General features: G+C 31.6%; 2 protein-coding genes and 2 long non-coding RNA genes across 6 annotated transcripts; 1 reads left to right on the plus strand and 3 right to left on the minus strand.

Annotated features, from left to right (window-relative positions):
• The first annotated feature begins 2,479 nt into the window (after nucleotides 1-2,479).
• Nucleotides 2,480-6,770, plus strand: LOC131603837 (protein phosphatase 1 regulatory inhibitor subunit PPP1R7 homolog). Its single transcript, XM_058876272.1, has 7 exons — nucleotides 2,480-2,891; nucleotides 3,001-3,231; nucleotides 3,626-3,772; nucleotides 5,566-5,708; nucleotides 5,801-5,915; nucleotides 6,303-6,452; nucleotides 6,547-6,770. Exons 1-6 carry the CDS (start codon nucleotides 2,607-2,609, stop codon nucleotides 6,381-6,383), a joined length of 1,002 nt encoding a protein of 333 aa, XP_058732255.1. The 5' UTR covers nucleotides 2,480-2,606; the 3' UTR covers nucleotides 6,384-6,452; nucleotides 6,547-6,770.
• A 5,219-nt stretch (nucleotides 6,771-11,989) lies between these two features.
• On the minus strand, nucleotides 11,990-13,840 carry LOC131608181 (uncharacterized). 3 transcript variants are annotated; one of them, XR_009285523.1, is made up of 4 exons: nucleotides 13,713-13,840; nucleotides 13,229-13,614; nucleotides 12,535-12,756; nucleotides 11,990-12,423 (listed from the first exon to the last, which is right to left on the minus strand). It is a non-coding gene; the product is annotated as an uncharacterized LOC131608181 (long non-coding RNA). The 3 variants fall into 3 exon arrangements; XR_009285522.1 differs by having other exon boundaries at nucleotides 12,535-12,762; XR_009285524.1 differs by having other exon boundaries at nucleotides 12,518-12,762.
• Nucleotides 13,841-13,944: 104 nt separating this feature from the next.
• On the minus strand, nucleotides 13,945-19,396 carry LOC131605998 (uncharacterized). The gene is made up of 6 exons (XM_058878286.1): nucleotides 19,156-19,396; nucleotides 18,978-19,039; nucleotides 16,072-16,292; nucleotides 15,641-15,764; nucleotides 15,436-15,549; nucleotides 13,945-14,438 (listed from the first exon to the last, which is right to left on the minus strand). The coding sequence occupies exons 1-6, from the start codon at nucleotides 19,394-19,396 to the stop codon at nucleotides 14,436-14,438; spliced, it is 765 nt and encodes a 254-aa protein (XP_058734269.1). The 3' UTR covers nucleotides 13,945-14,435.
• A 3,568-nt stretch (nucleotides 19,397-22,964) lies between these two features.
• Nucleotides 22,965-27,492, minus strand: LOC131608182 (uncharacterized). The gene is made up of 4 exons (XR_009285525.1): nucleotides 27,361-27,492; nucleotides 27,158-27,228; nucleotides 25,684-25,901; nucleotides 22,965-23,853 (listed from the first exon to the last, which is right to left on the minus strand). It is a non-coding gene; the product is annotated as an uncharacterized LOC131608182 (long non-coding RNA).
• Between the last annotated feature and the right edge of the window lie 44,597 nt (nucleotides 27,493-72,089).

Genomic DNA, 72,089 nt, shown 5'->3' on the forward strand with positions numbered 1-72,089 from the left:
TTTCAAATAGTTTTGGTTGAGATTGACTTGCCTCAAAGGCTGCTGCAAGATCTGCAGCAAGCATTTCAAACTCAGGGTCAACATCAGTTTGTGTTACATTATGCTGAGGTTCAACTCCTGCACTTTCAGCATTGGTGGCCTGAGTTTGGTCTTGTGTTGAACCCTCAGCAATGGTAGCCTGACTCTGGTCATCTCCTGCAGTTTCAGCATTTGTAGCTTGAGTTTGGTCATTTGTAGCAGTTTGAGAATTATTTGTAGCAGTCTTCTTTGGTGGCTTTCTCTGTACAAAAAAATTCAGTTAAAAAACATTACACATCAATAATAGCATATGCCAATAATAGACAACTTCAGTACCTTTCTTTTTTGAGCCTCGGGATCAACTTCTTTACTTGTACAACTTCTAGCATTATGGCCATGTACACCACACCTTGTGCAGCAGTAGGTTGTTTGTGTCCTCCCCTTATTAGGGTCCTCATCAGGTTCCCTCCTCCTTAGCTTCTTTGGCCTTCCAGGTCCCCTCTTATAAGATGGAGGCAACATCTCTTCCATTTCAACCTCTGGCCACATGTCTTGGCCATTAATTGGACTTATACTATAGCTATAACATTTAGCATAAGCAGCTTTGGAATAATAATCATCCACAAAATCCTCAGGCCTTTGGTTCTTAAACCCTAGTGCAGCTACTGCATGTCTACAAGGGATGCCCACTAATTCCCAAAAGTTACAAGTACAAGTTTTTTTAGATGTATCCACAATAAAACTATTCCTAGTATGGATATGTTCTACTTGCCACAAAGTGTCACCAGACCAATTTGGTATCCAATTCCCTGCATGTTCCACCTCTTTGTCCAACCTTATTCTAGGCCTAGGCATTATCCTATGTTTCCATCTATCAACCCTTTCTCTTAAGCTTGCATTCCTATTCATGAGGTAATTTCTTATCCATTCACACATGGTTAATATTGGTTTATCTCTAGCCACTAATATAGTTCTGTTAAAAGCCTCAGACACATTATTCATAAGCACATCACATCTAGGATAAAAAGAAAATGCATGCTTACACCATGATTTAGTAGGTATGGCTGACAACCACTCCCAAGCCTTAACATTCAGCTCCTTCAATTCTTTCATCTTCACCTCCCAAGCTTGGATATATGTGGCTTTTGCAGTTGCCATCATTAGGTCTCTGATCTGTGTCCCTCCCCCAAACTTCTTTTTGAAATTGGCATATAAATGCCTAAGACAAAGTCTGTGTTCAACCCTTTCAAACAGTTCTTCAAAGACAAGTATCAGACCCTGCAAAAAGAAAGGGATGTCATACAAAACAAAATCTACATTCAAGGATGATATCCAAAAAGAAAAACATATTTAGGGATGAGATCTAAAAAAGTCACTATCCTGACTGTCCTCACTATCCTTAGTATCCTCAGTTTCATCAAATACTTGTACATCATCACCTCCACCATTATCATTTCCTACTTGTACATCATCACCTCCACCAACAACATTTCCTACTTGAACATCTTCAACTCCACCAGCATTATTGGCTACCTGCACATCATCACCTCCACCAACATCGTTTCCTACTTGAACATCTTCAACTCCAACATCATTGCATACTTGTACATCATCACCTTCACCTATATCATTTCCTACTACTGCTGCATTGCCTTTAAGCTCGACATATAAGTTGACAACAAATTTCATTTCTAAAGCATATTGATATACATTGTAAGCATCCACATCACTGACCATTCTACTATACCTATCAGCATCATTGTTATACCACCATAACCAATATTCTGACTGCTCAAGACCAGTTATCTCTTTCACAATCCCTGTTGCTTCAAATAAGCTACATCTATCTGGATCGATTTCTAATGCATGCTCATTCCCCCCACTATAATATACAATACAGTCCCTAAAAAACCTACCCCCGTAATGAACAATCACAGTGAACTCCATGACTTACAGGGTTAACAGATAATGAGCAGAAGTAGAAGTAACTCACCTTTAAAACAAAGAACAAATAAAGAAGAACAAAGAACTGAGGCGAGGACGTTACTTGATCATGATGTTGAGCATTTCTCCATCTTCATCCCTTCGTCTCCTCCAACCCAGAAACAAAGATTCTAATTTCATCCAATATACTTAACCCTAATTTACAGGGACTAAAAGCAAATGAACATTTCTGAATATTTGACATTTTTGGTGGGAAACTAATAGGTTTCCACGTGTGCAACATATTAAGCAAAAAATAAATGTAAATCATTTCCACATCAGCAACGTTAGCCCAGTCAGCTTTTTTTTAACAGAATTCTAACCCCAGGGACTAACGCCAACGTGAAAATGAGATACAAGGATTCAGACCAAAAAAAAAAAATACACGGACTAAATTCAAAAACACGCCAACTTACAGGAACCAAGGGACTATTTAAGCCATTTAAAAAACTATGAACTATAAAAAATAAGTTCAAAATATGGTATTGCATGTCCAAAGTAAAGAAATACTCCTTCCTCTCGCTCAGAAAAAATATTTTCCGAAACAGAATAATTTTCGTTTTGTACGATAATTTGGCTTAGTCGAAACTCGGAACAACGAGTTTATGGCGGAGGCAGTGGTAATGGAATCCTCAACGCCCCCAGATCTGGACGAACTCGATCCTTCTTCAACATTGTTAGATCTCACGAGTTACCAGCTTCACGATCTCGACTCAGTCGAGTTACCTCCCAACCTCACCGAGTTAGACCTAACCGCAAATCGTTTATCTAACCTAGACCCTCGCATTGGCCAATTATCCGATCTCAAAAAGCTCTCTCTCCGTCAAAACCTAATCACCGACGCCGCCGTTGAGCCTCTCTCTTCCTGGAACGCCCTCTCCTCTCTCGAGGTACTTTTTCTTTTCTCTCTGTTATTTTGGTTTATCTCTCTACAAAGTTCTGTTTGGATGCGTTTGAATTTGCTTAATTGAAACGTGTTTTTTTGTTGATTTGTTGTAGGAGTTGGTGTTTCGTGATAATCAATTGAAGAATATTCCTGATGTAAGCATATTTAAGAGGCTTTTGGTTTTTGATGTCTCTTTCAATGAGATTGCATCGCTACATGGTGTGTCTAGGGTTTGTAATACACTGAAGGAGCTCTATGTATCAAAAAATGAAGTTACTAAAATCGAGGAGATAGATCATTTTGATCAGTTGCAGATTTTGGAACTCGGCTCCAATAAACTACGGGTTAGTTTGCTAGTTAGTGTATATTTGGTTCTGCAGTGAAAAAATTGATTTTGAGTTAATTTATTCTGATTAAAAGTGAGTTGAATGTAAGTGTATGTTTAATAACTTTATGTAGAATTGAGTTGAACAAGTAAAACTCAAGTTTAGACTAAAAAATTACAAATTATAGCTTCAAAATACAATCAATTCTGTTGGCAGAATCAATTCTATTTTAGAAGAATCAAACACCTTAAAATCAATTTTACGCATCGATAATTGTTGTTGACTCTTCCAAAAGCTAAACCAAGCATACACTTTGTTTATTATATTGTAGTGGCAATGGGATGTCGTTAATTAGCTCTGATTTTCCTTTTCTGGCTATATTTATTTATGAAGCTGAGTTTTTGGTTTTCAGGTGATGGAGAATTTGGAGAACCTTGTGAAGTTGCAGGAGCTATGGCTTGGGCGTAATCGAATTAAAGTTGTGAATCTATGTGGTTTGAAATGCATTAAGAAGATTAGTTTGCAAAGCAATCGTCTTACTTCAATGATTGGATTTGAGGTATGATGAGTTTTTACTTGCTCTATCACACTCCAGAACTGGATAGGGAAAAGAACAATTTTATATTATGGAGGGAGAAAAACAGATTAAGATGTTAAAATAGTTATAGGAAAGAACTTAGTTTAGGGGCTTAAGGCACTGTTCTTATGATTATGTACTGAACTACTCGTGAGATGGTATTAAGCATTGCACTCCTTAACACATGCTTGTAGAAGTTATGGCCCGTTTTATGTTAAAGAAATTTAGTTCAAAACAGCTTGCACAATACATAGGCCGCAGTGTGTAAGTTTAGTCCTTAATTATACAGCTTCAACATAGCGCCATTGAAAAGCTGTGGCATTGCGGGTTTGCATTGCAGCGTCATGGCGGCTGCCACAAGCTTAACATTTATAGCATCATGGCGGAAAAAGCGAATTTTTAAAAAATCCGACCCGAAAGCCGTCCCAAAAGGGTTAAAGCCCTAATTAAACACTAATAACTCTATTTTAACACTTAGAAAAGACTAAGCATGTTTTGACCTTTCCATTCTCCACCATTTATTTTCTTCTTCTATGTGTTCTCTTCCTCTTGCAATTGATGCAATTTCTCTGAATGATATTGGTGATTGTAATGAGTGGTCGGCTTGAATGATGGTAATGAGGCTGGAAATGGCTAAGTGCCTGAAGGTGACACTACTCTCGGTTGGCGAATTGTTTATAATTATGAGGCTTCTGGGAAAGGTTACAATGTCTAGAACCGTGAAGAAGAAACTTCAAGCATAAACATCAACCTCTAAAGGAACATGAAAGGAGGTTGTTAACGTGGTTGAAGAAGAATTGGAATATATACAGTGATGATGTAGCAGCTGTAGAACAAGAGAGGGACGAGTTTGCTAAAATGATGGCATTTTAAAGTCTTTATAACTCTGTATTACTTTGAAGAGAAGTTCTTTTATTTTGAATGTTTTGAAAAGCTATTTTATATTGAATGAATGTTTTGAAGTCTGGAACTTGAATTTTTTTTTATTTTGAAGCTATTTACTACAGATCTCTAAAAATTTCAATAAAAATTTGCAAAGTGTAATGCTCAAACTTGACAACAGAGTTGGCTCCCACTGTTCTCGGAGTCTGGATTCCCCCCGATCAATTATAACATGGGCCTTAATCCAACCAGTTAATCCCTTTGTATTACAGCGTGAACTGATATGAAAATTTTGTAAGCCAAACACTGATGCTAACTACTTTGAACTCAAATTTGTCCTGGTCCTCAGTACATATCAATCTTAACTCTAAGGACCAGTAAAAGTCGAGGCATGAAATGGTAGGTCAATCTACATCACCTACATCACTTTCCTGCTATGATATAACTATTAACCAATATTTTTAATAAGAATGCAATGCTGGGACTTAAGAGAGACATCATTCATTATGATGAGCCAGGAATCGAGAGATGCAATTATATGAGCAAGAGGAAAATTTGTGATTCATAGGAAGAGTCTGGTGGAATGTTTCACCAGTTCTACCTGCAAGATCATTTAAAATTCTTAGAATTGAGGATATTCTTTGGAATTTATGAAATTTTTGTACCATATTATATAGCCAATCAAGATGGCGTATGCCAAAGTATTTCAAGTCCTCTAAAATTTTACATTCGCTTTTAAAAATTCATCATTCTAGCTCAATTTTTCAGGAATATAGTCATCAATTGAAGCCAGGGATTGTTTCAATTTGAACTTGTTGGTGAATAGGACAGGGGGTTTTGCAAATTTTTCTTTTTGTATTTTCATTTGTAGTTGCTAACTTTTTGGCTTACAGGGTTGCACAGCTCTAGAAGAACTATACTTGAGCCACAATGGTATCACCAAAATGGAAGGCTTGTCGTCTTTAGTCAATCTCCGGCTTTTAGATGTATCATCAAATAAGCTAACCTCTGTGGATGACATTCTGAACCTGACACAGTATGTCTATTCCTCTATTTCCCTCCCTACAAAAAAAGCATTCCGGGCCTTGTGTTGATAATAGTTTCATATCCTCATTTAATCTATTGCAGATTAGAAGATTTATGGCTTAATGACAACAAAATAGAATCACTTGAAGGATTTGCTGAGGCTGTTGCTGGGTCAAGGGAGAAGCTTACCACGATTTACCTAGAAAATAACCCTTGTGTACGGATTTTATTTAGCCTTTTGCTTGATTTTATAGTCATTTTATGCGCATAATCTTCCACTGAGTTGAATTTAAAGCACATATCAGCCCCCATTATATGGTCAATGACAAACAGTTTTTTTCTCCATCTTTCTCTGCTTATCATGCATGAATGTGGGTTTTCCCAATGCAATGAAGCATTTCTTAACTACTCTGTTTGGAGGACTCTTTGGAGAAATAAATAATGACTTCGTAGTAGAGTCATTTGTTTGTTCAAATGTTGTATAATATATGGTTGATTCTGTCTATAACATCCCTAAATTTTCAGGATGATGGTCATTCTTAATTATTTTTCAGTTACAAGATGTATTTCTGTAAGAACTAATCGTGATATTTCTCCCCCGCAGGCCAAGTCACCTAACTACACCGGCATCCTAAGGGAAATCTTCCCCAATGTACAACAAATTGATTCTGATGTATTTTCTTAAGAGTATCTTTGGCTTCATCTTTTTCTGAAAAAACAATAGCTTTGAAGCATTGTCTTTTCATATATGTTTGTAAGTTTTAATTTATATAGATCTTTGCATGATTTTGTCTCTTTCTTTTAGACTGCACTTTGATTAATTTCTTCAAAATCTTCTATTCATGCAGATTCCATTTTTGGGAGATTGATAAAGAGATGTTGTGATTTTAAAACCACCGGTGAATATTATTATGTTGCCTGATATTAGTTACCAGTCGAATGAATATATATATATACTTGTTACATGTTTCATGTTTTTCAGACACCCTTTTGTATTATTTATGTCACATGGGCAACCAATTTTTGAAGCAAAGATTAATGGTATGTATGATTAACCCTTTTGTATTATTTATGTCACATGGGCAACCAATTTTTGAAGCAAGATTAATGGCATGTATGATTAACTAGAGACTGAATCAACATTTTTGTTTTAAAAAAATCTTGCTGTATTTTTCATTTGATAGTGAATGATAAGAGTTTTTTCTTTCAACCACTTGATGTTTCTTATACAAACTATAAGATTGAGTTATCGATTTTAGTGTCATTTATCCCATAACATTTGGTTTTCATTGATGAGTCATGAACTCGTTGTCATAATTGGCAATGAGTATTTGGAGGTCTCTAAACAGATAGCTTATGTTGAGGTTACCAAAAATAGTGTTTTTTTTTTTTTTTGGCTTTGATAAAAAAAAAGTTTGTTTAATTGATAAATCTTACTTAAATGCATTTTACAATTACAGGTTTAATTGGGACTTAATTGCTAAATATTATTAATTTTTAAATTTACTCATCTTGACCTTTTTTTCCTTCAACCTGGCATATCTAGAGCTATAAATATCTGATTTTGATGATCTTTGCTCCCTTGGAAAGCTAAAACAAATTACTACTACGTTTCATAAGGTTCATGAAATTTGACTTAAATGGGGCGCACCTCTAAAAATTTGAAAATGTTTTTGGGTAAATTCGGAGATGCATCTCCGAACAAGTAAGTAAAATAGTAAATTTGGAGATGCATCTTTGAAGTCACCTATTTCATTTAGAAGAATTTTTTTACCACTAAAAAACATTTGAGTATATGATCACCTTGCATGATCATCTTCTTCACATTTCAAAAATCACATGACACCTCCTTTTGGAAAACAAATTTCATTATCAACAAATTTTTCAATTCAAAATGAGATTTTGTGCATTCTAACTCATCAAAAAGAGCATCATAAGCTGAAATTTCAGGTAAAGTTTTTTCATTTCATCCCTCATTACTTGCATTGATATTTAGTTTAGGCTGAAAGAAAGAACGTGTTGCTTCGGAAATGCATTTTCAGCTCACATACATTTATTTGGAAATGTATTTTCGAACTCGTCTATTATTGGTTTTTAAAAATTTTGTTGTTTTGCTTCTTATTAGATATGGTTCACCCGAATATGTTTCCCAAAGGTGATGTACGTGACGATGTAAAACAGGATGTAGCGAAGGATAAAGTTAAACCAGTTGAAGTTAAGGAGGATATTAAACTGGAAAAAGTGAAAGATGATGTTAAAGTGATGCAAATGTAGCGAAGGATAAAGTTAAACCAATTGAAGTTAAGGAGGATATTAAACTGGAAAAAGTTAAAACAGGATGTAGCGAAGGATAAAGTTAAACCAGTTGAAGTTAAGGAGGATATTAAACTGGAAAAAGTGAAAGATGATGTTAAAGTGATGCAAATGTAGCGAAGGATAAAGTTAAACCAATTGAAGTTAAGGAGGATATTAAACTAGAAAAAGTGAAAGATGATGTTAAAGTGATGCAAATGTAGCGAAGGATAAAGTTAAACCAATTGAAGTTAAGGAGGATATTAAACTAGAAAAAATGAAAGATGATGTTAAAGTGATGCAAATAGGCATTGGTCAACATTTCATAAACGAACAATTGTATACCAGAAAAAGTGAAAGATGATGTTAAAGTGATGCAAATAGATGTTGGTCAACATTTCATAAATGAACAATTGTATACTGCTCGCAAACTTATGCTTCAATGGGTTTGCATGGTAGCCATGAATTTGGGGTTTGACATTGTAATTGGAATGTCTGACAATGATTCTAATATAAAACAAACATTTGTAACCATGACATGCGAGAGAAGTGGTATGTATGTTCTCCCAATTCGGCAGTTGAAACATAATGATTTTCGAAAGTGATTATCAATAATGTGATTTTCGAAAGTGATTCTCAACTGGTGGCCCAAACTATTCAAACCAATCATTTCGGTAGCTCTGAATTTAGTTTCATTATTGTGTTTATTAAGAATTTGTTAGTTAACTTTTCCAACTTTGAGGTTAAGTTTATAAATCGCCAAGCGAATTCGGTTGCTCATACTCTTGTTAATGCGGCCCATTCTTAGAGTAGGCATAGTGTGTTTAATATTATTCCTCCTTGTGTTGAACAACAATTGCTTTTGGAAATGAATTAAGTTTATTTCGGTAAAAAAAAAATTCATATATATATATATATATATATATATATATATATATATATATATATATTTTAAATATTCATACAACTTACCAAAAATTCAAAAATTAATCTCATTAAAAACATATTAATATCTTAGGTTAATATAAAAAGAGAAAAGGGATGATGCACTGACTGTGTAAAATAGTTTTATACTGTCAACCAATCACAATCATGTATCCAATTCCATCACACTTTTATCTTTACAAAGTTTTAATGACATGGCAAATTGGTTGTTTTCTATTGGATGACAGTGTAAAACTGTTTTACACTGTCAGTGCATATCCATTAAACCCATATAAATTTTTTTAATTAAAATGAAATAATTTAAAAAGAAAATAATATATTTTTGTACTAGTCAAAATATACAAAATACCTGACATTCCTATACTGATAGGTGCAGAGACCTTAATAATTGATAGTTTGCTCGCGTGAAGTGAGAAATTCTACAATTTTAGGAAGTATATCATATGTATTACGAAATATCCTTCCCAACAATAAAATTAAGGTATTTATAAAAGTCTGAATCCTAGTTCAAAAAACTCCTAAAAAATACTAGCAATTACACCCTCTTAACTGAGAGAGCTGTTGATTACCTATTTCCCAAAAAAAAAAAAAATCATGAATATAATATAAATAAAATTAAGCTGAAATTATAGTTTTGAGAATACTTCAATAATGGTTACTTATATTAGTTTTCTTCCCTTACTTATATCCTCTTAAAAATAATACTCCCTCTGGTCCCATTTATAAGAAAAGATTTCTTTTTTAGATACATTGAGTAGATAATGTATTTAGACAACTTATTGTCTAGATACATTATTTATTCAATGTATCTAAAAAGAGAATCTTTTCTTATAAATAGTACCGGAGGTAGTAATATTAAGAGGTTAGACTAAAAAAGTCTAAAAATAAAAACCTAACAATGAAAAAGTTAATCAAGAAGCTAAATTAATAAGACTTTGTTAATGTAAGATTTTTTTTTACCTATTGCTTGATTAATTGATTGAGTCAACTTACCTTATTTACTCATTGCTCGGTTAAGCTTAAATATTCGAGAAAAGGTGAACTGAAAATTCATTCTTATTAATTGATGAAAAAAAAGTCAAAGATTCTTAATTATAAATAGTTAAAAAGGGTAAAAAAACAAGGTGCTACTAGGTGCAGCTATCATCGTCCACAAATATTAAAAGCAAGTGGGTCCTTCCTTTGTGTTTTTTCAGTCTACTTCTGCAAAAAGCTAAAATACTTCAATCCAATATAAAATGATTGAAACCATAAAGCAAAAGTTATTTATTTAGTTGTTCTCAATTACTTTTTGGTTTATCCGATAAACCTCTCAATTGAATTATTACTACCATGTTTCATGGCATCCAACAAAATATAAATGTTTAATTTTTTCATATACTTTGAACAAAGGATTTTATCTTTTAAACCATCATTAGAAAGGGACAAGTTACAAATATAATGGTGCATTTGTTTTTATTTTAGGCTTTCAATTTATTTGCAAAGGATGATCATATGATAAGTGCTTGTCATTTTTTGTCTCCTCAAAAATTGTTTTTTTCTTTCACTATCATTAATTATTATAAAGTTAAGCATATGGACTGTGACGTATGTATCTCTTCTAGGACTTCGACACGTACTATGAAAATGAATTCGATTTCTAAATTCCAAAAAAATATGAGATCAAATTATTTTTCCATTTTCAAAAAAAAAATATATTGGTTGTATGATGCGGTAACAAAAATAATTAAAAATTAATTAGTTTTATGAAATTGAATTTAAATAAAAAATGAATTGATAATAAATAAATTTGTTTTAAAATTATTATAACAATTTGTATTTAAATAGATTTACATGAAAAAAAGTTGAAAATGAGTGAAATAATAAATTCAATCCTAAAAGCAATTCAAAAAGTAAATGCTACAAATTTAAATTTTAAATATTTAATCTCTAAAATAATATTTTGATTTGTCTAGAGGAGAATTAATTTTAATTTTAGAATTACTTTTAATATAACATTTAAATTTTATAAATTTAAACAATATTTTAACACATGTTTCACAATAATTTTGGAAAATGAAGTGTGGTCCTAAATTTGAACCTAATTGTTTCACTTTCAACTTTCCCTATATGCCAAGGATTTTATGCTTTATGAAAGATATACTGGTTTTACGTGCAAAAGACAATGATATCATATCCTAAGATATTGTTGCTTATATATGTTGTGTGTAATTCTTGATAGATTCATCGAATTAGGCATATTTGATCAATGAGTGCAAAACATTTCAATCACAAATCTTAATCACAATTATATCGTGTTGATGTATAAAGCTTTCCCTTCCACAAAGGTCACATTTTGTAATTAAAGGAGAGAAACTGTCTTAACCCAACCTAACTATATTAATAATTTGTCTCACTTGGGTTATTTGAAATCACTATTAGAAATACTCGAATTTCCTGCGGATTTACCTGCGGATTATAGCTAAATTTCCGCAGGAAACACGTTTCCTGCGGATTTTCCTGCGGTTTTTTGTCTCCAGCTAAAACCTTCGTGGGTAATATTTTCGGCAGCAAATTCCGCAGGTAATTCCGCAGGTAAATCCGCAGGAAATTTTCAGCAGGTAAATCCGCAGGAAACTTAAATCTGCAGGTAAATCCGCAGGTAATTTCTATCTCAAATTAAAAAAAAATTATAAACTTTTGAAACATTATAAAAATCTAAAATATTTTTATAATGTGACTATGTAACCATAATATAAAAATAAAATTATAATTTAAAATATTTTGAAAAAAAAATTATAAACTTTTGAAACATACTAAAATATTTTTATAATGTGACTATGTAACCATAATATAAAAATAAAATTATAATTTAAAATATTTTGAATTATAATGCAAATTTATAGAACAAGTTATTATAAAATCTGCTACAAAGTTAGTCCCAAATACTTACATAGTCACATTACTATTTATTTGTCAACCAAGTTAAAAAAATAATAATATTAGCTGCTCAAGATTGGCTACATTTGTTTCAAGCCCATCAAGGCCGCAGTAATTCTATAATGAATCAACTAGTTAGTTAATCAATTCTATTATTATGAGTCAAATATCTTTTTTCAACTCTGTATGGGCATTAATCTCACTACAAGCTAGGACGCTAAAACTATTGGAAAGACTCTCAAGACTTACAGATTCAATAGAAGGAACTTGGCTAAAAATATTCTCCAGGTTTTCAACTGCGACATATTCTCCTTGTGAAAGCTTGAATATATTCTTCTTCCTATCAATAATCTTCTTGCTTCCATTAGGCTGCCACTCTCCAATGTCCCCTGTTGAATAAATCACTCAATTTACAAGAATCTAAACATCAAAATGTGACCCGAATCCCGACAGCCAATCTAAATATTAGTCGGCTTTGGATTTGCATTCTGGAATGAATTCGTCGGATATTTTCTCGAAGCCGAGTTGACGAGCAACTTCATCGTTCACGACTTGGCCACCACCGATATCTAGAATAAATAAATAAATAAATAAACAGTTAAAAATTATGATGAATTGTTACTGATTAAGATGGAAATGAATAGAGAGAAGAAGATAATGAACCTGGAGAAGAAACTCACTCATAAGCTATAAAGCAGCTAGGATAACGGTTGTCATTGACATTAGTACCTCTCAAATATACTCCAAACTCACTCATAAGCAATGGATATCCTTTATCCAACAAGTAACCAGACGTGCTCCTTACAATTTGAGTTACTCGTCCACAAACTTGATTTGGGTTCCCTCTTACCCAAGCTTCACCATCATTGACAAAAGTTCCTCTATCTACTCATCCAAAACATCTAATGCTTATATGTAAAAGAGTAATTCAGTGTTAATAAAGGATAGTTATGACGAGACAACTAAAATTGAGTCCTATCATACTGAGTGAGGAGTAGAGAAAACAGTAAATAAATATTCATTCAAGGGAAGTGGAAAAATTCAATGGAAATTTTTTGTAGAATTTTGTAATAACTGATCAGTATCTTATTCTTAGGAAATAGTTCAATGTTTAACAAAGAATAAAAACAATGATAAGAATATAATCTATGTGTAAAAAACATTTCATTGCTATAACAACCTTTATGCCTCACTTTTTAGAAATGGTTACTTGGAATTTAATAAATGATGGCCAACCCGTTCTTTTGAAAAAATAAATACTAAAATATAAGATTCTCATCATTATAAATCCTAAAAACCTATTCCCAATAACAAAATTTAAATAACTGGAAACAAACACCTGGTTAGGAAAGAACTGGATTAATATAGCTTTACCTGAAGAAGAAGTTTCTTAGTTTCTTCGAATTTGGTTCTCAACAGCTCCCAAATGACCATAGGTCGTCTGAAACAAGGAGCCTGTCATACAGAGCAGCAATACCAGGGTCTCCCTTAGCAAACACCATTTCCACTAAATCAATAGTGACCCTAAAGAAAGGCCATTAGTTATACATCTCTTGAAGCATTTGAAGATTTCTAATATCCTTGTCAATAACATGCTTAAATGCTGCCCCAAAGCCTAGCCACACTGGAAGATGAAACCTTGTTTGTGTCCAGGCAAAAATCCAAGGTATTGCACGGAGTGTCTCAATACCTCCACTTGGCTTTCGCTTTGCCGGTCGACTTCCGATATTCATACGGCCATACTCCAACTCTGGAGTAGCCTGCAATTTGGAAAGTTTTTAGTGATGATTAATATAAATGTCAGTTTATTTAATAGAAAAAAAGAAAAAGTAATTGATCTTTATTTTAGGAATCTTACCAGCCTGAAATACTCAACAAAACGGGGTTCTTGGAATCTTACCAGCCTGAAATACCTCCAACAGAAGCAAGTACTCCAAGAACCTTAGCTATACCATTAAGCCTATTTAAGCGCAAGCTCTCATATCTGCACTTTGACATACATAATTGAACAAGTTCATGAATTCATAATCAAAAAGTTCTGAACTTTAAGCTCTAGGGCACAAGGGCTATAACTTATAACTTGCCTTAGTATCACAGCCATCAGAAATGTTAGGGCAGGAACAGAATTTTGCATAGCAGAAGCAAATGTTGGCGATGTATTGTCCAAACCCACAAGGTAAAATCCTTCTTTCATAGTTATTCTGTTATAGGAAGGTAACATTTTAAGTTACATAAACATGTTTTGTTCAATAAAAAAAATGAAAGAAATGGCTTCATGGAAAGAGACTGTACCCAACAAGTCCAAGTAAGAAAAACTGTAACAAACAAGAAACACTTACTACACACCACCCTTATTAATTGTACATTGTTTTGTGGTTTTAGTTTCTTTTCCTTTCTTTAGTCTTCATGTAACAAAATTGAGGTCACTGATGCAGATAATGTACCAAAATGTGACAAGACTGTGCCACAGCAAGAGCATGGTGACAGTGAATGGTCAATTTCCAGGAGCTCGCATTGTAGCTAGAGAAGGTGACAATCTTTTAATCAAAGTGGTTAATCATGTGCAGAATAACATCTCCATTCACTGGTAAACAGAATTCTATTAACAAAACAAAATTGCTACAAAGAAGTAGTGTGTTAAAGTTTGAGAACAAAATCACAAACAAGAGGATTGGAATATACTATGTAAGTGGAAGCAATACAAGTGCATGGTATAAAGAAACAAAATTATGTGAAGGGTCTTTGCCGAATTTCTATCAGGGTCATCGGAATATAACCGTGCTTAATCTGCCTTTAACGGGTCAAACACAGGATCCTTCAGGCCATGCATATGCTGGATAATAATGATTAAGCTAACACGTGAGATAGACATTAGAATCCCCCTAACTGACTCCAAATTAGCACTCTATGTATGCTTCATTGAAGAATCTGATTTCAAAAATTCCTTACTAATAGTTACCACTAAAATATCAGAATGTGTAGGCTGATTTAACAGTTTAAATTCGTTAATGAATAGATAGGTCATTCATTAAACATTAAATATAAAAGCAACACATGCATACTTATCACTCAGTGTGAAGATGATGAACCAACTGCAAGTAAGATTTCAAATAATTTCATGATGAGTTCAACAGGAAGAAAGTTTAAAGTATCCTAGGCATTTAATCATGACATTTACAACGTAACCTCAAATAGAATTAACATTAAAAAGTTTAAAGTATTACACGTGGAAGAAAGCCAAAGTTTCAAAGAGAAGTTAATAGCTGACTAATGAAATCTAGGAATATATATTATTGAAAGCATAATACAGAAAGCACTCCAGTAGAAGGTAGGCAGCAGATTAAAAATGCACACGAAAGCCCCCGGTCAAAGATAGGCAGCATATTAAAATAAATACATGTTCTGTCTTTATCTGAAAGAGCTACATCAATCTAATAAATAGAAAGAATATTTCCTCTGTTGTTTTATGGATCAAATTTAGAAAAGAAGAATAAATAATTATTTTTATTTAAGATCCCAGTCAATTAGCATAGAATCATTGATTGCAACAAACAGTAACGGTCTAACCAGTTCATACATACCATGAGAGCCTGATTTTCAGGGTTTATATTGTCCAAAAACACTCTCCTGTGCAACTTCTGCTGCTCAACTTGAGGATTTTTGGCTAATACTTTCCGCATGTCAGCAACAATGTTCTGCAGAAACCATTTGTCATTGGGAAAAATATCATAGAACGTTCAATATTGGTGAGGTGAATTCAATATAAACAACAAAATGATTTCTTACATTGATCTTATTTACATCCAAATGACTAATGGCTAGGTGAGTTTTGATTCTCCAATGTGTTTTTTGACTGAGGTTTCGCACAACATTCACTGTAAATTTGTGGTTTGGAATGTGCACAGCTTGACTGAGTGAAATATAAGAGAATTGAGATGATTATAAGCAATAATAAATCTCAAACCTCACGACCAGCAAGGGAAATATAAGAGAATTGAGATGTGAAATGGGACTCTATAAACCTCGAACACCCTTCAACATTTGAAACCCTAGCTATGGAAACTGAAACTCTTGTAACATTCATGATTTCAATTGATTTTTAGCTTAAACCATAACTTGATTCATGATTTCAATTGATTCTTATTAACTGTATTAAAGAAGACCAATCTGAAGATTTCGATGATGAGGACGAAATGTATCTAATGTCAAGAAAATACCTGAGTTGAAGTGTGAAGATGAAGAAGACGATGGCGCTAGGGTTCACGAAATCGTGCTCCGGCGAGGTTGCGGCAACGGAACACCGGCGAAGATGCGGTGATGGGACTCCGAGGAACGGGCTACGGCTATGGCGAGGTTGCGGCGAAGACCAATTGATTTTTAGGTTTTTGAGTTTGGTTTGAAGTTGAGCAAAGTAACAATTTGTTTGAAGTTGCGGCGACTAATATCGGTAAGGTTGAGCAAAGTAACAATTTTGTTTGTATTAGAATATATCAGTTTAGTGTAACAATGTAATGCAGTGTCTTAGTGGTAGTTACTTGGTTCAATAAGATTCAAAACCAAAGTTCGATCCTTTGCACTAGCATAGTTCCCATTAAATTTTTTTAAGTTTTTTAATTTTATTTTTTAAAAACTTTTACCTATTTTATTTTATGGTTTTTTAATTTTATTTTTTAAAAACTATAATACCTATTGTTAAAATATAAATTGAAGAATTAAATAAATAAATATATATATCAAAATTTGTATATCATTTATTTATTTTATTAAAAATACATTATAAAAATAATTAATAACATAGAAAAAATAGGATTAAAAATTAAAATTAAACTAAATAAAAAATACCATAAAAATAATCATTATTTTTTTAAAAAAATTTAAATATTGAAATATGTAAAATCCGCAGGAAATTCCGCAGGAAACCTTCCTGCGGAATTACCTGCGGATTCTGTATTACAGTTTGGTTTTGTTTACAATAGATATTCGCAGGAAAATCCGCAGGAAAGTTTCCTGCGAAGTTACCTGCGGATTTTATATATTAGTTAGATATTTTGTTTAAAATATATAATCCGCAGCAAAATCCGCAGGTATTCCTGCGGAATTTGCTGCCAATGCTAGATCCGCAGGAAATTTAATTTATTTATTATAGTCCCAGGAAAATCCGCAGGTATACCTGCGGAATAAATTTCGCAGGAAATTCCGCAGGTAATTCGAGTATTTCTAGTAGTGAATACTAATTTATGTTCTTTATAATTTCGAAATCTCATCACAAAAAGGAAACATATCCCATGATAAACCCCTAAAATCAAATAGATTCATATTTATATTACCTCAAAATGTTTTGCTCTTATGTCACAATAAAAAATTTCAAGGCTATGAAGCATGGAAAAGGAGAAAAATATGTATACGTGGACTTGAAGTTTCTCCACAATTGTGAGACGGGGAATTTAAATTTTATTTTAGAAAAGACAGTCATCAAAGCCGTCTCAAATGAAGTGGTAAAAAAAATGTGTTTGGACAATCAAATTTTTTTATTGGTATTTGACCTTACGACCGACTAATTCAAGAGAACCAATCCTACTGTCTTACTTGCGGGGTCCTCTTTAAAGCCAGATCAAAGCTCTGACAATCAATATATTTCTTATTGGTATCCGACCTTACGACCGACTAATTCAAGAGGACCAATTCTACCGTATATGTGCGGAGTCCCGTTTAAAGCCAGATCAAAGCTCTATATGGACTGTCTCCAGCGGGATTCGAACATGAGAGGAGTACACTCTCAAGATCCAAACCTTTGGATACGTACGTAAAAAAATTCCTCGTCCAAACATATGGCTACATTAATATACATGGCCTCCATTCCATTATGTTTGGAAGTCCCTGTGGCTTACGTTGTCAACGAAATAGACATGCAGAGACTTCTTTCTTCTCAAATAGCTGGAAGTGGAACCAACACAAACTACTCAAAAATTAATGAATTGTTGAAATTTAAGATATTATCATTTGCTTTGCATTAATTTGATAGTACTTGCCAGCAACATCTTTAATCAGTTACCTATAAGTTTATTCAGCTAACAGTATAATATACCCTACGAAATAAAATGAATTCCCTACAAAATTTTAATTCTTAACTCAATTCTCTGGTTACAGTTCTTCTCAAAAATATATGACAAAAAATTAATACATCTCCATTATAAGTTCCAAGAGTAATGACTGTAGGCCATTGTCTCATCTTCTGCATGAGGGCCCAAAAATCTTAATTCACCCATATTAGTACAATACTTGTCCTAAGGGAATAACTCCATAGGCCTTCTTAAGGGACAAAAACTTTTGAAGCACTTATTGCCATAAATCACCTAACTACTACCTACAACTGCACTGGTTAGCTATACACCATATACTATATATATGAATGAATTATTGCCACAAATAATTTCTCAGTCAAATATCTTATTTCCAGAAAAAAAATTTAAATAACCAACGTTAAAAAAAAGCTACTTAAAAAATTATATTTTCAAAAAAATTACCAAAATGTCTAGGTTTAGCAGACTCTCCAGGGGTATGCGCCAAATCATTTGGCGCAAGCATTGTGACCTAGCCATTTCAAATGGCGCAAACACTATGGCCATTAGGGTAAGCCAATTGAATTGGCGCATAGGTTATGGGAGATACACATAGGCGCCATTTAAAATGGCTCCTACGTGTTTGGGTTATTTTTTTAAAAAAATACCCCATTTTATACCATTTTGCCCCAAGTTTTCGATTCCGGTCTTTGATTTTCGCAAAAATGTCCGATACACTAATTTCGTAAAATTGTTATTAACCCTAATTAATGTTTTTGTGTAGTCGATTTCTCCAATTAATAAAGTGGAGTTCATTGATAAAAAATATGTTATATAGTCGATACACAAAGTTGATACATTCTCGTAAAAAAATGTTACAAAGCTGATTAAACATGTGATGAGGTTGTTCCACGACTAGGACATTTCTTTTTATTGTGCCCTAGTTGATGATAAATACTGCATTTTCTTTCCATTTTGTCATGGACGTCCATCTCGGTTCGAATGCGAGTACTGTTGGGGTGACCCTTTTTATTTCGTCGCATCGTGTCATTATGCCATACTACCTCCCCATCATACTCAGGCCAGTAATCCTCCTTTTCCACCACTAGAAATGCCACACTGTATACTTGGAGCAATGTCTCAGCCTTGTAAATTGGATAAAGTAATGACAATGCATCTCGGTGTGATATGCACATGCTGCTATGACATGCGAGCAAGGCATACGAAATGCTTGAAACTTACCACAGTCACACCAATGATCATCTAGTAGAACCCGATATTGCTGTCTCGACAATCCTTCATTGTGGTCAATTGTTTCTCGGACACTGAAGGTACGGTTGAATCGATCGAAAGCAGTTACATGATGACTGTTGGCCTTGGTAGATTGTTCTTTCATAAATTTCATGCAACTCTCACTGAACAGTTGACCCGATTCTCTAACAGCACTCCACCTTTGACCTTTTGTTGAGAATATCGAAGCCATCCTAAAGTAGGTTTCCTCCACCAGTGCAGTGATCGGAAGGTTTCAGATGCCCTTAAAAACACCGTTCATGGATTCTACTAGATTTGTTGTCATGTGGCCCCATCGCACGCCGTTGTCGTAAGCTCAGGTCCATTTCTCTCTAGATAGGTTATCAATCCAACTTCCCGCGTCCGGATTTGACAAACAATTTCACTCCGATAATGTTAGAATGTAGGCTGAGTTAATGCATATCTCGCATTGACCAGTGTTTTCCGGAGGTGCCTATCCTTGATCTCCCGCATGAAATTCTGGGCAATATGGTGAATACAGTAGACATGTGTTGATGGTGGGTGTTGCCATCCGTTCGCTGGATTGTTGTAAGCACTTTCAATGGAAGCATGCCTATCAACGATTAAACAAAGATCGAGTTGAGGAGCAACGTGTTCTCGGAGATTCCTTAAAAAGAAGTATTCTAAGCATATTTTAATTCAATTAAAATCTTTAGGATTTACTTCAACTAACAAAGATATACTGCGTTTTAGATTTTGCATAAAAGGAATGAACTACAAAAACAATCCGCGGTCAAACATCATGATGTACCACCAGCTTCTGGATCACTTACGACCGGAGGACGTATAATCGCTAAAAACTCTCCCTATTTTATCATTTTTTTTAATATATGACCGAAATAATTCATAACTTTTATACATCCAGTTTATATGGATACCATATTTGGACTGCGATCATGAACCCAGAGTTGAAGATGCCGCTATTTGGACTGCAAAGACAACCATCTTTCGGTACAACATCGTGGAGATGCATCAATCTGACCGGGTGAAACTCCAGTTCGGGATGCATCAAGGTATCCCTGATCCTCCAACTGATTTGGGATAATGGCACCTTAAACAAGTAAACCAACAATGAGATCACCAAGATTGGAAGGATTTCGCTCCCAAATGGCGCCAAATGTGGAAAAATTGTGCCCAACATGTCCTCGACTTCCCCGTAAGTGACCATGAAATAAAACCCTCACCACAATACATGAGTTGGTACTGAACTGTTACTACCCCAGATTTATTTTTGGCTGACCTGTTCTACCTTATAGACCCCCGTCGGCAAAATTATATCATCCCGCAAGAACAACAACACCACCACCAATACACACAACAACAACAATAAACACAGCAAACACAACAATAATTTTTTCAGTTCTTGCCGTTCCAAACTCAGTCCCAACCACCATATCAACATGACTACAATCATGACAACCCCTACCATACCCCTTCCCAACCACTTTTTCAAACCCATACTCAAACACCTCGCCAAAGCCGCAGGTCATTTAGCCAACACAACGAGGTAGGTTCATCAAGACTCCAACTAAGTCCCGGCGAGGATCCATCTGAGAATATGACCCCCACGACCCTCTAGTGTCACAATCATCACACCATTGTACCTCCTTTGGGTTTGCAACGCCATCCAATCAATTTGGCTTCTATCAAGGTAGTTCAAGTGCCGCTGAGTGCTACCGCCCGGAAACCGTGCCTCACCCTACTCCCCCACCACAATTTAGCACATTTGAAGGTTTGGGTAGCCGACTTTATAACAGTCGATTTCTGGGACATTATGGTGACGAATTCCTTGATAGCGACAGGCGGGACAACACAATGTCAGGGCCGTCTACACAGACACAACCTGAACCACAAAGAGGAATGGGAAGGGGAAGGGGTGGCCCTAGGGTTTGCGGAGGAAATACGCGTCCTCAACGTGTTATACGACCACCTAGATGCAGAACGAATGGGCGTTTGGGTAATGACGGACACTAGGATTTTTTTATTTATTTTCGGTTTATCAGTTGTTGTTGTCGGTGTATCGTGTTGTTCAAATTAATAAAAAAATTATTTCGGGATTTATTTATTTCAATCCTTGTTGTAATAGTTGGTTCCGGTAGTCCAAATGGGTCCCCATTTATTACTTAAAATAAATGAAAAAAATTAAAAAAAGGCAACCCCACGTAGGCACCATTTCAAATGACATACCTAATGTGGGGACAATGCATGCGCCATTTTAAATGGCATGCTTGTGTGCATGCGCCATTTTGAATGGCTACTACACCTAAATTTTGTTCCTTTGTGCCAAATGGTTGGCGCATACCCCTTGGAGTTTGCCAAACCTAGACATTTTGATAAAATTTTTTTAAAAATATGGTTTTTTAAGTTTTTTTTAAAGTTAGTTATTTAAATTTTTCTTTCTTATTTCCATGTACTATAGTTGTCTTCAATCTTGGAATCTCACCCATGTGTAAAGAGTTTCCACATGAAGTCTTATATAATAAATATTTGGGTTAATGAACTTTTTGGTCCCTCTAAATATTGCAGATTTCGTTTTTAGTCCCTCCAAAATTTTCCTTTAAGAAATCGTCCCTTCAAAATTTTTCGTCTAAACTATTGGTCCCTAATGTCAAATTTGCTAGAGATTAGCTACGACTTTAGCCACTGATTAGCTACGAAATTTGACGTTAGGGACCAATAGTTTGGAAGAAAAATTTTGAAGGGACGTTTTCCTGAAAAAAAATTTTGGAGGGACTAAAAACGAAATTTGAAATATTTAAAGGGACGAAAAAGTTCATTAACCCTAAATATTTATTTAATACTCCAAGAGTTTAAAGGCCACAAAATCTTATTTCACAGTCAAATATCTTATTTCCATGTACTATGGTTGTCCTTGCATATATTATATATTTACTTTTTTTTTTTAGTTTAGTAGTTTAATAGATATAACTTTATCTTTTAGAAATAAATAAGTGAGTATGTTATATGTTGGAAGTAAGATTCTTACTATCTTATCATCAAATAAATGAACTGAATTGACAAGAGACATTGTTAATATTTTAACATTGAAATAACATTAATAATTTAGTAATGAAACCTTTCTATTTTATATTCATTCAGTTGCATCGCCATCCATGATCCATCACTTTAGAGGCCAGTTCTTGCAAATCACAATCCATGAAAAATGGACCTCACTACTCCCGTCTCTCTCCCTATAGCAATAACTCATCGTGTCAAACGTGTTACATTCTTACACACCAATGATACCATATTGAGTCCACAACAACTGCTTATTTTAATATCAAAGGACCCACCAGGTCCAGTTCCTCTCCCTCTCATCGACAAACAAAAGAACCGCAACATTTGAACAAAAGCTGAGATAAATTCAGAATCTGTCACATTTTATTAGGTCTTCAAAAAGTTATACAATACGAAAAATCACAATTCAGAGGTGGTGTGGACTACAACCAAAAAAGAAGGGTGGACCAAATGATAAATACGCACTACTAGAAATACTGGAATTTCCTGCGGATTTACCTGCGACTTTAGCTAAGTTTCCGCAAGAAACACGTTACCTGCGGATTTTACTGCGGTTTTTTGTCCCCAGCTAAAACCTTTGTGGGTAATATTTTCGGCAGGAAGTTCCGCAGATAATTCCGCAGCTAAATCCGCAGGAAAAATACGCAGGTAATTCCGCAGGTAATTTCTATCTCAAATTAAATAAATTTTATATTTTACCGCAGCCGTAGATATACCACAGCCACTCAGATTAGCTTCCCTTGATCTTCTACTCCTTCAGGTGTGCCTTCTATCCCAAGAATCCGAGTACAAGCACTTACAAAAGGCCTAGCATAATAGTAAGTATGAAACATGTGAAGTGGATAAATCTATTTATTAAAACCATAACATTGGACAAAATGTTTGCAGTTCCTAAATATAACTTCATCAGAATTAACCACTTGATATCAATTTCATATCATGCAACTGTTACTTTTAAAAAATAATGAACCATATGGATAAAGACAACGTTTGCCATTTTCACAATCTTTCATTTTCATGTATTGACAGAGAAACAGCTATTAGACATTTGGTTATTTTTTCAATGTCATTTAGTTTCTAAATGGCCTAGAACAGATTGTTGGTGACAATTATAGTCTATAAAACTAAAAAAATGTCACATTGATTAAGTTAATTCATAGCAGAACCATAAGTACACAAAACCATGGCATAGGCATAGGCATCAATAGAACTAATTGTTATAAACATCATGCAATGCCAGAAAAGTGTAAAATTAAAATTAGAAAATAACAATAACTAACCTCATTCATCTTAAAAATTGGAATTGAGTCATACCATTTGGAACATGTAGCTATCAAACTTGTCGACGGGAAGTGAAGCAATCAATCGACCACCAACGTGGTATGCTCCTTAAGAGCTTCAACACAGTCGGCAATAGTCTTTGAACATATCCAGCGGTGATGTCACACAACTTCCCAACCACAACTTGTGGATTTTCCATGATGAACTTTGCATCAAAAGGAACCTCCAGAATTTTCCAACCCACAATCACAAGGAGCAGTATGTATAGAGTCTTGTCCAGGAGCAATCCAGCGACGCGGTTCAAATGCAGAGTCTCGAATATATCCCTGTCTGAAGACATGAAAATAATAAGCGTTGAGGTGAATCATTTGTTAGAAACAAAAACGTTCCGGCTGTGTGAACTCTATTGAATGGTTTTATAGAGAATCTGGTTCTCTATCAGCATGGGTGTTATCTTTCAGTTCAATTTTCTATTTTCATCTCGCAAGGAGCTAGTCTGCAGCCATCTGCATAGTTCTTTCCCTATTGTTATGAGATTGCAACACTGTTGTTGTGAAAAACGATACCAATACCAAAGTATAATAGGGAATTATAGGGGAGAAGAAGAACACAATAATTGGTTATAACCGTTATTCTTTTACTTTCTCTTAAAACAAGATTACAAGTTTACAAGAATAACAAATAACCTCTCTCACCCTAAATTAGGATTTGCAGCTTAGCAATGATGAGAGACTAGTATGCTATTTATAATAAAACCTAACATACTAACTAATGGGCTTTTTCAGCAAGGCCCATTACACAAGCCAACTTAATAAACAAGCTAACTTAACAAATTAGGGTTTAAACACTAAAACCTAATTTAACATGCTAACAACCCTAGCATCTTCGACACAAGCATGTGAACAACCTTCGACTTCATGCTTAATCATGCCGAACCAAGAAGCTACCATTCGGCCATACTAGAGTTCGATCCAATATCTCACAAATCTCCACCTTGGATCTAACTCTACAACATCAAGGGAACAAACTAGCTTTTTTCATGCAGCTTTATCAACCGCATACAGTGGAAAAACTTGCAACTCGACAATGTCTTCTCTCTTTTCGTTAACGCAACGTCCATAGCTGCCGCTCCCTTTAACGCTTCCAAACAACCCTGCTGAACCAGTAGGGCTTTCATCTTCAAGCGCCACAGACCGAAATTATTCACTCCAGTGAACTTTTCAATCTCATACTCTGTTGAAGGCATTTGCTCCACGCTCACCGCACCAATTTGTTGTGAAAAACGATACCAATACCAAAGTATAATAGGGAATTATAGGGGAGAAGAAGAACACAATAATTGGTTATAACCGTTATTCTTTTACTTTCTCTTAAAACAAGATTACAAGTTTACAAGAATAACAAATAACCTCTCTCACCCTAAATTAGGATTTGCAGCTTAGCAATGATGAGAGACTAGTATGCTATTTATAATAAAACCTAACATACTAACTAATGGGCTTTTTCAGCAAGGCCCATTACACAAGCCAACTTAATAAACAAGCTAACTTAACAAATTAGGGTTTAAACACTAAAACCTAATTTAACATGCTAACAACCCTAGCATCTTCGACACAAGCATGTGAACAACCTTCGACTTCATGCTTAATCATGCCGAACCAAGAAGCTACCATTCGGCCATACTAGAGTTCGATCCAATATCTCACAACTGTAATACAATATATCTGAGATAGCCAAAATTCAATATTAATATCATTCAGTTTCACCCTTACAATTTCTGGTACCTAGTAAATTTGAATTGCTGACATTTTCCACCATGTAAGGTCCAATTTGTATATCAATTTAGAAACATGTAGCTAATTATGTGCTCATAAAGATGCACCCGAGAGTACCATTTGTTGTTGACATATTTGGTGTGTGTAAGATGTTTCCATCATTTGATGAATTTGCATATTGTGAATTCAGTAAAATTTCACATAGCTAATTATGTGCTTATATGATATCTCAAAGTAATACTTTCTTTATTCATACACAAATTATCAATCTCCAGAAAATATCACAGTTTCAATACTTGAAACACACTCCAAATTTAATTTTAGATTTATCAAGTACTTTCCACTGATTATCCTTTTCATACAATAAGGGGCACAGAATACTTACTTGTTTTCTTCTAGCTTCAACAAGCATTTCTTGCTTTTCTTTTTCAAGTTGAACTTCAACATCTTCACACTTCTTCTTCAACCCCTCTGCAATGCGCCTTTCTATTTCCAACTTGACTTCCTCTGTCTGAAGCTTCTCTCGACATTTCTTCGAACAGCTTCTTCTATCCAGTTTTGATACAAAGAAGCACCATTTTTATAGATGAAAGGGACTAATAACTGAAAAACAGAAAGTAACTAATATAACTAACTAACTAACCTAACTAACCAATTAATCTAACAAATGCGAAGAACAAGAGGAAGTCAAAGTTTAATAGTAATACATTGAAGGCTATTTAGAATTCTACTTTATGTTTGATAGAAAATCACGCTCACAAGCAATAACTGTTTGGTCTAAAATTCTATATATATTTTTTATCTTCGTTTTTCATAATAAGGCAATGGCTGCTATGAATAAGGTATGGGGTGTCATAGCAATGTTTTGTTCGGTTATCCAGTTTGAAATAGAGGTTTTATAATGAGGTAGAGATGGAAGCAAGTCATGTAAAAAGAAAGCTTCCTTCTTATTAAAGTTCTCTAACCTACACACATATGACATACAACTGCACACTATATAACCATGGTTGTCAAGATCTCGATCTAGATCTTAAAATCTTAAGATTTTACGATCTCAGTCACCCTCAACGATCCCGATCTTAAGTAGAATCGTGTGTTGTAGTCAAATTGTAAAAAAATGTCCCTAATGTCTAGTAATTGGCCAAATATGTCTCTAATGTCTAACAAATTGTCCATGTCGTAGTAATAACATATAAAAACTCAACATACATGTCTAAAGAATTTGAAAAAGAGTCATTTTATCACTAAAACACTTGTCTAGTAACCTATATCATGCAATTTTATGTTTTACGATCTCGTTACTCTCTCCCGATCTTACAAATATAATTATGTAGGATCTTCCGATCTTAGCTACGATTTTATATTCTCCGATTTTGCTATTCTCTCTCGATCTTATGTAAGATCTCGATCTTGACAACCTTGTATATAACAGACCTGCAGAAATCGAATTCGGCTTTGTTTCAGAACTTGCTTCTCTTCCACAAATAACTGCTTTAAAATAACATAAACTGTCCTAGACAGTTACAAGGCATCTAACACAATGACAATTGATATTCATAGTTTTATCAGTAGGATAATGCTTAACATCACAAAGTTAATATGCAGTTGTTGTAGTTAGTCTTCAATTTACGCTAGTTCGTAAAAAATTGCAATAGTATAGGATACTTCAGAGCTAAGATTAATAGTAATACTAAGGATAAACTAGTATTTTTTTACTTTCAGTATGTTGGTTCAAAAATTGACAAATGTAAACCATTTATTTTCATTCCAATTTTTAACTTCAAATATTTTGTAATAGCTTTTAAGTAAAAACAAGTACAGAAACAGAATATTATAGTATATTATAAAGTAAACCATACTATAAAATAACTTCACTATCTTTTCCAGGAGCTTGTCCTGTGCTGGAATCATCTGTGCTGGAACCATCATACTATAAAAAGAAAGTGTTAAAAGCATTGTTTTATAATTTAATAGTAACTACAAATTTTTTTGCATGCCTTTAAATGAGTACTGATATCAAAAATGACTTCCAATTCCCACACACATTAATTTTCAAACTCACCCATGCATATCAATTTGAAATTGACAGAAACATTACACGCACTTGTCACATAGATCGGCAAATTCACATATCAAAGTAGCCAAACTTGACGTCACCGGATCGACGTAGAGGTAGCACACAACACAATCATACAGTGTAATATTATTATGATACAAGTGATGTTCTATCCACCCTCACTCTTTCTATTCAAGTCATTTGCATATTTTTGCTAGTTTATTTCTAGATTGATCTCTTAATAAAAATTCAACGAGAAATTTTCTTACAAATTAAAGATCAGATATTCTTTCTACAGTAGTGAACATATTACATATATATAAAGATAGAGAAGGAGAAAAACCTTTGGTTTAGAGTTTCAATAGAATTAACAAAACTATTAAAATCATAGTTATATTAGACTATATGTTATATGCTAAAAAAAACATAAAAAGACCAAATTACCTAAGAGAAGATAGAGTATAATAATAATAATAATAATAATAATAATAATAATAATAATAATAATAATAATAATAATAATAATAATAATAATAATAATAATAATAATAATAATAATAATAAATAACATCTTCCCTCAAATTCAAAAAATAAAAATATTTAATGAAATGCGTCTTCGTAAACAAATCAACAGTTTGAGTGGCACTCTTATTATCACAATACATGGGAGTTGGTTCAGAAAAAATGACACTCATATAAGAAAGTAACCAACGCAACCAAACTATTTCAGTAGTGGTGGATGCCATAGCATGATACTCAGCTTCTGTAGAAGAACGAGAGACAATATCTTGTTTCTTACTCTTCCAAGAAATAAGAGAATCTCTAAGAAAGATACAAAATCCTATGGTAAACTTACGATATGTGGAGTCTATAGTTCAATCAGTGTCACAATAAACACGTAGCTATATTGAGAGGATGAGGGAAAGAGAAGGCTCTAAAATTGGGTTCCCCAAAGATAATGACATATGCGAAGAATAGCTGCCAAATGCACTGTAGTAGTAGAGAAAACAAACTGACTAACAACATGAACAACATAAATAATATTTGGTATAATAATTGTAAGGTACCTTAGGTTGCCAACCAAAGTACGTTATAGAGTGTGATCTAGTAAAGGAACACCATCAGATACACCATATTTCATATTCAACTCAAGAGGACTATCTGTTACTCTAATATCAGAAAGACGAGTTTGTTCAAGAATGTTGGTAATATATTTGGATTGAGATAGAAGATAGCCTCTAGGAGCTTCAATGCCCAAGAAGTAGCAAAGAGTGCCTAAGTCCTTCATCTCAAATTGTTTGGCTAACTGTAATTTTAAATCATCACCTGTAATAATCATATTGTCAACATATAATGAGAGTAAAATACGACCATAATAAGTGGTCTTAACAAACAAAGCAGAATCATGATCACTAGAGAAAAATCCAATAGAAGTAATCACAGTGGTAAACTTCTCAAACCAAGCTCTTGGAGCTTATTTCAGACCATATAGTGTCTTATTCAACTTACACACTTCCCCTTCTTGGACTTGTAGAACTCAATGCCAAGGCAGTAGGTCATGATGTCAAGGTCGATCATCTCAAACTCCTTCATAAGCTCACTCTTGAACTTAGAAATGCATTTTTCATGGCTCCCCTCAATCAACAAATCATCTACGTATAGACAAAGGATTATCACCCCTTCATCCATCTATCCTTTTGTTCAAAGCTCTTGGAGCTTGTTACATACCGTACAATGCTTTCTTTAATTTGTAAAACTTTGACTTTTGGTTTTTCACAACAAAACCTGGAAGCTATTTTACATAAACCTCCTCTTCAAAAGGTCCATTCAAAAATTCATATTTAACATCCATTTGGTAGATGGATCAATTGTTGTTATATTCAATACCAACAACTAGTCTAATGGTTTAAATTCTAGACACCGGTGTAAATAGCTCTTTAAAGTCTATGCCTTCTCTTGATTTTATCGAAAATGACGTCTCAGATGATCACAATTCTTCTATTTGCTGCATCATACAACTTATAACCTCGATAGGGCATATGTCATCCATCTTCTTTCTATGCTGCCCCGACACATGTCATATGCTATAGAACCAAAAACTATCAAGTGATTCAGATTCAGTTTAAATGCATACCATGTTTCTTCCCGTTTTATCTTCTCAAGCTTCTTTGTAGGGCATATATTCAACAAATATGCATCTGTGGACACCGTTTCTCCCCATAACTCTTTCGACAAGTTCTTCCCCTTCAACACGCTTCTCACTATGTTCATAATTGATTGATTCTTTCTTTCGAAAACACCATTTTTCCGTGGTGTATAAGGTGGTAGTACCTCGTGTATTATCCCTTCTTGATCACACAAAACCTCCCATAGTCATTTGAGACATATTCGCCTCCACCATTCATTTTTTTGGGCTTTGAGCTTGTGACCGCTTTCCCTCTTAACCATGGACTTGAACTTCTTAAACACTTTGAATACCTTATCATTTCTCTTGATTAGGTATTTCCATTACTTTCTACTATGATCATCGATGAATGTGATAAAATATTTATTGCCACCAATCAAATCAACTTTCATCGGTCCACACACATTCAAATATACCTCCTCAAGGTGACAATTGGTTCTACAACCTGCATCCTTGCTGAATTTATCTTTATGTTGTTTCGCTTCCACATATTCTTCACAAATTTTAGCCGGTATATTGATCAATGGCAGTCCCGTTACCATTCAATTCTTTTGAAAGGCATTGAGATTTCTAAACTTGAGATGCCCAAGCGTATATTACCATAACCGTTCTTCTCAACTAGATTCTAGAGCAAGACAGCTATGCTCCATAACCTTCAACTCAACTTTGAAAGTTTTATTGGCAATCATATGAGCTTTTAGGACCAAAAACTTGTTTGCATCCATAACGCGTAACGCCTTGTTCTCCATATGAATCTTGTAATCCTTCTCAAGAAATCGACCAATACTTAATAGCATGTTTGGATTGATTTTTGGAAGACCTAGAATCAATTCTAGAGGTGTAGAATTGATCCTGGATGATTTTAAGATGTTTGTTTTATCAAAAGTAGAACTGATCCTGCCTCAAGAATTGATTCTACTTGAAGCTAGGATTTGTAGCTTCTACCTCCATAATTGATTTTGGGTACTTTTTACATTGAAATTTATTGTTCAACTCACTTTTACATAAATGTATCCAAACACAAATAAATTGTGCTAAACTCAATTATGTTAAAATCAATTCTACCAAACTCAATTCTGGTAAAATCACACTACAAAAAAACTCTAATCCAGCGACATAATTAGCGACGTGTGAACAACGTGGCTAATTAATGTTAGTTGCGACGTGAATCCAACATCGCCACCTGTATTTTATTATTAAATAACTTTGCAGTATTAAAGTGGTTGGGAGTCAGACATGGGGGGCTGTGAATAACAGTTGCGACGTGTGTAGCACGTCGCTACATTAATGACATAAATTAATTCATCACACCCCATAACGTTCAAATGGGGGGAATATTCAAATTTTTGTAAAATTTGGTGGTGACGTTATTGTCACGTCGCTACATTTATAATTCAAAATGGGGGGAAATATGATCTGACACATTGGCAGCTTTGCAGTTGTGTAAGTGACCGTTGAAGGTTGCGACGTGGATATCACGTGGCAAGTAGCGATGTGCCTTCCACGTCGCTACATTATGTATTAATCCACCCATTTCACTTCCCCCCACCACCATTCACGAACAGAACTCTCAAAACCCTTCTCTTCTCTTCTCTGCAACCAAACCCATTTCTCTCCCAAAATCATCTACTCCTAAAATCCAACCTTTCTCTCCCAAGTTAATTCAATCCCAATTCAATTTCAAAGGTAGTTAAGATTATTTTGATATTTTGTTTATTTCTTATAATTTTATTATATATGTTGTTGTTAATTTTTGATTTTTTTTTTGTATAGGTTAATTAGTAGATTGAAGAAGGTTGTAGATTGAAGAAGGAGGAGTAGATTGAAGAAGAGGTAAGTTATTTTTGTGTATTATAGTATATATTAAATAGATTTAATAGGTATATATGTTAATTTGTTTATAAAATTTGTTTAATAGGTATTGTATTTGTTGAAAATATATTGTGTTTGTTATAAAATTTATAAAATTCTAGTATATATTGTGTTTGTATTTGTTGTAGTATATATATATATATATATATATATATATATATATATATATATATATATATATATATATATATATATATATATATATATATATATATATATATATATATATATATATATATAGAGGTATGTTTATTATATATGTTTATTTATTAGGTATATTATAAAGTTTTCATTTTTAATTTTTATTATATATATTAGTTATTATAATGAGTAATATTATACTATATTTTAAAAAAACAGAATATATATTAGATATGTTTATTATACTATATTTATATATATTTGTTTATTAGATATGTTTATTATATATGTTTGTTTATTAGGTATATTATACTTTATTATAAAAAAATAGAATATTTATTAAAATATTTATATAGAATTTAATTTTTATTATAAATTTAATTTTTACATATATAGAAAATAACTTTTTATGTTTATAATAAAAAGATAATATTTTTATATTATGGATTATGAAAATAAAATATTAAAAAGAAAATAATTTTATACATATAAGTTATGAATTTTTTATGTTTATATAAAATAAGTTATTTTTTTGAAGAATAGAAAGATAAACAAACTATAATTAAAAATACATCATTTTTATATATATTTGATAAAAATAGTTTTATTAAAAAAATTCTAATAGAATATGTTTTATATGTAATATATATTATTGTTTTTAAAAATAGAAATTATTATTAAAAATAATATACATATTAATCTTAATTAGTGTAAAAGTTATGTTTACAATATATTATTTATATTTAAAAATAAAAAATAAAATATTATAATTTAAAATAAAATAATATTTTTAATAATAGTAAATATTTAAAATTAGTATTTTTATTAAAGAATATTTTCAATATGTGTAGCTTAAAATGTGTATTTAATAAAATAGTAACTTTATGGTTAACATAAATATTAAAAAGAAAATAATTTTATACATATAAGTTATGAATTTTTTATGTTTATATAAAATAAGTTATTTTTTTGAAGAATAGAAAGATAAACAAACTATAATTAAAAATACATCATTTTTATATATATTTGATAAAAATAGTTTATTAAAAAAATTCTAATAGAATATGTTTTATATGTAATATATATTATTATTTTTAAAAATAGAAATTATTATTAAAAATAATATACATATTAATCTTAATGAGTGTAAAAGTTATGTTTACAATATATTATTAATATTTAAAAATAAAAAATAAAATATTATAATTTAAAATAAAATAATATTTTTAGTAATAGTAAATATTTAAAAGTAGTATTTTTATTAAAGAATATTTTCAATATGTGTAGCTTAAAATGTGTAGTTAATAAAATAGTAACTTTATGGTTAACATAGGTTCAATATAACATGTGTAGTTAAAAATATTAGTAGTATTGTTATTAAATAATATTTTTAAGAATAGTAAATATTAACTAGTATACGTCTAAGAATAATATCAAGTTGATTAGTATTCTAACTCAAAATGACAATGATTGTATAAATGTGCAGTATGGAATATTATCGGTATTATCGTAGTTGGATGTACGATAGAACATTTCCAGGAAGAATGGGACTTAAACCCAATTTTATAGTAGGAGTTGAAGGGTTTATCAGTTGGGCGTTTGCTCAGGAATTATGTCGAAGCGAAGGAGGAGTTAGGTGTCCCTGTCTTAAATGTGAATGTAGACCAATAATTAGTGACCCACAGGAAATAACAGCTCATTTGCATAGAAGGGGTTTCATTGCAAATTATTGGGTTTGGACGTTTAACGGTGAAGAACTGCCTAGTAACGTACCAGAGACTAGCAACTCTCATGCTTCAAGTAGTCGGCCGCCTGTGGAATATGAGGAAAACTTTAATCTGATTGGTGACATGGTTGAGGATGCTTTTGGTGTGAATGTGACCTATGATGAGCCTGAAGATTTTGGTGGGGAAGAGTTGCCGAATGAGGAAGCGCAAAAATTTTATCAGTTGTTGAATGAGATGAATACTGTTTACCCAGAAAACTGGTAAACAAGCGCTAGTTTCCTTTTTAAAGGTTACTTTGCGGAGTCAACTAGAATACTCCATGACTGATTGCTTTATTTTGTTAGATTATGCGTATATGATTTATATTGAATGTAAATAGTGACTTTAACGTAAAAGTAAGTACTGAAATTAAAGGCTTTAAAGTAAACCAAAGCAATAAAAAGGCAGTAAATGTGCACTGAAAGATAAAATGTAATATTCCAGGACTGATTGCTTTATTTTGTTAGATTATGCGTATATGATTTATATTGAATGTAAATAGTGACTTTAACGTAAAAGTAAGTACTGAAATTAAAGACTTTAAAGTAAACCAAAGCAATAAAAAGGCAGTAAATGTGCACTGAAAGATAAAATGTAATGTAAAATGATTGCATTTAATTAAACTGGTACGCATACGTACATTCCAAGGTTGCACTCGTTACTCATTGCACAGAGATTTGAGTTTTACTTGTGTTTATGTAGAAAATGCGGACCTCTAACTATTCCTATGAAACTTGCTTAAATAGAAAAATAAAATAACTACTACTAACGGTCGACTGATTATCAGTCAACACGTGTCTTCGACATGCAAGATCTTCAATTGTGAGACTTCCACGCGTCTTGTGAGAACTGCCAGAAAACTGCCTGAAACTGCTCCTTAACTTCTACTGCTTCTCGACTTTCACTTCAGTTTCTGCAGCCAAAAATCCTTAAGTCTTCGCATCCTTTTGGTCTGGTCGAACGCTAAAACCTCAGACGATCTTCCTAGTCGAACAGCTTCGACTACTAAACGTTATTTGGTCGAATCGCTTCGACTCAGCTGGTAATGTAGATATTAACTTGAGGCCCAATTACCAATTTAGGGCCTTATTTACCAAATTGAGGCCCAATTGCCAATTTTGGGCCTTAGTTGCCCATTTATTCAGTAAGTCGAAATCCTAGGGTAACAAATACGCCGTTGTTTGATGGATCGTCTGACTCAAAGTTATCAATGTGTGTGAGATTGTTGGCCGCCAAGGCAAATTGGAATGTTCCTGATCAGTGTTTGGAATTCTTCGTAAAGATGATGTTGGACTCAACTGCAATGAAAGACAACTTGCCTACAACATTTTATGAAGCAAAGAAGTTGGTGTCGAAGTTGGGCTTAAGAGTAAGAAAGATTGATTGTTGCATTAATGGCTGTATGTTGTTCTACGACAATGAGTTTGGTACTCAAGATGGGTTGTTGGAGGAATGTAAGTTTTGTAAGAGTCCAAGATATAAAGTTCCCAGTAGAGCCGTTAACACTAATCAAGACCGTGTAGCAGTAAAGTCCATGTTTTATCTTCCGATAATACCAAGGTTAAAAAGAATGTTTGCTTCAATGCACAGTGCAAGTCAAATGACATGGCATCACACAAATAACACAAGTCCAGGCACTATGCGGCATCCATCTGATGGCGAGGCATGGAAGCATTTTGATCGAATGCATCCTGATTTTGCCGCAGAACCTAGAAATGTCAGGCTTGGATTATGCTCAGATGGTTTTACTCCTTATGTTCAAGCGTCGGGAAGTATGTATTCTTGTTGGCCAGTTATTGTAACCCCTTACAACCTCCCTCCTGAGATGTGCATGACAAAACCATACATGTTTTTGACGTGCGTCATTCCAGGACCTTCGAGTCCAAAAGCAGGAATTGATGTGTATTTACAACCTTTAATTGATGATTTGAAGAGATTGTGGATTGGAGAATGGACTTATGATATATCACGTAAAGAAAACTTTACAATGCGAGCTTCATTGATGTGGACCATCAACGACTTTCCAGCATATGGCATGTTGTCTGGTTGGGGTACGCACGGCAAAATGGGTTGTCCGCATTGCATGGGAAACAACAAAGGGTTCACGTTGGATAAAGGTGGGAAAAGCTCGTGGTTTGACTGTCACCGCAGATTCCTACCACGAAATCACTCCTATAGAAGAAACATGACAAACTTTAAAAAAGATGTACGAGTGAAAGATTCGCCTCCGCCTCGATTGTCACCATGGGCTATATGGGAACAAGTTAGTGAGCTACCAAAATTTACAGATACTGGCAAAGAATTCCGAATTGAAGGATACGGAGTCACGCACAATTGGACAAAAAGAAGTATATTTTGGGACCTCCCGTATTGGAAAGATAACTTGTTGCGCCATAATCTAGATGTTATGCATATTGAGAAGAATTTTTTTGATAATGTATTTAACACAGTGATGGATGTGAAAGGCAAAACGAAAGATAATGAAAAGGCCAGACAAGACATGGAAAAATGGTGTAACAGAAGAGAGTTGGAGTTGAAGCCTCTACCGAATGGAAAGTTATTAAAACCCAAGGCTTGTTTCACTCTGACTTCCCAAGAAGCTAAAGCTGTTTGTCGATGGCTAAAAGATTTGAGAATGCCCGATGGGTATTCATCAAATTTATCAAGGTGTGCTGACCCTAACACTGGGAAGTTGCATGGAATGAAAAGTCACGATTGTCACATTTTTATGGAACAATTGTTACCAATTGCATTTGGCTCGCTACCCAAACATGTTCTTGATCCACTAACTGAAATTAGTCAGTTTTTTAGAGATATTTGTGCGTCAGCTTTAAAAGTGGAAGACATCATGAAGTTGGACCAAAACATTGCAATCATTCTTTGTAAGTTGGAGCAAGTATTTCCTCCTGGTTTCTTTGACTCCATGGAACATTTACCTGTGCATCTTGCATATGAAGCTTTTCTTGTTGGACCAGTTCAATATAGGTGGATGTATCCGTTTGAAAGGTTCATGGGTGATTCAAAGCGATCAGTGAAGAATAAAGCAAGAGTTGAAGGTTCTATATGTGCACATTACCTGCATCGAGAAACATCACATTTTTGCAGTCATTATTTCAATCACTTGATGTTAACTCCTAGAACCATACGGAATCCGGTAAATGTCAACCAGAGGAGTCAATTCACCTTATCGGTATTCGGTCTTCCAGGTCGACCTTCTGGAAAGAAGAGTGTGCATTGGTTGACCCAGAAAGAAATGCAATCTGCACATGTCCATGTCTTGATCAACTGCGTTGAAGTTAAACAATACCTTGAGTAAGTTTACCCAATAGTTTTTTTTACCTTTGTTGACAATGTCTGTATACCAAACTTATTTAACTTATGGTGTATATTTTGTAGGGAATTTAACAATGCCTATTTTCATAGTACCGGTGTACAGTCAACATCCGGCGTCATTCATGCTCAATTTCCCTTATGGTTCAAGCAAAGATTGTCTACCGTGTTTCCACCAACTCCAGAAATACTCCATTTGAGAAACTTGGCAGAAGGCCCTATCCAAAGCGCAAATGAATGGCACACATACTTCGTGAACGGATATAAGTTTCACACTGAGGCATGAACCGAAGGGAAAAAAACCATAAACAGTGGTGTATTTGTAAAAGGAGTTACAGATGGTGGTGAAGATGACTTTTATGGAGTTATTAAACATATCTACGAGTTGGTATACCATTACATGGATTCAGAAAATAAAGTTGTCTTGTTTTATTGTGAATGGTATGATCCAAGTAGAGGCACAAAAATAGACAGGTCATACGGTACTGTTGAGATTCAAATGAACCGGAAATACAAAGAGTATGATCCTTTCATAATGTCAAATATTGTTAGGCAAGTTTATTATGTACCTTATCCTTCATTTGTGACACGTAAAAGAGGATGGTGTGTTGTAATAAAAACAAAACCGCAAGGTCATATTGAAAATGACGATCAAGTAGAAGATGTTGCCTATCAAGTTGATGATGTTGATCAAATTAATGAAGTGGTTGCAGCTGAAGACATTACAAGTTTGTCTGATACAATTGTTGAGGGACATCAAGTTGATGCATCTATATTGTTGGTTGAAAATAATGTGGATGAAGAGAATGATGAAGAGTTTGAATCCGATGACAACAATGAAGAGAATGACGAAGAGAACGACGAAGAGAACGACGAAGAGAACGACGAAGAGAATGATGAAGAGAATGATGAAGAGAATGATGTGGATAGCGAAGATGAAGAATAACTAAACATTGAATGTATATTTATATGTTAATGAATATTTATTTATGTGTTAATGAATATTTACTTATGTGTTAATGAATATCTATTTATGTGTTAATGGATATCTATTAAATATATATTTATGTGTTAATGAATATCTATTTATGTGTTAATGAATATTTATGTGTTGATGAATAATAAAATAGGTAAAATGCCACCTAAGAGTAAAGATAGTGGTAAGAAGTCCCAACGTCCGAGGATAGTAGTATGTGAGGCGCCTCACATGGCCGTGTCTTCCCACCCTCAGAGTGTTGATCCTATGTCTTTAGCCAGTACTCAGGCTTTTACCCCATTACTCTCCTCCCACACGTTCCCGCCTGGGGTACCGCCATCCTTCCAGTACTCAGCGGTACCGCCATCCTTCTAGCATCCTGGTGTGCCCTCGTCCTTCCGGCAGGCGGGAGGACCTAGCTTTCCATTCACACATACTGGTGTGCCCCCGCCCAGCTTTCCATTCGCCCATACTGGCATGCCTTCATCCTTCCAACATACTGGAGGATCTGGTTTTTCATATCCCATGCAGATGACTTCCTCCTTTCAGCAGACGGGAGGATCCAGCAGTACACATCCGACACAGGCTGGACGATCTCCTAGTCCACGCCCCACATAGGCTGGACGATCTCCCCGTCCACGTCCGACACAGGCTGGACGATCTCCTAGTCCACGCCCCACACAGGTTGGAGGCTCACGCACCCCACATCCCACACATGTACCAGCCCGTGAGGTTGATGAGGCAGTTGATGAGATAGACGGAGCTGATCTTCGTGGGAGGGATGATCCCGATGAGATTCATGTCGTTGACGGTAGATTTTGGATTCATCCCGAAGGAAGCAAGTAAGTTTCCTATTTAAAAACTTTTATAGTATGTATACATTTTCATTTTTTATATAAATTTATATCTAACATTTTCATTTTTTGTTTCAGTTTTACGCCGAGTCGGACTGCTGCTAGGATTGTTAACTATATAATTCAGCAGATGTATAAATCAGCTTTTAAGAGCTATGGGGACGTCAAAAATAAAGATGAATGGTTTAGAATGTTTAAGGTATTGTTATTTATATAGGTTATGCATTTAATTTATTGTTTTAGTTATAGTTATTTAAATAAAATTCTCATTATAATTACTTAACATTTTATTTTAATGTCATACAACATTATTGCAGGAGAATGTGTGTGGGATCCTTTGAGTGAAAAAAGTGTTCAGAAAGTTTTCAATACCAGATGCTCTAAAAGAATGTCTGATATGCTGCGGCGAGTAAGGGAGAATTATGAGCTTCACGGCATCCGTCCTAGCTGGATAGGCGAGGAGGTTTTTCAGGAGCTTGTAATATATTGGAGGACTCCAGAATTCTGGGCTAAATCAGAAACTTTTAAGAAGATGAGGGCATCTGAAAAGGGCGGTTGTGTCAACACAGTTGGAAGTATTAGCACCGCCGAGCATGCCCGACGATTGGTAAAAGTTTTAAAATTTTTAAGTTACTTCTTTATTCATAATATAATTTACTAATTATTTTTAATTATATTATTTAGGCTAAGCAGTTGGGGAGAAGACCATTGATGCTTGAGCTGATTTCGAGGACCCGGACAAGGAGATCGGGAGGTGTTGTCGACGAGCGCACGAGGATGTATCTTGTAAGTGAAATTTACGTTGTTTATTTTTTTTTATATTGATACAAAGTTTGTGATGTGAATTTCATGTGGCAATTGATAATTTGCCACGTGAAAATCATGTGGTAAATCATAAGTTGTGGCGTGAAAATCACGTGGCAACGTTTTAATATATTTTAATTTATAATATGTATATATTTATTTAGTATCATTAAATATGCATTTAAATATTTAACTTAATTTTTTTTATTGAATATGTGTGCAGGAAGAATATGATAGACGACTTGCCATTTTTCTGGAAAATAATCCTCAATTCATGCCAGCAGAGGGGGAGCCGCTTAACGCGGATGTTGATCACTACATTTGGTGTGAGGTTATTAAAGATAAAGGGCCTAATGGTTGCTTTTTTGGGGCTGGAAATTTGGCGTCCAGCTATAGATCTGGTGACCGTAATCTGTTCCAAAGAGTTCAGGATGGAGAGGGTGGATCGCGTCAACCAAATCTGACACAGGAACAAACTGAATTAATAAGGCAAATGGCGAGACGCGATAGTGAGACCCAGTTGGAGATGATGCGGAAGAGGCAGGCTGATATGGAGGAGCAGCATGCGCGGCAGATAGAGGGCATTATGAAGAAACAAGCTGAGATGGAGGAGCAGATGAGACGGTTTATGCAAGGAGGTGGGAATTACAGTAATGTTCCTCCTCAAGATCAGCCGGAGGATGACGGAGTGGCTGATGATTTTAATCCGGATAATTATTTTCTGGATGATGGTGCTTCTTAAAAACATTTTGTATTTTATTTGTTTTTAATTTATTTTTATGTAACTTATTATACATTTTAATTCATTAAAATATTAGTTTTAAATTTTTAGTTTTAATTAATTGAATTTATTATATAATGTTTATTATATGAATTTATTTTATACAAATTTATTATATAAATTAGTTTTTATAGATTTTATTATATATATTTTATTATATAAATTTTATTTTATAGATTTTATTATATAAATTTTATTATATAAATTTTATTATATATATTTTATTATATATTTATTAATTATATAAAATATATAAAACAAAACAAATCTAGCGTGAATAAATTTTTTTTAAAAAAAAAGCATTTAATGTAGCGATGTGGTAAACACGTCGCTACATTGGTCAACAAACACATTTTCCCACACCTGCCACACCTGTTGTGTGTGCAGAGAGCTGTTTCCTATGTCATCCTGTTGCGACGTGGTAGTCACGTCGTTACTTTCTGACGTGGTCTCCACGTCGCTACGATGTTGCCACGCTTGCTCCTGCGACATACATGCTCACGTCGCTACTTTTAGGTTGCCACGTGATTTTTCACGTTGCGACGTGTATTCCACGTCGCTGCAGAGAACATTTTTTGTAGTGTCAATTCTATTCACCGCCAATTCAAACACACCTTAAAAGATTACATTTGATTCCGGAAATATACAACACATCCTTTATTAAAGTATGTCTACCATCCATTTTCTCAAGGAATCTTGTAATCCCACTTTTTGTACGTTAAATTAAATTTAATCAATAAAAGTCAAAAGTGTAAAAACAAGGTGTCTAACAAGCTGCATAATTCTTCCACAAATATCAAAAGTAAGCAAGCGGGCCTTTCTTTTCTTCAATCTGCGTCTGCATGAAGTTAATCAATCCAACATAATCATTGAAACCAAAGATAAAAAATGTAATTGATTGAAACCATAAAGCAAGAGTTAGTATTTATTTTCTAGTTCTTACTTTTGGGTTGATCAACGTCTCAATTGAATTATTATTACTACCATGTCTCACGGCACCCAACAACATATAGGTGTTTTTCATAAACCCTAAATTGAGAATTTTATCTTTTGAACCATCATTAGAAAGAGACAAGTTACAGTATAATGATGCAATTGCTTCTATTTTAGGCTTGCAATTTATTTGAAAAGGATGATCAGATGATAAGTGCTAGTCATTGTCTCCTCAAAAGCTGTGTTTCCACTATCATATTTGTAAAGTTCTTCTATCATAATTAAGGTTATGGACTATGGCATGACTTTGACGTATATCCTTCTGGAACTCAGACGCATGTTTTATTTATTTATTTTCTTAATTAATACTTTGTAGACGCATAAATAAATTTATTTAATATAATATAAAATATTTTCAAATACACGTGTAAATGAAATGAAATTATTTAATTATAAAATAAATAATAATTGTGTAAACTCAATTGTATTAAATAATTATTTGAACAATTTTGACATTTGAAAATAAAAAATAAAGATAATGATTATAAAAGAAATTTTTGAGATGAAGAATTAAAAAAAATAAAAATTTTGACATTTGAAAATAAGAATTTTATCTTTTAAATAAAAATAATGATTGATTAAAAATAAAATAACCATTGTGATGCTAATGACTCATTAGTGGTCTGAACAATTTGATAAATTAATTTGTTAATTTTATAATTATAATTTCTTTTAGTAATTATCGATTTTTTTAATAACTATAAATAATTTTTTGATAACATGTGTTGTCTTTGTAATAGTGAGTAGGAGTCTATTAATCATCTACTTTTTGTTTGTTCTAAAACAGTTTAAGTATTTAGGTCAAAATCCTTGCTTGGATTTCAGGTTAGTCGTATTCCGCAATCTTGGGATGCGGAAATTTTGTGGTTGAGCAAGAATACTAATTGTAAAGGGTGAAGATCATCCATCCTGAAGCTAGCTGATGCAGAGACTTTTTATTATGTGTGAAAATATCGTAACAATATTTGTTTTGGTAATGCTGTTGATAAGGCTAAAATTGTGGATAATATTATAGATATGGTTGTTTATATGGGTTGGTATAGTAGGAATCTTAGGCCACATATAGCAAAGCTGATGGTTTTTTAGTTTTTACTTTCTTTTTGTCTTCCTTGAGGGCTGGATCCAATTGATCGCCTTGTATTCTATTGCTTTTGAATTAATTAAATCTTCATTTGATTAAAAAAAACTATGAATAATTTTTTAATAACTATAAAATAATTATGCTTTTCTGTTGAGACTAAATTTAGTATTTTTAAAATTCAAAATTTTTCGTGTTCTTCACTGTTACACTAAAAAGGGGTTCAATTTTTTAGAGAGAGAGTGTTAAAATGAAAGTGAGAAAACGTGGAAAAAAGAAATATTGGAGAAATTTGAATTTTGAATTGAGAGAAGAAAAGGAAAAGTGAAAAAGTTGGAGTAAAAAAGTAAGTTAATGAAATGAAACCCTGCGTCACTTTATATGTTATTAGAAAGGGAAATTTGAGATATTAACTAATTATTTTTTTGACCTTTTATTAGTGTAAATCAATATAATACGGAAGGACAAACAAATATGTAGTACTCTCTTATATTCAATCATTTGCTTATCAAAAATAAAAAGTTATCTAGTTGATATCAATTTTATTTTAGAGAAAGCAAAACACTTGCGAAATGATGGAGATTTTTCTCAACTTAACCACATGTTTTTTTATTTAAAATATAGTCTTTCTCATGTAATAATATCAAATGTTTTTAGAACGAGCTTTGATGTCCATTGTAATTTTTTCAATTTAATTCATTGGTTTATAAAAAGAATATTACATATAATAGTACAAAAAAACACGTCCTACCTCGAACACGAAGTGGACTGTACCTCAGTTACACATACAAGGTAACGAAGGGCGACATAAAAATTTGCCACTTTACTCACCGGTTTCTAAATAACCAAAGGGATAGTTGAAATTGTCTTGGGTTCAATCTCTGAGGATCTTTTTGAAATTCTTAAATGGCAAAAACACACATCCCTTCAGTTTTGAAATCTTACCAACAGATAAAATAAGTTTGAGTTTATTATATCTAATGTGAATTTGTGAATTTCTGGTATCATTTAGCACTAACTGAACATATAAACTTTCAAATTGGTTTACAAAATAATTATATGAAAAATTATATTTGAAGAAGAAATTACACTAATTAATGTTTTTTCGAACATCTTGTAACTCATCATTCATCTCATATTCTTTAATGGTTAAAATCTCTTCAATGCTTCTAGTTTTTGTTCAACTTTCTTCCATACTTGTACACTCAACAACAACAATAACAAACAACAACAACAACAACAACAACGTTAATATAAAATGAATAGTGATGTTAGACATACCAGATTTGTGAAGAAGACATGGAGAAGAAGTTGAAGAAGAAGAAGAAGATGCGAATAAGAGCCCTAAACACATATCATCTTTGTATTTCCTTACTTTTTTAGGAGTCGGAGGATGATATGTGTGTGTGTGTAGAAAATGTGAGAAATACAAAGATGACACACACACACACACACACACATAAGGGCATATCATATGAGAATGACATATTTATATGAGAATGTGAGAAAGAATCTGAACCATTGGATTTTAAAATAAATGGTAGAGATTATGGGTGAATCTTTTTTTCTCTCCCCTACATCATTTATTTCAAAATGTAGGAGAGAGAAAAAAAAGATTCACTTATAATCCCCACCATTTATTTTAAAATCCAATGGTTTAGATTCATTCTCACATTCTCATATAAATATAGCATTCTTATATGATATGCCCTATATATATGAGACGTATCAAATGAGAACTGAGAACTTTTAATAATAACCATACGATTTAAAATCAATGCCTCGAATTTCAGTCAAATTTTAAGAGACAATAGTTAATAGATAGATTCTGATTTAAATACATATCACATAAATGCATATCTGAGCATTGATTTTAAATCATATGATTGTTATTAAAAGTTCTCATAATAACCAAAGTTTTCATTTGATACGTCATATATACAGGAGAATCAACATCATTGTAAAAAAATGTTGAATATTTAAATAAGAATATTTTTAAAAAAGATATATTTGAAGTTATTTATAGTGCTTGACTTGTGGTGGAACAATATCAGATGAACCAACAAGGCTTGCAAAATCAATAAATATTTTTTTGATAATGCTTAAAGCTTTATTTATACTCATTTCATATTTTAAGTTATTTATAATGGTTGGAAATGATTTGAAGAGGGAGTGTTATAGAGTGCATAAAGAGATTTTGTGAAAAAACTTAAAAAAGAAAGAGGATAGGATTGTATTTATATTCGAGTTATACAAGATATGTATGAAGAGGTATTGACTAGTGTACAGACACATTATGGAGAGACATGTGATTTCTCCATTGCAATAGGTTTGCATAAAGGTTCAACCCTAAGATCCTACCTTTTTACATTAATTTTGGATGTACTCAAAGAACACATCCAATGGCTAGCATCAAGATGCATCCTTTTTTGCAGATGATATAGTCCTACTTGGAGAGTCAAAGGAGGATTTAATTGAGAAGTTTGAGACTTTGAGACAAGCTTTAGAAACACATGATTTTCGATTAAGAAGAAGTAAGATGGGGTATATGAAATGTAATTTCAACAAAATAAATTTTTTTTCTAACTAAGAACTGAAAGTTGGAAACTGTATCATCCCCTAAGTCATACAGTTTAAATATCTCTGGTTTGTAATACAAAATGAAGGAGAAATGGATGGGGATGTAAATCATTAAACTCAAGATGACTGGATGAAATGGAGTAAGGCTACAAGGATTATATATGACACAAAGGTACAACTCAAGCCGAAGGAAATATTTTATCAGAATGTGGTAAGACCTACGATGTTGTACAAGACAAAATATTGGGTGATTAAGAATAAACACAAGAATAAAGTAAGTGTAGCAGAGATGCGAATATGACATTAGATGTGTGTTAAGACTAGACATCATATGATTAATGTACTTGCTAAAAATATACAGAAACATGGAACCCTTATCCTTGTATGGGTGACTAGAGGCTTTAAGGATTTTCTGTTGTTTTAAGGTTAGCTCATGATGGTTGGAAATATTGTGCTAAGACTCCAAGTCCCTCAGGCAAGGTTATATGTTAAGCCTGTCTGATGAGACTCCAAGTCCCTCAGAAGAGGTTATACGTTGAGCCTATCTGATGAGACTTCAAGTCCTGGAGGGGAGGTGTAGAGTCTCTCGAGCAAGACTTTGGTCGAGTCCCTTAAGCAAGACCTTAGGTCAGACCTTGTTTGAGGAGATTTTAAGTTTCTCAGGCAAGGCAATTAGATGAGCCTGTTTGATAGGGCTCTAAATCCTTCAAGCGAGATTATACATTGAGCCTATCTGACGATACTCCAAGTTCCTTGATGACAATTTACTAGCAAGTGTACTAGCTTTGTTATTGAAGTAATAAAATATAAATTCGTCATCACAAGGATTGCAAATATAAAACAAGGAATGTTGTGCGATTAAATTTAAATAGTAAATTGGGGGTTTGCAAATTTGTTTAGTCAACAACGTAAGAAAAGAGTTTTTAAATGATTAAGAAAAAGACGACCAGGTTGAATTATCAAAATCTCCTATTTCTATTTGATTGATGAGATGCACACTAACAGGCATGAACTAGCTACAAAGTTACAAGATGTATTAACACTATCACTATAGCCAAACCCATGGCGTATAGCTCACTAACCTAGGTGTCAACTCCCCGATCCCTCAAGCCAGTTGTCCCGTCAAATTAGGCCATAAAGCTCGTTAATCCCTTAGTCACAATTCCTAATCATCCTATCCCTAGTCAATTAGAGAATCCAACAGTTAAAGTAGTTCAGATAAATAGCCCTAGGATCAGTAGTCACTACAATCAAAATCAATCAAAAAGTAGTAAGCATAAACATTAACTGAATAATTACGATAAGCCAAAATAATAAAATTAACATCATCGGGTCATATGTCCCAATCAAAGAAAAATAAGTTCATCAAATTCAACCTAACCTAGGGAGAATCTAGCTACCCATATTGAATTACAACAATACCAATAGTGTATATGAGGGGAGCATAAAAAATCACTGAAGAAAGAGCTCTCCAATTACTTCAATGGTCTTTAAAAGCTGCAAAATCGTCCTTAAAAGCAATTTTTTGTTCTTGGTCGTCGAACCCCTTTTTCTTCTCTTTCTTTCCCTTTTATAGCCACTTAAAACGTGTCAGGAAATTTCTCCTACGCAGGCACACCACTTATCAACGTGGACGCATAACTTTTCAGTGCAGGCGCGTTAACCTGCTGCGCAGGCGTTTTATGGGCGCATGAATTCTAAAGACTTTAACATGTTTTGATCCTTTTTTCACACTAAGTCTTTTTCTTCACCCAAAATCACTTATTTCAGCTTTTTCACTTAAGTGCTTCTATCTTGCTTAATTCTTGTCAGAATTCGACAGTTTTTCTTGCTAAATACCGTGCACTGATAGCGCATCATCATAAAACCAAACTTGAAATGTTGCTTGTCCTTAAGTAACCTTTCTGCACATTAAAACTTTTTTAGATACAAATTACAAGCTTTACCACAAGAATGCCACTTGCTTTTGATGATCAAGAAGTTTGTTTCATGCTTTGCTTTGACTAATTCTTATTAGTTCTTCCATCACTAGTACTCAACGTGTCTCTCGCTCACATAATGCACTCAATTTGCAAGGGTGTTCACTCAATCAACACACAAAAGTAAAATCAGTGAATTTGTAATTTAATTTTTTAATTTACTAGTGAGATGTTGTGATTATTTTTAATTTTGAATAATTTTAATTTATTTAATTTTCTTTTATATTAATGATTTCTTTAAATTTATGTCATCTTATAATTATTTTAATATAATTTTAAATAAAGACTAAATTGTCTCGGTTTTTTTTTTAAGTATTAAATTTTGTTTAATTTTTCTATAACAATTTTAAGGCATATTTGGTATTAATGTGAATCCCTTAATTTTTACACATTATATCTTTCTTTTAAAAATTATGATGACTTGCCATAATTTCGACCTATCTATAAAAGGATACAAAAATGCTCATAATTTCACTTTCCACTTCCGCTATATGCCAAGGATAATAAAGGTGATTTTTCATTGTGGACCAAATGTGTTGCTACATTTAGCAAGGTTCAAACAAAAGACAATCATATCATATCCTAATATATTGTAGATGATAGATGATGTATTTGTATAATTCTTGATCGATGCATCAAATTTGGCGTATGTGATAAATGAGTGCAAAACATTAAAATCATAATTATATAATGTTGTATAAATTTCCATTCCATAACGGTCATATTTTATAATTGAAGATAGGGGAACTCTCTTAACCCAACTTAGCTATATTTTTTATTTTTATTTTTATTATTTTGACTATTGAAATAGTAATTCATGTTCTACATTATTTTGGAATCTTCTTTAATCATCTTTACATGTGTTACATATGTTAGTTTTGCTTGTAATATCACTAGATTAAAATACATTTAGGCTATGATCGCGAGTTTAGAAGGGAGGAGAAGACTTCTAAAAATGAAATTTAAAAAAATTATAGAAAAATATTTGATATTTTTTGAAAAAATGATTTTGTTTAGAGTGATAAAAGAGTCATTATTATTATTATTAAATATTTAATTTTCAGAATAGTATAACAATCTAAAAGATATTTGAAAATTTTATGTAAGCCCTATAAAAAGAGGAAAGATATTGTTACACTAATAGTGACATATACACCGTATATTGATACGGTTTGATTTTTTTATTATATTTAATAATTTTTTTTTTTTACTTTTTCAATAAAATGGATACAAATAATAGCTGTATTATAGCTGGTGTAAGTTACGGTGTACACATTTTAGTGTAAGCATAGCACCACTCCTATAAAAACCCTCCAAAACCCTCCTTCAATACAATTTTTGAGTTCTCCATTTTATGGGGTTTTTGGTGTTATGAATAAAACTAGTGTCTTACCCGTGCGTTCGCACGGGTACCCGTCGTTTTCGCGCATTTGGGTATAGAATAATCAGAAATATTAGGAAAAAATTATAAATTAGATTAGAGGTTATCATAAAGAAAAATGGTGTGTGGAAAACAGAAGTTATTTTTAAAGTGTTGGGCCTAAATGTTTGTAAGAATATGTTGGGCCTAATTTGATAAGTCAATTTAATAATATTTTACTGCATCGGACGCGTACCCGCCGTTTTCGCGTATTTGGATTGAGTCAAATAAAAGGTATTAGTAAAATATTATATTTTAGTTAAAATTGAAAAACTTACAAATTAGTAGGGTATGGATAGGGTACTATACTACCCGTTCCCATATATGCAGTTTAAAAAATTCACGTACTGAAGCCTATATCTGTGTGGGCATCAACGTTTGAGCCTGATCCCGTGTCCTATGAATTAAAAAATATAGCTATTGAGCCTGATCCCGTGTCCTATGGATTAAAAAATATAGCTACTATAACAACCCAGTCAAAGGTGCATTTGGATTGAGGATAATAAAAGGTATTCCTAAACAACTAAATTGTGGTTAAAATGGATAAAATTATGAAATTACTAATATTAAACAAATTGAATATTGAAAAAAAAGTCATTAATAATTAAACTATAATTAATATATTTTAGGATAATTTATATTATATAAATATTTCAAAGTACATATATTTAATTTATTTTTTTAACAAAAGAAAGATAATAGCATAACAAATGATAGATGCTAGTAGGGACCCGTTCCCATATCTGCAGTTTAAATAATTCACATACTGAAGACCATATTCGCGTAGGCACCAACGTTTGAGGTTGTTCCCGTATCCTATAGATATTTAAATTCGTTTAATTTATTATTTTAACAAAAGAAAGATAATGACATAATAAATGATAGATGCTAGTAGGGACCTGTTCCCATATACATGTATCATATAAGAACCCGTTTGTATCGGTATAAATATATGTCATTCTTATGAAAATGTCATTCAATTGATAATACTAAATCATGTTTGATGTTATGTTTCATCATTGGTCTAACCTATGTTGAGGTCTAAAATCAAATATGCTACCTTCATGTCATGAAAAATGAAAAATCAAGTTAGACATTAGGACAAAAACATCAAGTTAAATATGGGTTTATAGGCATATTTATAATATTAAAAATATTATTGTAACACCTTTTTAATATTTAAAATTGTAGGTTTATACGGTTTTATATATAGTAATATTTTTCGTTTTATTATAATTTTTTTCTTTTTTACCAAATCAATGATTAGGACTGTTCCATAATTTAAATATTTAAATTAAATTGTAAAATTGAGTTAAACTATTTTTAAATAATCAAATTTATAAAATTGAGTTAAACTATCTTTAAATAATCAAATTTAATTAATTGAATCACAAATTGATTAAGAGTAATGCTATTTAGTACGAAAGAATTTGAAGAAGAAATGCAAGAATGAATATGTGTCACTATTTTAGTGGGGAATTTTAAATTAATTTTAAATTTAACTTCTTTTTTAATAGGGATCATGGGGTTGTGGTGATAATGGATGATTGAGATTTAAATATAATGTAAATATTATTAAATAAAAAAATTAAAGACTATTTTAAAGTAAAATTAACTTTCATTTAAAAGTAAAAAGTAGAAAAAAGAAAACAAATTAGATTATTTAATCTACCTGAATATATATAGAAACTAACATAAAGATGATTATTTGTTAACAAAATTGTAAAGTAACACTAATTTTTAAAATTTATTTTAAAACTTCAAATATAAAAATTTGACTCGTTTCTAATATTTGGCTCATTTTAAAAATAAGACATATTGGAGAACAAAAATAAGAGACAAAAATAATATCATTTATACAAATATTTGAAATAATGATATATATTTTCCCGTATGTTGACATCATTTATAAGTAATCTGTAACGTTACTTATTTTTAAAATAGTATTGAGAATAGGCATTGAAAATTGATAATTGTGAAAAATAAAAACTAATTCCATGTATTATTATTCTTAAAAAAGATTGTATCTTAAATGGAAACCATAAATATTACAATTAGAAAGATTTATCACTTAAAGTCAAATAATCTTTGAGAAATTTGAAAGGTAGTGCAATTAAAACCAAATAATATATAATTTATTCGTATCCTTAATGACAAAATATTTATACAAAATAGTACTGGTTACTAGGGGTGGAAATAGGCCAGGCCGATAACAGGGGCCTACAGGCTAGCCTATATAGGCTCAGGCCAGGCCATACATTATTTTTAAATAGAAAAGGCCTAGGCTTTTTTATAAGCCTATTTAGTTAAAAAGGCTAGGCCTCAGGCCCTAAAAAAAGCCTTTTAAGCCTATCAGGCCGGCCTATTTAAATAAATATGAATACTTTTTTATTATCATTATATTATATTTTGTACTTTGAATTAAAATACATTAATGATACTTGGTTATCTTGAAGAACTTGTGAAAATAAGATGAAAACACCTTATAAACATTGTTATCATAAGTTCTTTTAGCTAGTTAGTCTATTTAAACATTATTTTAATTGCTTATTTATATATGTCTAAAACAAATAGGCTTTTAAGTAGGCTAACCGGCTAACCAGGCCTTCGAAAAGGCCAGACTCAGGCCTAAAAAATAAGCCTATGACAGGCTACAGGCCAGGCTTAGGCTTCAGCTTTTTTGATAGGCCAGGCTTAGGCTTGACAAAGCCTAGCTCGACCCAGCCTATTTCCACCCCTACTGGTTACGAAGAATGAAAAGTTAAATCCCCTTCACATAATAAGTATTAAATTCATACATTTAAGTATTAAAATCATCCATTTAATCATCTTAAATAAAAAATAATCAAAGGACATAATTATTAAGTATCAATAATTATTACTTATTGTTTTAAGTTAAAATTAAACTCACAACGAAAAATTAAAAACATAAATGTCAATAATTTAATCATGTACAAATATAATCATGTGTTATTATATTGACTTTTGAATTTCTTTGTATTATTAAGTTTTTTTAAAAAATATTTTCATATTATTTTACTTCTCTCAATTGCACATGTTATTATATTAATATTATTATGAATAAAATTATGCTAATTCTACAATATATGACAGTATAAGACTAATTTTAATATTAATAAAATTTTCATTTAAAATTTCGTGGTATTATATTAATAAAATTATGAATATTTTAATTTTTATGATAAATAAAATATAAAGTTATATATAACAGAATAATATTAGTAGAAAATATATTAATATGATAATATAATTGTTATATGTAACATTAATAAAATAATTTAATATATTATAATTATAAAATAAATATTAATATTATAAAATTTGATTTGAAATACCAGTGTATCGCACGGGCCAATGATCTAGTAATTTTCAAACATCATATTATGTAATATACAAACACAATATATACATATATTTGGAATGATTTAAGGCCTATTAATATTTTCATAATATTTGTTTTAAGGTGTTGCTTTTAAAAAGAAATAAAAGAGAAAATATTTTCTAACTTTATAGGAAATAATTTAAAATCATCAGTTATGTGAACAAACGTGAGTTATAACATGTAGTACATTAATTACAATTAATTAAATTTAACGATTAAAATAGAAAATTAATAGAAGAAAATTATGTATCTTCGATATTTTTATCTTTTTATCACATTATTAATATTTATTATTATAATATAGTGTTATTTTTAATTGGTTGATAAAAAATATATGAACCAATTTATTTTAAGTTTTCTTTGGCACATAAGATTTACGTCTTCTTTGCCCATACATTTCATATCGCTAAAAGGTAAAGTACATAAAATCTTCTATGTCTATATAAGAGTAAAAATTAGAAATAAATGGTATGATTAATAAAAAAATATCATACAATATTTATGCAATAAGAATTATGAAGAAAAAAAATTAGATACAAATATAAAAGAAATAACTAATCAAATATAAATATATAATTGCAATTAATGGTAGTATATTTTTGGCAATCATTGTTTTAATTACTACTAATATATAATGTTTTGAAAAGACATTGATATAAAAAAATTAGTAATTTTTTTAATACACTTATATAAAATATTATACTAATTTATACTAATTTTATAAATAAAAACTAATTTTACAATAAAACTAATAACTTTTTTTTATTTAAAATCTAAACTCTTCATACTAATCTCAAATAGAGACATTAAAGGGATATTACTTTTCATTATATTAATACTGTAACTTTTTAATTGTTGAAGGATATATTTTCAATCAATTAAAAGGATATCCAAGGAGGTTGCTTGGGACGTCGATGCGGGCTTCAATAATATTCTTGGTACGACTAATAGAGGTTGGTGTCTTCGTGATAACATGGGGAATTTTATCAAGGCGGGGGTTGCTTGGGACGTCGGTAAAGCCTCTGTTATTGAGGCGGAGGCACTAGCCTTAAAAGAAGCTATCCAAGGAGTCTCAGCAAATCATCTTGATCGTATTGTGTTTGAGAGTGATTCGCAAAAGGTGGTGCAAGCTATCCGGTCCAATGTTATTGGAGGTTCTGAGTTTTCTTCTATTATTCGATCTATTAATCTTTTATTATCTGTTTACCCAAACTTCGAGGTAGAGTTTGTTAGGCGTCAAGCGAATATGGTTGCTCATTGTTTATCTAAGGCGGCCAATTCTTGGGCTCGACGTAGTTATATTAATATTATACCTCATTGTATTGAACCTATTTTGTTGAATGAAAGAAGTTAGTTTTGTTTTGGTCAAAAAAAAAAAAAAAGGATATATTGTTGAAGTAATTGATTCAACTAATGACATGGATATTTTTCTGTTTTTGTTTTTTCACAGTATCAGTAAAATATTTTCACCCATAATACTCAGCTCTAATTATAATTAGAGAAGTTAAATAATTATTATTCAAGTTAAATTAAAATAATAAAATAATTTCTAATATTAAATATAATTATTATAATTAGTTTTTATTGTATTGTAATTAATCCATTATAGTTAGAGAAGTTGAATAAATATTTCGTGTAATGTTTTATCCAATTTTCTCCTTTTTTTTTTTAAATACTATTCACAATTTGTTAATAGTTGCGGATAAAGAGTTTTGTTAATAGTTGTGGATAAAGAGCACTAAACCTGTTTAATTTGCGGATTTATGTTTAACAATTAAACAAAGCGCGCAGATTAGTCAGCATACTCAACTCTAAATATATTTAGAGAAGTTAGATAATTATGTTTCAAGTTAAAATAAAATAAAATAATATGTGCTAAAATAAAGTCCATAAATTATAACGTGGATTTATTTAAATTTATCACCAATATATTTAGAGAATTCATATCATTAGTAAAGTAATATTTAAATAATAAAATAATTTATAAAATTAATCTTTATTAGTTATGTATATTTATTTCTATTCATATTACAAATAAAATGTAATTGACATTAAAATATAATCATGATTTATTATATCTCATTAAATATTTATATAAATTTTAAAAATTTATATTTAATTATTAATTAATAATTTTTTGTTACGTATTTGTTTCTATTCATATCACAAATCACAAATAAAATAACAATAAACTAAAAATAGTTATACTAACTATCAAGAATAGTTATTCATCCAAGATTTCTAATATATAAAATCATTCAAATTTAAAATATTTCATATATAGATTTCTCCAAAATAGCATTTCATTATATATACTTATAATTTTTATTATAAGACATAAAATGTTATATTTGTATAATATATTCATGTAAATGTCATAAATATACATTCAATACTATTTATTTTCATTATTTATATCACCTATTTATATCATAAATATACATTCAATCCTATTTATAGTGAAATCTCAATATATATAATAATCAATTTAGATCAAAATTGGGTCATCAAATGATAAATAGAAACTAAAAATAAATTTATAATGATTGTTTATTAATCCTGGTAACAATTTTTATATTTGTAACTCAAAATCAACATCTGTGTGGATGTTTGTAGATGAAGTTTTGAATGTCTTGTTATCAAAATAGGAACAATAATTAGAACAAAGACATTCCATGTATAAAGGAGTGGTTTAAAGAATTAAAATAAAGCACAATTAACATAAAATCAAATAGTATCCAGGCTAATAATGATTAATCATTTCACAGGTGATAAAATGTTATTATAATGACTCTTTTGGTATGTAACTAAATCTAAATGACATTTCAATGGCAGGTGTTTCATTGTGGATCAGAATTCTTCCGTGTTTCATTGTGTTCAATGCTGCCCAAATAACAGTGAGGCCAATATACATACACAATAATAGCCAAAGTGCTATAACACTTCTATAGTTGCAACAACAGATTGTACCAAATCATATATCACGAAACAATAGCAGTCTTTTAAAATTCCACTACATTGAAGTAGCTAGCCGATAAAACTGCGTCAAACATAAACTAAACAACCTAACATCTCAAAACATAAAAATGACTCTTAATATAAAACATTGCACCTGTTAATAAAAATGGTTACTCGATTAAGTAAAACGAAATAAATACGAATAACAGAAGAAAAACATATATACCCAATTCGGTAAGAACACAGTCCCTTCGTCGAGAGCCTGAACTCCATCTTCCAGCTTGGATACCAACTTTTCTATGTCATCCTATATATAGCTCAACAAAATTTATTCAATCAGTACACCATAATCGTAACAAAAGGATCAAGATTTACAATATGGAGTAGAAGGGGATGGATTAAGAAACTATCTTAAAACTATTAGCAGCAGTGTAAAAAAAAAAGGGCAACATGAAATGTAAGCATTATTAACAATACCTGTTAATGCCTCTGTATCAACAGCAGTGCCCGCTCCACAACAACTTGTCTTATACCGGATGAAATAAAATTTCAGCAGCACACTTTTTCTGCGGTTGATGCTTCCATATCTTCCATTTGAAATAAAAAAAGTTGACAAATTACAAAGGAAAAGCTAAGAAAAATCGAAATAAAAAAACAAAAACAAACAAACGAAGAGATTGAATTGTCATACCATCCTTGCAACAAATTGAAAAACATCGAAAAGAATCGTAATGAGGTTTGCAGAAAATTGAAAAAGTCACACATCAACCATATCGAACCCGAGACCACCAAACTCGCCACCGAAAACGCACCATAATTGATCTACCACCGGAAAATCGCACCCCTCTGTAAAATCGATGAAAACGTCAGATCCGCTGTAACATCGGAAACCCTAGATTCGTCGCCGTATCAGATATTTGGTTGGTACCCTGTTTCTCCTTTTTGATATCACAGATTCTCCTTTTGAAACGATTCTGAAACTATTACTTCAATTGCATAAATATAGGGAAGATTGGAAGTGAAAAAGAGAAAACAATAAATCACAATGATTTGGGTGGAAGCGGTTTGGAACGTGGATAGGCAGAGAGAGTAAAGAATGTGTAACTGCAAGATCATGAGAGGTTGAGAAGTTGAATGCAGAGAAGTTCAATGATCAAGGAAGAAACTGCCGCAGCCCACAATTAAAACTAATGATCAAAAGGCAAAAATTGGAAGAAATGATGTGGATTATTGTGGGATATGCTGATGTGGCATAGCTTAGATATTAGCAAATGGTAGACTTTTCTTATATGATAGATTAAACCTTCTAAAACCCTCGTATCTAAAATCTTTTTATTTTTTTCACCAAATTCTTTCTATTTTTCAAAATCATCCCCTCCCTTCTCCTCCAAACTCGCAAACAAAGTCTTACTTAAGCTAAGGAAAAAGTGAGGTGGTGTGCGCTTGTAATATCGCATGTTGTCTCTTAAGCCTTTCATAAAGTTCTCAAATTAAGAATGGAATTGGTGTGAAAATTTGAAATTTTAATCTAAACCCATATTTTTAAAATAAACACTTAAACTAATATACTTGTTTTTAATGTATTTTTCAAACTAACTTATTTTCATTAAAAAAATCTAATACAAAAGGGATGTCAATCCAATTGACGACAATGTACAATACATTAGAGAATACACCAATTCAATTAGCGACAATGTACAAAACTACAAACACATAAGAGAGAGTACAATATTTTTGTACACTATCGTTAATTGGATGGACGTCTCCTCTTAGTGTTGTACACTGTCGCCAATTGAATTGACACATGTTTTGTGTTGAGATTTATGTTTGTTTGAAAGTGGATTAGTTTGCAAAATACGCTATGAAAAGTGGGTTAGCTTGGATATTTATTCGAAAAATGAAGTTATTTGGATAAAAATTATAATAATTTAAAAATTAAATACGCTAAGAGTGTATTTGGATGAAATATTTTAACGAGTGAAAGTAAATTTTTGAGGAAACTTAAAATTAATTGACCAAAATTAATTGCTTCGATACAAAATATAGAGAATTATTAAAATCATGTAAATTATGAAGTATTTTATTCAAGTTAAATTTAAGAAATTTTAAATAACCAAAATGTAAAGAATTTGAAATTGCTCATTCATTCTATGTTATATAATGCAAATGTTGAATAGTTAATTTTTCAATTTTTGCAAGATGGTCCTCATATTTTATGAAAATTTCAATTTTATTTTAAAATTTTCAAAAATTACAAATAAGTCCTTAATAATATTCACATTTTACAAATTGGTCTTTCAAATTTTGAAAATTACAAATGATCCCTATTTTTTATATATTAAATTTGGGCCAAAATTTTAACAATGAATCATTTAATACTTCAGCCAAATAAAAGAATTTAAATATAAAAGTATTTCATTGAATAATTTGAATTGTTTAGAATTTTGAATTCTTTTAAAATTCACAATTATCTCATCCAAACATACTCTAAGATTTTGTTTGGATGCTTGAAAGAAAGAAAAAGTGAACACTTTAAATTAGAGAATTTGTAAAAAATAATTAAAAAAAATCTTTAATATTTTTTAAATTGTACTTTTGTATAGAATAATAAGTGAGTGTTTATCATTATTATAGTTTTAATTTTTAGAATATTATAACAACATAAATAAGATTTTACACTGCAAAACTCGTATTCAATGCAAATTTTGAGTTCTCCAAATTAGAAGAATTCTCTATTATGATTAAAAGCAAATCCTCCAAAATCTTTCTAACCAAAATCCTTCAATTCTTTTCATTCTATCATTCCCTTTTTTTAAAACCCTCATCTCTCTGCCCCTCCAAACTCTTAAACAAAGTCTAAGACTTTGATCTCTGAAACAAAGAATAATGGCAATCAGCCAAATAATTTCAATGCAAATAAAAATTAAAAGGCAAGAATAGAGAGAAAATTGTTTTTCTAGTTCAATCAAACAGGTTTACATCTAGGAGAGAAAGAAACTCTTCAATTCATTATACTTCAAAATTGTTACAAGAGATTAGAATATGAGTTACAAGAAAAAAGTCTTTGGAGTTCTCAAACTAAACCATATTTACTACACAAGTGTTTCTTAATCTCTCCAACTCTCAATATAATAATCACTAAAAATCCAACGTGTTTCAAACTAAACCTTATTTTCTATCCACGTTTTTCTCAATCTTTACAACTCCAAATTTAAGAATCACTCAAACTCAAAGTGTTTAAAATATTTCTCAAATCCCTTAATAACTCCAAAAACCTGCCAAACCCCAAGAATGTATTCTTAGAAATTTCTACGATTTGTCTTTCCCTAGGATTTTTACCTTATGCACCACTTATTAACAACAAATAAGAGAGAGACCCTATTCATAACTGTCAAAATCTTAACAGGCCAAAGATATGACCCATTAACAAACAGATCTGCGAACAAGTATGAAGATTCTAAGACCCGCCAAGACTATTATTGCTACCCAACCTCTGATGCTCTGCTTTCAGCCGCTGACCTTCTTCTATCGACCATACTTTGTTGCTTCCAGACGCTCGGGTTTTTTTGATGCCATAGATCACCATTGTGTTGTAATCCCATATCGCTGCTCGCTTATCGGTCGTCAGCTCCTTCGTCCCTACGCTGCTCTTCCGAAAACTATAATTACTAAAACATGTTTTCTATATTTATCTCACCTAAGGTTTGAAGTCATATTGCAACAATTCCTGACTTTAATTTTAAGTCGTTGATGATGTCAATTTGACCACCAACCAACTTGTTGCTCTCTCCAAAGTTTGAATCACTCTTCAAATATTTTGATCAAGTCCAAGTAATGTTTAAACTTTAATCTTGGCAATGATTTGGTGAACATATATGCAGAGTTTTCTTTTAAGGGCACTTTTTGAACCTGAATCTCCTTTCACTTTATCATGTCCCTTATAAAGTGTAAACTAATGTCAATGTGTTTTATCCGCTCATGATAAATTTGATGATTTGCCAAGTGAATGAAATTTTGACTATCATAATTTATCTTCACATATTCTTGAGTAATCCAAAAATGGAAGCAAAATACTAGATAAGGACTTTCTAGTGCACAAATTACTTACATAATCCAAATCTAAAAAAACCTCTAAAGAGTCTTCATTTTTAGTTGTCTTTGTGTACTTTAAATCACCCTTTAGATAATCACTCAAATCCCTCTGCTCTCATTTTAAAGCTTTCGAATGAACTTAATCAGGATTTACCATAAACTAGCTTACTATATTGATTTTATTTGTTAAGTTCGATCTACTACAAGCCATATTATCATATATAATGGTTCAACTTCACTTGCATAGGGCTTACTATCACACGAAACTTTCAGATAATCAATGTCCATAAACTAGCTTACTATAAAAATTATTTTTTAAAAAAGGAAAAATAAATGGCTATAAATCAATTTTATTTGAGTGAATAAATCCATTCTCTTTTTATTGAATGTACAGTTTAAAATTGCGTTCTTCAAGTCAAATGTGCCATTTATGATTTAATAAGCATATGCTGTAATGACAATTGATGGAAAATAAATCAAAGAGTTTATTGAAATTTTATTAATTAAATTACTAACTTTTGAATCTTATTATTCTATTTAAGAAAAAGGGAAAAAGGCAACCAGAAAAAAAGAAAAGAAAAGGGATGCAGGTACGGTATAAGAAAAGAGAGACTATTTTAAATTATTACTTTCCACAAAATTATTTTAGGGTTAAGATCTAAAATATATACCTTGCGAGTTCTATACATCTGGCTTCTTGAAAGACAATTTCTCAATCCACTGCATAGATCTTTTAGTCCTCAATCAAAATTTTAATTTTGCCTCCTGTTTCCGTAGATTCACATTCGAAAGCATATTTTTTTAAAAGAATTTGGTTTTTTCCGTGGATACATATACGAAAACTTTAAAATATAGTGGAACTTGGAACACTCTCTTTTCAACTCATTCCGTAGATATATCTTTGGAAGATTTCATCAACTTAATTAATTTGGAATTTAATTTGGGATTTTCTCAATGCCATGAACTTAATTAATTTGAGATTTTCCCAATTAATTGGGAAAATCCCAAGTTTTACTATGTTTTAAGGCTTCTGCATCTACGAAAAAACAAAAAGTGCTTCCGAATATACATCTACGGAAGCACGATGACATTTTTGTCAATTCGGTGGTGCGTGAGAGACCTATGGAGTCTATTGAGAAATCATCATCTTTTGAAAATAGTCCGTTAAATTATGGAGGATTAGTGCGTCTCAAATTATTTCACCAAATTTTAATTTTTAGAGGTCTTCATAGCTTACTCAATACCAGTGTTTATGTATACACATGGGAGGTTCCAAGGCCCAGCTAGCCCGGACACGTGCCCGGGCTCAATCCCTATTTTTCTTGTATTTTCCCCAATTTAATAGTCGGTTTTTAGACAAAATCAAAGAAAAAATTAGTAAAAATAGAGTGTGAAAATTAAAATAGATAATAATCAATAGTGTAAAGTTTTTGCCCAAATTGTTTAAAATTCCTAGCTGCGCCACTGTGTATACGAGCATTGTCTTGTAACTGCCTAATATAACACTTTAAAAACTGTCATTTGGTTATTTATGACCTTTATAACTCTTGTTCAACAACATTTTAAGGCTCTTGAAAGATAACTAAAACATGTTAAATATTTTCAGACGTCATGACTATTTGTTTTTTTTAAAGGCAGACAAAGAATATAAATAAATAAGAGAAAAGGAAGGCAATGCGGCCAAAGTATAAAGAGGATCTCAAGCAAAGATACAAGGAGTATCAAATTCGGGATAAAAACCAAGAACAACATAAAAAATGCTAGCTAAAAACAACTCCAATTGTATAACCGTATAAACAAAACTAAGAAAAAAAAGCAATAAAAAAATCAGAATCACACAAGGACACCTTTAAGAACATTAAAACCATAAAAGAATGAACGCAACAAGGATACATTCAATAGAGGTCGAAATCACTTATCCGTAATAGTTTAAGAATAGAAGAGACCAGAAAGGCGAGTAGACATAGGAGTTTTTCACATATCTACCAAAATACAATTTCAAACCAACAAAATAATAAGTGTTCCACGTCTTAAAACTATGTGATCTTAAATAAAATATCAATTTTTCATAATAATTTGAATAAATTAAGACTAAATTGTCTCCGTTTATATTTTAAGTACTATTTTTTTCTATAATAATTTAACGCAAATTTGGTATTAATGTGAGTCCCTTAATTGTATAAAAATTACACATTAGACAATTTCTCAATCCATTCCATGGGCTTCTTATGCACCATCGAATTGATAAAACTGTCATCGTGCTTTCGTAAATGCATCTCTGGAAGCACATTTTTTTTAAAAAAAATTTGGTTTCTTCTGTAGATGCATCTATGGAACCCCTTAAAACATAGTGAAACGTGAGATTTTCCCAATTAATTAGGAAAATCAGAATGTTCCGTAGATACATCTACGGAAGATTTCATGAACTTAATTAATTTGAGATTTTCCCAATTAATTGAGAAATTAATTTGACATTTTCCATTTAATTTGTAACTTAATTTGGAATTTTACCAATTAATTGGGAAAATCCCAAATTTCACTATGATTTAACGATGACGTGGATGTAATCAAACTTAATTGATTTGAGATTTTCCCAATTAATTGGGAAAATCTCCAATTAAATTACAAATTAATTGAGAAAATATCAAATTATCAATTAATTGGGAAAAATCTTCCGTAGTTACATATATAGAAAGGTTTCTCAATTAATTGGGAAAAATCTTCCGTAGTTACATATACGAAAAGGTTTCTCAATTAATTGGGAAAAATCTTCGGTAGTTACATATACGGAAAGGTTTGATGGGTTTTGCCAATATAGTGTTTCGTAGATGCATCTACGGAAAGGTTTGATGGGTGGTTTGATGGGTTTTGCCAATAGAGTGTTTCGTAGATGCATCTACGGAACTTGGGATTTTCCCAATTAATTGAGAAAACTCCAAGTTTCATTATGTGTTATATGCTTCCGTAGATGCATCTACGGAAGGAAGCAATTTTTTTCAAAATATGGAATGCTTCTGGGGATGTGCATCTACAGAAACAGGAAAAAAAAATTAGAATTTTTGCATGGTGTATAAGAGACCTATGAGGTTGGATGAGAAACTTTCACACATTATATATTTCATTAAAAAAATTATGATTATATATTTCTTTAAAAATTATGATTATGTCTTTCTTTATAAAAATTATGATTACTTGCCATAATTTTGACCTATATCTAATGATACAAAAATGCAAATAATTTCACTTTCAACTTCCGCAATATGCCAATTATTAAAATTAGTGATTTTTCATTGTGGACCAAATGTGTTGCTACAATTAGCAAGTTCAAACAAAAGGCAATCATATCATATCCTAATATATTGTAGATGATGGATATGTGTAGTTCATGATTGATGCATCAAATTTGGCGTATGTGATTAATGAGTGCAAAACATTGCAATCACAATTATATCATGTTGTTGTATAAACCTTTCCATTCCATACGGGTCACATTATGTAATTTAAGTTAGGAAACTGTCTTAACTCAACCTAGCGATATTTATTATTTTCCTTATTTGGGCTATTGAAATAATTATTCATGTTCCACATAATTTAAATACTCTCAAATTAAGAATGCAAAGAAAATTAAATAGTGTAATTGTTTTGAAAATTTTATATAGTAACTCAAATTTTAAATACTCTCAAATTAAGAATGCAAAGAAAATTAAATAATGTAATTGTTTTGGAAATTTTATATAGTAACTCAAAATTTAAATACTCTCAAATTAAGAATGCAAAGAAAATTAAATAATGTAATTGTTTTGAAAGTTTTATAAAAATTTAAATACTCTCAAATTAAGAATGCAAAGAGAATTAAACAATGTAATTGTTTTGAAAATTTTATATAGTAACTCAAAATTTAAATACTCTCAAATTAAGAATGCAAAGAAAATTAAATAATGTAATTGTTTTGAAAATTTTATATAGTAACTCAAATTTTAAATACTCTCAAATTAAGAATGCAAAGAAAATTAAATAATGTAATTGTTTTGAAAATTTTATATAGTAACTCAAAATTTAAATAAAATCTTAATGTGTGAAACAAATAACAATGACAACTAATAAAAATCAATAGGTGAGAACACAAAGAAAATTATTTATCCAATTTGATCAAATCAATTTATATATAGAGGAGAAAGCAACTCTTTGAGTCACTATATTTCAAAATTGTTACGAGAAAAACACATTTGGAGTTCTCAAACTATACTATATTTTCTATTCAAGTGTTTCTTAAATTCTCAAACTCTCAATATATGTATTACACAAGTGTTTTTCAATTTTTTCAACTCATTATAAAATCACATAAATCCATGATGTTTAAAGTATTTCTCAAATCCATTTAATAACTCGAAAAACTGCTAAATTCATGTATTCATATATTAAAATGTTCACAACTTAAATTCATGTATTCATATTTTTCAACTATTCAAGGTAATGAAAATTCAAATTATATATCCCTCAAGGTCACTTATTAGATACCCAAAGTGATTTTATAATGTGGAAGGTGATTTGTAGAATGAAAAATAATATAGAATAAATTTTCTTGGTTTAGATCATCTATCATTTAAGTTGTAGGTTCAGATGTTAGAGGCATTTATTTCCTGCAATACCATACACTTGATTAAAAAGGAGAAGAAGCAAAAGAGAAGAAGAATGGAAGAGAAGAAAACAGAACTGACGTGACATTGACACGTGGTAGTGTCACCTGTCAAATATGCTGATGTGGCATGCCACATGGTTAAATTCAACATGATTCTTGAATCCATAAAATTTCGTTACTAATCCGTAGCTAAAATCGTAGCTAATCTCTAGCAAAATTTCTAGTTCTACAATCTGTAAAGGAAAAGAAGCAAGTGACTGTTCATATAATGTTTTAAAAAAGTCATTTTAATCCATTTGCGAATTCTGCATTATGATGTCTCAAGATGAAACTGTTTCACGGTCCAAGGTTTGAAACTGCTCACTAATACTGCATTCATTTCTTAAAGGAACATCTCATATTGTTATTAGCAACAATATGATTAATAGTAAACATTGAACTTGAAGAATATGATTTCCTTTAATATTATTTAAAAGAACATTAACTTACTTATCTTGAAGGTTTACACTTTACACAATTAAGAGTTGAAAGTATTATGGAGTTATGAATAAATAGACAGAAGCTGAAAATAAGACCAGTGTAGGAAAAATAACGAAAGAACATCAGACAGAAATGAGTTTTTCTTGAGTCATCCTAATCTTTTTCTGACTGAAATTAAGCCTGCTACTTTGACTCAGGGCCAACCCAATCACCTATATATAAGTGAATTTCGCCCGGCTTAACTGCTTTCATATCTACTTGATTACTTCCAGGCTGAAATTAGGTCAGATGATGAAGAATTTAACAAATACTCCTTAAATCTGATAAAAAAATCTTCAGTAGTCAATATATTGATCAATAAATTGAGAAGTTTAAGATAATTTTTCTTTTTGGATTTTAGATATATAAGTTAATCCTGTTGAAATGACAATGGCATTATTCTTCTTAATAGGAAGTATTGTGATAATACTTTACACAATGCCATTAGCTCATCAGTATGTTTTACGGTGTACAAAAGAAAGACCATCAATGATATTTTGTTTTAACATAATACTTTGGAAGGAGCATATATATTTGTATCTTAAAAATGTTAAATAAATTTTTGGTCCTTTAAATATACGAAGGTTAAATTTCATATCAAAATATTTTATAAAAAATATTAATATGAACAGGTTGTATTTTTCAGAACTAGAAATTTTGTTAGAGATTAGTTACGATTTTAGCTACGGATTAGCTACGAAATTTTATGGACTCAATTATCACGTGACTTTTGCCACGTGGCATGCCACATCAGCATATTTGATAGGTGGCAGTGCCACGTGCCAGTGCCATGTCACCTCTATTAACGGACGTTAGTAGTAGGGATCAAAAGTGTGGATGAAAAATTTTAGAGGGACCATTCTTTGAAGAAAATGTTTAGAGGGACTAAAAACGAAATTTGATATATTTAGAGGGGCCAAGAACTTATTTAACCCAAAAAATTAAGTTATGTCGAAACTTACAAAGTAAATGATGTAACACTTCGGTTTCCAACGCCAATGTTTCCCGCATTCAAAGTTGCGAGGGATAACCCCTCATTTTTTATTTTTTTATTTTTTTTCTTTTGGAATTTTGGCATTGCAAACACCACTGACAAAGTTATTTTTATTTCGGCGAGGGTATGTTTGTGGCAATGAAGCTTATTTTTTATATTTGATTTAAATATTTATATTCGGTCTTGCGACTGACTAATCCAAGAAGACCAATTTTACTATATATCCACTTGTGAGGAGTCCTTTTAAAACTAGACCAAAAATTCTCTATGAAATTGGTCCAACACAAGAATTACTTGAACCTAACGAGATTTAAATTTAAAACTATAAAAGAGCACATTCTTAAAACTCAAACTTTCATTAATAGGCCAATCCGTAGAGATGAAAGCTTATTAATTGTAGAACACATAATTAAATGTTTAAACATTGTGTATATTATCCTCAATAACTCATAATTTACCCGTTATTAAGTTAGTTTAGAATCTCTTATTACCATTGATTATCTTACCTTTCGATTATAAGGTGATATAAACCACCTTCTCCTCTCTTATATTTAATTTATTAATTCTTATGAATTTTCATATTCAATATAAGGCTAAATCGATATTTATATTATATATGGCCTCCCTCCCCTCCATTATGTTTGGAAGCCCCTGTACCCTACGTTGCCAATTATTGTCCACAATGAAATAGACATGCAGGGGCAGAAGCTTCTTTCCTATCAAATAGCTGGAAGTGAAACCAACATAAACTGCTCAAAAATTAAAGAAATTTGTTGAAATAGTTATCATTAATTTTATATTGGTTTTTTCTTTACCCACCTCCTTATGGGGTCACCCCCAGCGAAAACCCCACTTTACCCTGCTTCGGAAATGCATTTCCGAAATATTTTTTTTTATATATTTTCAGATTTCGGAAGTGCACTTCCAAAAAATCTTAAAAATTGAGATTTTGATTAATTCGGAGATACATCTTCGAAAAATCAAAAAAAAAAATTTAAAAATCCCAAAAATTAAAAATTTTGGAATATTAATTAATTCAAATATTATAAATTTGATATAATTTATGAGTAATGAATAATAATAATTATATATTTTGATATAATTTATGAGTTATGAATAATAATTATTATATATTCATATTTTAAAATTTAAAATAATTTTAATTAAAAAAATTAAAATAATTTCATCTACAAAATGAGTTATAATTTTTATATATATATTTATATATTTATAATAATTATTATATATTTATATATTTACAAAAAAATTTAAAAAAATGAGTGTTTTAATTTATATATTTATATATTTATTTAATAATAATTATTATTATATATTTATAAAAATTATTATATATTTATATATTTATATATTTATATAATAATTATTATATATTAATTATAAATATATTTATATATTTATATAATAGTTATAAAAATTAAAAAATGAGTGTTTTAATTTATAATAGTTATTATATATTTATATATTTATATAATAATTATTATATATTTATTTATTATATATTTATATATTATATATTTATATATTTCACTTACAAAATTAATAATTATTATTATATATTTATATATTTCTATTCTGATTCATAATTAAATATGAGTTATAATTTTTTATTTAGTTTAAAAAAATTAAAAAAAGATTTTGTCTTAATTTTATTTAATGAATAAATTTTATATTTAATTATATATAATTCAAAATTTACTTATGGAATTAAAATGTTTTTGATTTATATAAGTTAGTAAAATAATTTTTAACTTTAAAATTGTTTTGGAAATTTTGATTCACCTTGATTTTATTGATTCACATTCATTTTATTGATTCAACTTGATTTTATACCTATTAATTGTATTGATTCACCCTGATTTTAATTTTTTAATAATTATTGAATTCTTTCGGAAGTGTATATCCGAAATATTCCAAGATCTATTTGGTCTTGGAATATTTCGGATATGCATCTCCGAAGACACCCCTCTCCCAAAAAGGGTGTTTTCGGAAATGCATCTCCGAAAACCTAAAAAAGGGGTGTTTTCCGAAATGCATCTCCGAAAACACCTTTTTTGGTGTTTTCGGAAGTGCATTTTCGAAATAAGACAAATTTTGAAAAAAAAAACATTTCGGAAATGCATTTCTAAAGTTAGAGATATTTTGGGTTTTTCATCGGAGGTGACCAAGAAAGTAGGGAGGTGGGTAAACAAATTTCCTTTTATATTTGCCACTTACCATCAAATCACCTAACTACTACCGTCTGAAAGTGCCCTAGTTAGCTATACACCATATATGTATGAATGAATTACTGGCACAAATGATTTTAGGGGAAAATATCTCATTTCAATGTCCTATAATTGTCTACAACCTCACTGATGTGTAAAAAGCGTTTCCACATAAACTCTTATACAATAAATGTTTATTTAATACTCCATAAGAGTTTAATTAAGTTGATCATAAAGGCCAACAAAATCTTTCTAAAATTCTTCATCATTTTTAAGCTATGTACTTATTGAAAATGACAACTCTATTTGTAAGAACTCCCATTTCTACTAACAAGGTCAAAGCGGGCCAGCCATTCCTTTACACTTTTGTTAAAAGTCTAATGTGTTAGATGTGATTTTGTTATATGTTGATAATAGGGGTTATCATGGTGCGGTTTGAGTGATCTTGATTCTAAAAATTATCCGAATTGCGAGAGAAAAAAATATGAGGTTTGGTTGGCTTTTAAAAATAAAATCAAACCAAACCAAATTAAATTGATGTGGTTTTGGTTGGATCGGTTGGTTCCGTTTTTTACAAAAAAATTATTGAGCCATACATACATATATAGAAGATAATATAATTTTGTGTTTAATCGTTCATACATTACTATAAAAAAGTTTATAATTGTCAAAATAAATTTATAATTTGATACATAAAATTGCTCTTACAATTTTATCTTAGGTCTAAAGAATGATATACATGAAATTGCATTCGTAAATAAATATTATACAATGAATACGATAAGATATATTTTGTCAAAATAGTATTCATAAATGAATAATATTTTTTTTGATAAATATAAACATAATACTAGTTGATTTCTCTAAAAAATTAAGGAAATATATACATTAATTAGTAAGATTTTATAAAATAAAGCGGTTTGGTTTGGTTCGGTTTGCAAAATACAAACCGCAAATTGAACCGAACCACGCGGTTCTGCTAGAAAATGACTCAAACACATCCGAACTAAATGCGTTTTTTTGCAGTTTGGGTTCGGTTCGGTTTTGCGGTTTGGTGTGGCATTAAATTTGATGCAAATTGGTTTTGCAGACGAAAGATAGGTATTCGATGTCATTTGGACATCATCAAACATAGTCGAATGTCTGAGCTTTGTTACCAAATATTAAATAATTGTTGCCCTTCAATTGTTTACATCATTTTGAGTAACACGAGAACATGAGCAACTTTTATTTATCAATTAGGGAGATAACAATGACACTCGATGTGTGAGTGCACTTACTCACTAGATGTTTCGCATGATGTCAAAACTTAGTAAACTATTAGTAATTATGTACAGTGAACGGTCTCTCCAAGTCATTATGTGTTCTTATACATTAGGGATCTTAGAATGCATCCAAAACATGCTTGAAAAAGATATATACCATGCATTAAAAATGGATTACATTGCATCAAAAATCAGTTTCAGGCTTGAAAAATCATTTTTCATTCAAAAAGCAGGTGTACAAGTCGACACATACATGGTAAAGGCCGACACATCTTCTGCTGTATTAAATCTTATAGCTTTTAGAACTATGTGTCATCTCAGGAAACATTTCAGATCGACATATACTGAAGAAAATTTTCTATGTGTTGACTCATACGACTTTCAAGTTGACACATGTGCTACAGTTTTAAGGCTTGTAGCACTCTGAAACTTTGTCTCGGCACATAACATGATATAGGTCGACACATGCATTAATACAGGCCGACAAATGATTTACATGTGTCGACACATACTATAGTTTTTCAAAATATCTGCAATATTTTTCACATTTTTGGAGAAAATTTATAATATTTTCAAATACTTTAAAACTTGTAATTTTGAATTAGGGTATCTATTCACCCCGTCTAGATAAGGTCTCGTCGTCTGACAAGTGGTATTGGAGCTCTGGTTTATTCCATGCTTTAAACACTTATTAGATAATGGCGACCGAACATAAAGGGGCGTATAATAGACCGCTTATTTTCTCCGGTGAAAACTATGGTTGTTAGAAAGCTTGTTTGTGCATTCATATCAATTCATATGATAAGGGTGTATGAGACGCCATTATGAACGTTCCAGCTCAAATTACTATGATCGGTGATAATAATATCATCATATCTAACCCGGAAGCACAATGGGTTGACAATGATCACAAAAAGTGGGTTTACGATTGGAAGGCATATTCTCATATCCGCTCTTGGTGTTGATGAATATTGTTGAGTTTCCCATTGTGAAACCGCTAAAGCTATGTGGGAAGCGTTACGAGTTGCCCATGAGGGAACTAATGAGGTTAAACAAGCTAGAATTAACACATTGAATCAAGAGTTTGATCGATTTCACATTAAGCATGGTGAAACTATTACCGATATGCAAAAGAGGTTCACTCATCTCATTAACTTTTTAAATACACTTGGTAATCCAATTTCTACTAACAAAGTTTTGAGATGTCTTACTAGGGATTGGAAACCAAAGGTCACGACAATCAAGGAAGAAAATAATATCAATACACTTGATCTCCCTATATATTTTTGGCAAGTTTAAATAACATGAGCAAGAATTCACTTGCTTAGAAAAATATGAGAAAAATCATGAGAAGAAGAAGCTTAAGAAAGAAAATAGTAAAGACAAGGAGGTAGAAAAGAAGTCCAGTGCTCTAAAGGCTTCGAGTTATAGGTCCTTAACAAATGAACAAATGAATGGTGATACTAGTGACGATGAAGAATCGAATGATGAAGAAATAGAGTTGTTTGCAAGAAGATACAATAGGTACATTAGAAAGAATAGAGTAAAGTATTTCAGAAAAAATGTCATTAAGTTTATAAGGCAATCAACATGCTCAAAAGAATATGACAACATTAAGAGAAAGACTAGAGTGAAATGCTACAATTATGGAAAATCGAGTTATTATAGGCCGAGGTGTTCATCTCTTGATAAAGACAAAGAAAAGGGTCAACACAACAAGACTAGAAAGCCAAGAAAAGCATGTGTTTATTAGGAGAGTGATGATGATGCGTCAAGCAATAAAAGCTCAAGTGATAGTGAAGTGGACGCAAATGTTTGCCTCTCGGCCTATCAACGTTATAAGAAGATAAAGAATGTAAGTCACTCTAATTTACCATCATAACATACATTAATATCAATGGTTTATTGAATCGCCACAATTTACGACAAATTATGGTAGTTAGACCCACCATAATTTTTAATAACTCTTTCATTAGGTCAAGATAGAAATAAAGCTCTCTTTTCTTCTTCATATTCCCCTTCCTAATCTAATTAACCTTTAATTGATTTCTCTACTTCCCACTCACCCTTTTATTATTTCTCCTTCTCTTTATTTCATTTCTCTACTTCCTACTCACCCCTTTTACTATTCCTCCTTCTCTTTTACAATCCACTGAAACCCTCACATTTACAAAAATTTCCATTCACTAATCGCAAAATCCCTTATTCGTTACGAAAATCTCCCGCTAAGTTACTTTTATTCATTTGAAACTCATGCCGTCAGAAGTCTAGTAGCAACTTGTGTTCTACATTTTTACGCAAAATATGTACCGCTTTTACCTTTAGCTCTATTATTAGTTGTCTCTTAATTTCAACCTTTGAGAGGGAAAACACCTATGTGATTTTTTTCGAAAAATATACTTTGTTGACAGTCATCAAATGAGTGAACTCATAGAGTATAACAATCTGATCTTTTACCAGGATCAAATATGTTGATTTTAAAGCGAGAAGTTAACAAGAGGAACATGAGATAGCTTGAGTACTTAACTTGTAGGATAGTGAGGTCAACTTGTACCTACAGGTACTAGAGCAAGTCAGTCACCATGAAGAATCCCTAAATATTTCAATTGTGTAGTACCAAAATGTTTAAGATTACTCGTTTAAGATGAAAATTTTCACATTTATTTAGAGAATTTCTTTAGTCACCCCCTACCTTCTTGGTCACCCCTGGCGAAAACCCCGAAATGCCCCTAAACTTCGGAAATGCATTTCCGAAGTCATTTTTTTTCAAAATTTTTCGAAAATTCGGAAATGCACTTCCGAAAACATCAAATGGGGGTGTTTTCGGAGATGCATTTTCGAAAACACTCATTTTTGGGGGTTTCGGAAGTATACTTCCGAAAAAAGACATAGTAAAAAAAATTCAATCTTCTTCCCAATCTGTTTCCACGTTCTGTTTTCCACTCCTCCTAGCTTCTCATGACCGAATCCTCTATTAATTGCAAAATACCAACAAAGATGCTTCATTTAAAACCCTATGTTGTTTACCTTTACGAGATGATATCACTCCAAATAAAGTTTTCTGCAAATCTTCAATAACCTTCAAAGATGCTTCATGTGAATCCATCCCTTATAGGGGTGTTCGCGGTGCGGTTTGGGCGGTTTTGACGAAAAAAATCATCCGAACCGCAAGAGAAAAAATCGTGCGGTTTGGTTTGGTTCGGTTGACTTTTAAAAAAATCCGAACCAAACTAATGCGGTTTGGTTCGGTTCGGTTGGTTTGGTTTTATACAAATATTTTATTGTGCCATACATACATATATAGATGACAACATAATTTTGTATTTAGACTTTCATACACTATCAAATAACAACAAAACTCGTCATATTTTGACAATAATTTTCTATTTAATATGTAAAAATTAAATTAGACAAAAATAGAATATTAAACATAAAATAATAGCATAAAACAATATAAAAATTATTATAATGAAACAAAAAAATAGAAGAGACGAGAGATTAGTGAAGGTGAAAAAAAGTTGAGAGATTAGAGAAGAAGATGTGCGATAAAAACGAAACTAAAATATGAAACATTTACATAAAAATGAGAAGGTGAAAAAGAAAGAATATAAGAGAGTAGAGATTATAGAAGAAGAGGTAAGATGTATGTGGCAGAGAATTTGCGATAATGTTATTAGAGATTTGAGAAGATCGGGACTGGAATTATATGTGTGAGGATGAGAAAATTGTTCATAATCATAAGGCTAAGGTATAATAGGTTTAAGTTTGAGTTAAAATTAAGTTAAGTAAAAGTTAGATTGTAACATAATGCGGTTTGATTCGGTTTGGTTCGGTTCACAAAATACAAACCGCAAACCGAACCGAATCGTGCGGTTTTGTTA

This window comes from Vicia villosa, linkage group LG5 (assembly GCF_029867415.1).
Source record: "Vicia villosa cultivar HV-30 ecotype Madison, WI linkage group LG5, Vvil1.0, whole genome shotgun sequence".
Classification (NCBI taxonomy): Eukaryota; Viridiplantae; Streptophyta; class Magnoliopsida; order Fabales; family Fabaceae; genus Vicia; species Vicia villosa.

Coding starts and splice junctions, on each gene's coding strand:
- LOC131603837 (XM_058876272.1), top strand. CDS start 2,607: ATGGCGGAGGCAGTGGTAATGGAATCCTCAACGCCCCCAGATCTGGAC. Junction 2,892..3,000: donor ACGCCCTCTCCTCTCTCGAG/GTACTTTTTCTT, acceptor GATTTGTTGTAG/GAGTTGGTGTTTCGTGATAA. Junction 3,773..5,565: donor CTTCAATGATTGGATTTGAG/GTATGATGAGTT, acceptor TTTGGCTTACAG/GGTTGCACAGCTCTAGAAGA.
- LOC131605998 (XM_058878286.1), bottom strand. CDS start 19,396: ATGGCTTCGATATTCTCAACAAAAGGTCAAAGGTGGAGTGCTGTTAGA. Junction 19,040..19,155: donor TGATCATTGGTGTGACTGTG/GTAAGTTTCAAG, acceptor CATTGCTCCAAG/TATACAGTGTGGCATTTCTA. Junction 15,765..16,071: donor ATCTTCACACTTCAACTCAG/GTATTTTCTTGA, acceptor TATTTCACTCAG/TCAAGCTGTGCACATTCCAA.